The sequence below is a fragment of the Psammomys obesus genome, unplaced genomic scaffold (assembly GCF_907164565.1).
Source record: "Psammomys obesus unplaced genomic scaffold, mPsaObe1.curated_primary_1811, whole genome shotgun sequence".
Classification (NCBI taxonomy): Eukaryota; Metazoa; Chordata; class Mammalia; order Rodentia; family Muridae; genus Psammomys; species Psammomys obesus.
In genome coordinates this window covers 3264884-3333632 of record NW_026594377.1, presented here as the reverse complement: position 1 = coordinate 3333632, position 68749 = coordinate 3264884, and the positions used below count along the sequence as shown (strand labels likewise).

The 68749-nt window shown below is 40.1% G+C and overlaps 2 protein-coding genes and 1 long non-coding RNA gene across 6 annotated transcripts; 2 read left to right on the top strand and 1 right to left on the bottom strand.

Annotated features, from left to right (window-relative positions):
• Positions 1–31581: 31581 nt before the first annotated feature.
• Positions 31582–34460, bottom strand: LOC129685377 (uncharacterized). Its single transcript, XR_008721475.1, has 3 exons — positions 34320–34460; positions 31951–32075; positions 31582–31676 (listed from the first exon to the last, which is right to left on the bottom strand). It is a non-coding gene; the product is annotated as an uncharacterized LOC129685377 (long non-coding RNA).
• A 170-nt stretch (positions 34461–34630) lies between these two features.
• Positions 34631–47004, top strand: LOC129685378 (arylamine N-acetyltransferase 1). Of its 3 annotated transcripts, none has more exons than XM_055618900.1 (3): positions 34631–34830; positions 42823–42901; positions 45119–47004. In XM_055618900.1, the coding sequence occupies exon 3, from the start codon at positions 45125–45127 to the stop codon at positions 45995–45997; it is 873 nt and encodes a 290-aa protein (XP_055474875.1). In that variant the 5' UTR covers positions 34631–34830; positions 42823–42901; positions 45119–45124; the 3' UTR covers positions 45998–47004. The 3 variants fall into 3 exon arrangements, with proteins under 3 accessions (XP_055474875.1, XP_055474877.1, XP_055474876.1); XM_055618901.1 differs by lacking the exon at positions 34631–34830 and adding an exon at positions 40725–41671; XM_055618902.1 differs by lacking the exon at positions 42823–42901.
• A 1954-nt stretch (positions 47005–48958) lies between these two features.
• Positions 48959–57510, top strand: LOC129685257 (arylamine N-acetyltransferase 2). 2 transcript variants are annotated; one of them, XM_055618679.1, is made up of 2 exons: positions 48959–49016; positions 55345–57510. In XM_055618679.1, the coding sequence occupies exon 2, from the start codon at positions 55351–55353 to the stop codon at positions 56221–56223; it is 873 nt and encodes a 290-aa protein (XP_055474654.1). In that variant the 5' UTR covers positions 48959–49016; positions 55345–55350; the 3' UTR covers positions 56224–57510. The 2 variants fall into 2 exon arrangements, with proteins under 2 accessions (XP_055474654.1, XP_055474655.1); XM_055618680.1 differs by lacking the exon at positions 48959–49016 and adding an exon at positions 51881–51917.
• The last annotated feature ends 11239 nt before the right edge of the window (positions 57511–68749 follow it).

Genomic DNA, 68749 nt, shown 5'->3' with positions numbered 1-68749 from the left:
AGATGGAAAACAGAAATGCTGAAAAATGTGCTCAAGTGAGAGGTGCCTGGTGCAGCAAATCAATGCATGCAGAAAACAGAGGCTGGAGATAACAGCGAGATCCATACACATTGATATCTTCATGTGTCAGTGTTATACCTACAGTACCAGGCAGAAGCATCCACACCCCAGGAAAGCCGAGCGCAGAATGTCCAAATGAAGACTGGATACTGCCGCAGAGAGGCCATGCTCAGCGATCTAACAAGGCCAGACCTCTGTTTCTAACTGCAGCACACGCGGAGCTCAGGCCCACCCCATCCCCCACCCAGCTCATTTGTGACGTTAACTGTACATTTTCATTACTCCTCCTGATGTTTGAATGAGAATGTCCCCCCATTGGTGCATATGTTTGACTACTTGGTCTGCAGTTGGTGGAGCTGCTTGGAAAGGATTAGGGGCATGGTCTTATTAAAGTAGACATGTCATTGGAGTTGGGTTTCAGAAGTCCATGCCACTCCCAGATAGTCTCCCTTTCTTTCCCTCCCCCTCATCTCGCTCAGATTGGGATGTAAGTCTCTGCTGCTGCTCTAGGCCCATGCCTGCCTGCCTGCCTGCCTGCCTGCCTGCCTGCCTGCCATAATGCCTTCTGATGTGATGAGCATGGACTCTAACCATTTGGAACTATGAGCCCCAGTAAAGTTTCCTTGGTCATGGGACCTCTCCACAACAATAATTAAAAAAGTAAATAACTAAGACAGACTTGTCTTCAAAAATGGAAAAAAGTTATAGAAGAAATCTGACACTTGATGTCAACCTCTGGCTCTACATGGGTATGGGCAGGCAAGAATACAGGCATTCACATGTATACACACACACACACACACACACACACACCTCATACATATACAGCAAACATTGGGTTTTTTAAATCTTATAAGTGGAGCTGTGAGAGTAGGTCAGTGGTAGAGTTCTTGTTCCGTGTAACTGAGAACTTGGATCCCTTTCCAGCACCAAAATAAAATAAAATACAACATTTAGGTAGAGGCTACATAGTAAATTAAGTTTTTAGTGCCTGTTGGTGGCAGTGTTTACAGGAGCACTCATTTGTTTCTTTCTACTTTGATCCCCAAGGCCTCTGTATGTGAGCCTGACAGCAGGAGCCAGAGGAATGCCCCTACCTCATCCTTGCACTGGGTCCAAACACATAATGAATCACTCATGATTGGGGAGTCAGTTTCCCTACACCATGCATTCACACTCTCAGCACTTGGGACAGGATTCAGTAACCTCTAAGGGTTAAGGAGTTTACCAATACATGTCACTAAAGTGACAAACTGGATTTTGGTTTCAACACCAAAATTTATATATTCTGAGAAGCCCATTGGTCTAGCTGAGATGGGTACATGGCCTACTCCACCTTGTAGCTTCTCAAAGCTGGATAGGCAATCTCCAGATCCTGTGATGTCTCAAGAGAGTCTCAACATTATGGTAGAGCTTAGTGATAGAGTGAGGTACTACTTCATGCCTTCTCCAGGCAGAATTCAGAGTGTATTAGGTTAATACTTCTCAACTTTGAAGCATATGCGGTTCATTTAGTTAAAATGTGGGTTGTCTCATTCACTGTAAGATAGGTCCTAAGATTTAGTTCCTGCTCTACATATACAGACACAAGATTTAGTTCAGGTGTGGTACAGGGCCAAACGGGCACAACAAAGGTGACTGAAAATTAAGAGTAAGCATGATGGAGGGCCCAGGGTCCTTTAACACAGTATTGCCTCAACAGATTTACTGCAGAAAGAGTTTTATATGTCTGGTAGTGGCACTGCCTGTGCAGAAACACTGGGACAGAGCAGGCAAACAACAGCCCCACCCTATCTCCTTGAACACAGAAAGCAGCACGGGAGGTAAGTTCACTGACTTTGTTCCAAGAAAAGTCAGCTCCAGAAAGGACATCAAATGCCATTCTCAGCAGCCCAGAATAATCATTTCTCGAAACCTGTCTCTTCAGCTATCATCCCTGTCTAGTTCTGAATTATAAATGAAGGGAGATTTGAAAATATAAAATACGCTGGCCACCACACCACCTACCAGAGAACAAATGGAAATACTTCCTGTTCCATAATTCATTAAGAATCAAGGCTCCAGGTTGTGTTCTCTGGTTTTGGCTGAAATAGCCCCATTTTTTTCCCAAACACCACCCCCACTATGCTTAGTCATATTTCCTTGTTCAAAATCAAGTAATTCATGTGCTCTAGATAAAATTGTGCTCCTTTCTGACTATTTTTCTCCCTACCAGGAATCTTAATTGCCTTCTCACCTGTCTCTACCTGACCAAATAGGCTAGCATTCTAGGTCTATATACATGGTATTGGTAATGGTTAAGAAGATTCAAGCCTAAATTTACAAGAAGTTTCACCACAGAAGTGGTTTCTTTTATTCCTAAACACGCATAAGCTAGACTGCCATATTACATACCACACATCATGAGACTTACGTTTTGGAGGTTGCATTATTTTATGTCTGTGTGTTCTTTTTCCACCTAAGCTTCATACTAAGGGCAAGAATCACAGCATTATATATATACACACACACACCATGGTCGTATACCATGGTAATTGCTCATTCAGAATCATTGTAAGAAAATGTTGTTCCCTATTAAACTAGATAGCCAGTGGACAGAGAGCTTTACAAAATATGTTCTCCCAGACTTTTTAAGGCACCTTCTCTATTATAGCTAGAGTTTTAGTTGCCTGTAACATACCTCCATGTTCTTTACTTAATTTTGGATCATTTTTTAAGCCTCGTTTTCATTTTCATTTATTCAGTGGCTTCCAGCCCTTTGTAGCCATCACAGAGTTCTCAATTTCTGACTTTGTCTAAGGCTTACTATCTATTCGATAGTGAGTGCTTGCAGTTCTGTCCGACTCTCCCTTCACATATCCACACCTTATCAGCATCACTCAGCTCCATCATGGCACCCACAGTATGAAAGATATTTTCCAGAGCTAAACCCAATGTGTACTGGTAAGAGCAGAAGTCTGGCCTGGCAATTTTGATTCTAGATGTAATATTGGAGGAAAAGTAGGAGATTATTCTCAGTTCACTCATTTTTTTTTATGAGACTAGGTGTGTTACCTACATGGTTGTATGTGTACCATGTTTATGTCTGTTCTCCAAGGAGGCATGAGGAGGACATCTAATCCCCTGGAACTAGAGTCACAGATGGTTGTAAGCTGCCATGTGGGAGCTGGGAATTGAGCCCTGGTGTTTTGGAAGATCAACCAGTGCCCTTAAAGGTTTAGTCATCTCTCTAGACTCCTGACTAACCTTTTATTGATACAAACCAAAGTTCTGAAAATTAGGACTGAATATTAAAGTTAGGTTACTTTGATCAGTCAGTGAAGGAAAGACAGAGCAACACCAGCTACACTAGTCCTGCTTGGCTGGCATCCTCAGTGTAGCTGTATCAGCATGTCTGGTTCTAAGGAGCAGAACATAGAAACTTCTCAACTATGATGTTAGTCCCATGAGCAACTAATATGACAAGGCACTAAGCAAGGGAAGCCACCAGCCAAAGGAAGCATGGGAAGGAATGAGACCCCATCCTAACATCCTATGAGGAAGTCTGGGGGAGGGACTTGCCCTGTGGAGCCATGGGATATCTACAGCCCCAGAGAGCCCTTTGGTTAAGACCTGGTGAGTATAGGGCAGGGGGTGGTGTGGGTGTAGACGCGGGTGGGTGGATGCACTCATGCCATGGAACAAACATGGAAGACAGATGACACCTTGCAGAGAGGGTTTCCTCCCTCTACCACGTGGGTCGCAGGGATCCAAAAGGGTGTTCAGGATTGCTGGCAATCCTACGCCTTGACTCAGTCAGTGCTGGCCTCGGACCTATTATTTCTAATGTGAAGTAACTTACAAATATACAAAATAAACCAGCTAGTAAAATTTAAAAGTAAAAAAGAGCTCTTACCCGCTTATGATGCTCATCACTCAGACTACCCTAGACCAGCTCCTCTCCCTGATAGTCACCTATGAGTTGACTTTAATCAGTCTTGTTCTTCTGCCTACAAGAATCCGCATTAGCATTTGGATCTATCCACATACATATTCCTCATATTCCTCTGAGGATTTCCATCTTCATTAAGGCACACAGGAATTAAAGTCAAATCCTGATTAAAATGCACATGGTGCAGAGTGAGGTGAACTGAATATACAAAATTCAGACCTAAGAAATGCTTGCAATGACGTGTGGTAACAGCGTGATACTGGAAGGGCCCTGATCCAGAAATGAGTATTTGATAATCATATACTTTTTAAAGCATATGTGCGAAATGGACATGACGATTTCCTAAACTTTGATTTTTTTTTTAATTTTTAAGTTTATGTTTATTATAGAAAAGGGTAGACAATAAAAACATAAAACAAAATGTAGCTGTTAATCCATCTCACTATCTGATGAAAACCGTGGTCAGTATATAGGCCAACATTTTCACAAGCATTATGGCACAATATATACCACTTAAGTTTTCAATTTACTTAACAATTAAAAAAAAAAGAGAACTGTTAAGGAAAAAAAACATGTAAGTCCTTTCCCATCATTTATTTCTCAGTTGTTTAGAAGTCAATGCCTCCCACCCACCCCCCAACAAAAACCTCTCCCTCCCCACAACTCTGTCTCTGTCTCTCACTGGGGATTGATCATAATGCCTCTCCTATGATTAGCAAGTATTCTACCACTAAAATACAACTCCAGCCCCCTGATACCAAAAGGTATATCTATTGATACCTGGACAAGAATCAGTATTACAATAGTATAATAGCATTTTGGCAAAAGTTAACTTAAAACATATAACTTAGGCTTAAGGTCTAAAAACATACCATTCTGCAGAAAATTTTAAACTGCAGAATAAACATAAATAAGCAGACTGCTGGGAAGGAAGAAGAGGAAGAAAGATAATGGTCAGGTACCACAGAATCCACTAAACTGCTAACAGTTTTGAGCCATTCACTTTACATCCTGGAAGTGAATAGTGTTTTTGACTGGACAATTTAATTTCATTAGCTTGGGACATTAATTTTCCTTTATTCCAGAGAAATTAGTAGACATTAGCCATTAAGAGAAAACGGATTTGTTCAAAACTTGGCCAAAGGGTGAGGAAGAAAGGCTTCTAGCCTCTCTCTGCCTCTTCTGTAGCACCGTTATGTTGTTCTAGAAAAGACGGAACAATAGCCAGGAAACACTCATGAGTTAACTAACCTGTGATAGAAGCTGTGAAAATCTTGGACGGCACATTCCTGGCACAGGATTTTAGTCTTCTCTCCCCGAGCATAAGAATCCGGAGAAATTTTCATTCTTTGGGACTCTTCTTTAAGAGTGTTTTGCTTTGACATGTTTCCCCAGCTTTATCATAGACTGATAGTTTCCAAACTGGAAGCCAATACTCCTTTCCTGCTTGAAAAAGTTTACTTGTTTTATGTGTATGAGTGTTTTATCTCTGTGTATGTCTATACACCACATGAATGCCTGAAAGGCTAGAGAGAGAATCAGATTCCCTGGGACTACAGTTACAGTTGGTTGCAAGACACCATGTGGGGTTAGGAATCAAACCTGGGTCCTTTGCAATAGCAGCATCTCTCTAGTCTCACACCTTTCCTTTTGTAAAGTTGATTATTCTAAGTGTTTTCTAACAGTAGCTGAAAGCTTGCCAACACAGCAAGGGAAAATAGTACCAAAAAATCAAGATCATTGCTGTGACTCTACATGATGCTGTAGAAAGAAATTGCCTTATCAGGTTTTTTGTTTTTTTGTTTTCTCTTTGTGGGTTTCTGTGTCTGATCCCAAAACTACATTTCTTTCTACTGGTCTGTAGCTAGAGTTTAGGAAGCACTGGAAAGTAGGTGAAAGGTGGCCTAAAATATAAATGGAGCACTTTGGTCTGAATACGAAATTTCCTTTTCTTGCCCATGTGTTTGTTGCATTCTTGGTCCTATCAGGTGGCACTATTTAGAGAGGTTCTGGCATCTTCAGGAAGTGGGACCTGATAATAGAGGCTGGTTCTTGGGGGGATCTCATCCCTGGCCCTTCTCTTATTTGTTACTGCTTACCTAACATGCTTCACCATCTTCATGTTCTTCCTCCCCATAGACCCTAAGTCAACAATGCCAATAATGTGGTCTTAAACCTCTAATCAAAAGGTCAGAACAAGCCTTTCTTCCCTTTAAGTGTTTCTTTTAAGTATTTGGTCATGGATATGACAAAAGTTAACACATGAAGACTTACCAGTGATTCTAAGGACAGTTCAAAATATGGTATTATTGTTTTTCTTTTTGTTTTGTTTTGATATATTTGCTGGAAATGAGTAGTTTTGGTGTCAGACACAGAAACACACAAAGTGAAAAAAACTGATAAGGCAATTTATTTTTGCAAAAGGAGTATGCAAGGAACCAAACTAGGTTGGGTTAGCAAGCAGCACACATGACCAAGAAGGTCTCTGTCATTTATCCCTAAGAAAAGGGAGAGCTTGGTTGTTCATGGTTGGCTGGGGTTCAACTTTACAGTCTACCCCTGATAGCCTAATTTAGAAAGCAGTGCAAAGGAAAGGGAAAGTGTGTGGTGGGGCCTCTCTGGGCTATCACATTCTAAAACTGCAGCAGGCCCTTGCATAAACAAAAGATCAACCATGTGGGGAAAATGAAAAGATTTTACTTCCTTTGCATAAAAGTTATAAAAGATGGTGGAAATTTATGGAATATTGGTCTTTGGCATGTTGGCTAGCTTTGAAAAAGAAATCCTGGATACCTCATATAGGCTGGTAAATGCTGGCTAAATTTTACCTTTGTTCTAAAATTTTGAGTAAGAATGAATTCAAATATAGTCAATTAGTTTATCTGATGGAGAAAATTTTTAAACAGTATAGGACCCAAGGTATATATGGCATGGTTGCTGCTTACTGCTTTTGGCCAAATTTACAGTGATAAAGAATTTGGATTGCGGACAAAAGGCTACATGTCAAACTGTGGAAAGTGTTAGAGGTTGGTGTCATCACAGGGAAACCTCATACTCTGCATAGAAATTGGTTTAGTAGAGGCCTTTTTTGTTACCTGCCCTAACTCCCTAATAAATGACACAGCAACCTATTAGATTTGTTCAACAAGCTTTAAGCTTTATAATTGGGCAGATGTTCATCTATTCTAACCTAATTGTGCTAGTGTGGCTACTTCGCAGCCATGTGCCATTTCACTTGCCTTGGCCTTCTGCTGTAACTCTCTGTTCTCCAGGCAAACTTCTCCTCATGGCGACTTCTTCCTCTCTATTTTCAGAGCACTAAGAAAAGATTTTTAAGGGCAAGACTCAACCCATCAAAGGACTCTTGGCATAAAAACTTTTGCTTTGTTGTGAACTAGACCAGGAGGAAGGCAGCCAGAGTCCAGAGGCCTGGCTTACCCATGCTCAGTATGGCTGGGATGGTGCCTCTGTGATGAGCAAATATGTGATGGAGAGATGGAAAAGAAAGAGAAGTGGAGCAATTTATGTACTACGAAGAGAGGTAGAATTAGAGATGAGAAAGTGGTGAGGAACAACCTGATGTGAGAAGCCTGAACTGCCACCTGAGGCCATGGAGCTTCCTGGGCATGTGCTGACACTGAGGGCCATGTCTGGGCCCATGTTTCTATTACAGCAGAGTTTATGTTAATGTCTATGGCCTGTGTTACCACCAAAGTCCATGTGGTAGTCTGTGGTTTAAGCTGCCACTGGAGGCCATGTTGATGTCTGAAGACTGGCACTGAGGTGGTCCTGTTCCTTACCAGCCACTGTATGGTGGTGCCAACAGTTACCTGGGTGTAGAAGAGCTGGCCCACCCCTCCCCTGGGCAACCTGGAAAAGCCAGCCCTGATGGCAAGGGCGCAGCAGAGCTGGTAGACTGACTAAATTAGCTAACACCCAGATACAGATCCAAGGCTTTGAGTTGGCCCATCCCAACACCTACCCATCTATATACTGCTAAAGTGTGTGAAGGGGCCGGTCCTGTAGATTCAAAGCTTCATTATCTCCATGACAGAGGACAAAAGCAGGATGTCAGAGAGTCACTATGAGGAGGCAGTGTTGATGGTGGAGCAGAAGCCAGAGGCCTTGAGCCAGACCAACGACTCATTGCAATAAACATTTGCCAGTAAAACAAATGTGAACGAAAGGGCATACTGTGGGACACACAGTGACACACTTCATCTTCCATGGAGATGCTTTTCGTTGTTGTTGGTTGGTTGGTTTTGTTGATGTTGTTTGTTTATTAATTATGTTATTATATCTTATGTTGAGGTGGAAGTTATAAGGGTTGAGGGCAGATATGGAAGAACTGTGAAATGAATGGGACTGGAATGCATGATGTGAAACTCACAAAAAATCAATAAAATATTATGAAAAATTGCTTTGAAGAAATTTGCTTTGAGTTTTTAAAATCTCTTATAGCCATGTTACAAACACTGACTGCCCCACAAGTCACCAAGACATTATAATGCTCTCTCAGTGAACAGAGAAAAAGAAATCAGAAACTGAAAGGTAAGAATTTCTAATCCTGCCCCCCCCCCCCCCCCCGCAGACTATCAAAGCAGACACTGAGACTTATGGCCAACTGTTGGGCAGAGTGAATGGAATCTATGTAAGAAGAGGGAAATAGTAAGATCTGGAGAGGACAGGAAGCCCACAAGGAGAGCAACAGAACCAGAAAATCTGAACACAGGGGTCTTTCCAGAGACTCATACTCCAACCAAGGACCATGCATGGAGATAACCTAGAACCCCTGCACAGATGTAGCCCATGGCAGTTTCCTGTCCAAGAGGGTTACATAGTAATGGGAAGAGGGACTGCCTCTGACATAAACTGATTGGCCTGTTCTTTGATCACCTCCCCCTGAGGGGGGAGCAGCCTTACCAGGCCACAGAAGATGACAATTCAGCCACTCCTGATAAGATCTAATAGACTAAGATCAGAAGAAAGAAGAGGAGGACCTCCCCTATCAGTGGACTGGGGGAGGGGCATGCACGAAGAAGGGGGGAGGGAGGGCTCGGCAGGGGAGGAGTGAGGGGCTTATGGGGGGATACAAAGTGAATAAACTGTAATTAATAAAAATAAAAAATAAGAAAAGAATTTCTAATCAAGGTTTTGAATTTTAGATCATTTTGCTTCCTTTATGAATAAAATTGTTCTTTCAAATTATTATTTTCATTGAAAAATATGGACATTCTAGCAGACACAACTCTTGCAAGTAAAACATACATCAGCTCCTCACATTCCTGGCATTAGGGATTAAGTGGAGAGTTTCACTCTGAAATCAGAACAGGGAAAACATATGAGCCATTCTCAAACACCTACATAAACAGGCACAATCATAGTAACCTTAATTTAGAGGATCCCACTCTTAAGACTTGGTACAAGCGATAACAAAGAATTGGAAAAAAGAGAAAAAGGAGAGGAAGGAGAGAGAGAGAATTTTACATCACATACAAAAATTTACCACTGTGACATCAGTTACGGTGAAATTTCTGAAGCTTTCCATATTTCTAATCTATGGGCTTCATTAAAAGCAGTTTCAACTCTCTCTGTCTTTCTCTCTCTCTCCCTGTGTGTGTGTGTGTGTGTGTGTGTGTGTGTGTGTGTTATTTTAGCTGGTTCTGCTTCTTCCTTTAAGAGTTCCAACTTGGACTACCATCATTACCTGCTATTGGAACTAAGAGATGAAGTATGGTTTAGACTAGTATTTTCCAACAAATGACATTGCAGAGTTTTTAAATTCTCTTTGGATCATTTATTTGCTATTGGTCCCAAAATTGTGTTGAATTTAGTGAGAACAGGTGGACGTCTTTAAGCTAATCTCTGCTATACTTTTTAAAGTTATAAGATGTATAAATGTATAGTATAGGAAGAGGAATAGTTTGGGGAAAGGTATCTCAATCTAGAAGGATGCATAGTACAAATTCTTATTTGGGTAGGTCAAGAGTGAAAGCCTCTTCCCAGACGGTGGGCTGGAAAATTCAAGGTATTTTCATTATACTAGGTAGTCTACATCTCAGGGACAGAGATGTGCTCCTGTTCCACAGAGCACATATTTAAAGCAAGAACAAAGACATACAAAAGCTCTTCCTTTTCTACCTTACTCCTAGGCTTATTTTTTTTTTTTAATATTGAACAAATAGTTAAGGGAGCATTGATGTCACCACATGTGCAGACCTCTCTCTACTTAACCATAATTCCATTGGCCACAACCTCCAAAAATTCAGTGGAAATTCATGGAAACAAAACACAGATATGTTTTAATCATAGCACGTTTAGTTACAAAAATTTAACAGTGCCTTTCCTCAGTGAAGTAAGGCAAAGAGGGTAAAATCGGCTCCCTACACCTTGTCTCTGACATTCTATTTTCAAAAGCATTTAGATCCCTCTTCCATCACCAGTGACAAAATAGCATCAGCAAGATGATGGAGTGGCACTGAACAGTGCTTGTCACCCCACAGAAGCATTAATCACGCCGGCTGTCCTCACAGGAGCATACCTTTGTAGAGGCCAAGGAATTCACACGAGCAATTGGAGCACCTGGGTGTAACAAAGAGCTAAGAAGAGATGCATCAAAGAGGGTAGGAAGAACAGTTTTATATCATCCACGTCACCTCCCCTCCCTCCAAACTGAGTGCACAGTACAGAGAAAACTCTCTCTGTGTGAGAAAGAGACTAATTTCAACATGATTTTTACCATGTAATCCAAAACAAACCTACCCCAGTTCCCTGAGTTTCCTGCTTCATTCCACCACCTATGACTAGATTCCAGGCCTTTCCCAGGTTCCAGATCCATCCCTTATCAGGCCCATAGCTTAAAGCCCCAGGCCCGTGGCTTGAAGCCAAAAGCCAGCGACAGGTTCCTAAAAATTCAGATAAAAATCAACCCTCAAACCGGTCCCAGACTTCACCTAACCCATATGGACTCAAACTCTACCATCAAATTCCAATTTGTACAAGGCTGAACCTACCAGCTGCAGATTCCAGGCATCTCCTAACACAGAGCCAGGGTCCACCGACTGAAAATGCAGGAGAGTGCCCAAAGCCTCAGGCACCAGGCCACCACCCACAGACACAGGCTCCAGCTGTCCACTATAGATCTAGACTCTGAACTTGATAGTCCCATATCAGTATCTGTGGCCCCAAGCTCCATGCTGGTTTCTTTGGCCCTACAATCCTATAGGCAAAGGTTATGTCTACCTCAGTATAATACTAGCCCTGTTTTGGTTACTACTGACAGCACCAGGCTCCTGTAAACCACATCAGCTTTCAAAGTCTAAGGTTCAAATCCCATTCCATTTTACTTATATTTTGCTGTAACTCCTATTGAAACAGGTTCTGGGCTCACCCCTGTGGACAGAGTCCAGAGGCCCACTTCTATAGATACTGGTACCTGATTAGATATTGTAGACTTAAAATGCAGGTCTATTCCAATGGGCCCAAGCTCCAGGTCTGCCCCGGCATCTGTATGCAGGCTCCAGACTGGTTTTTGTGAATCCAAGTGCCAGTAATGCTCACCTTGATCTAGATACCAAACCAGCCACTGCCTGCCTAAAGATGCAGTAAGAGGAGGAATAGTGAGGGAGGGAGGGAGGGAAGGAACCTGTAGGTCACCAACTGAACTAATGTGCACATTATGTCTGCCTAAAATATCAGAGAAAGGGAATGTAGCAGAAAGCTACTTAAAGAAACATTGACAGAACATTTCACAAATCTGGACAATGAAGGAAAGTTGACATATTCAAAGCATTGATAACCACAGACAGAGTCCACAGTAACAAATCTTCCCAAGACACAATGTGATTATATTTCCAAAAATTAAATTCAAGGAGAATTTTGAAAATAGCAACCCAGCGCTTGGGAAGCAGAGGCAGGAAGGCCAACCTGGGCTATATAGGTAGACCTGACTAAAGGATAAACAAAGAACAACAGAGATAAAAAGACAAAAACAGCAAGAAAGAAATTAACTTTTCACATACAGTGGAATTTCTGCAAGATAAGGAGAATTTTGATAGAAAAGTTGGTGTGGACAAGAGAGCCCGTGTGGTGGTTTGAAGAAGAATGGCCCCCATAGGCTCACAGATTTAAATATTTGGTCACCAAAGACTGACACTATTAGGAGGTGTGGCCTTTTTGGAGTGAGTGTGTCACTGAAGGTGGGCTTTGGAGTCTCAAATGCTCAAGCCAAGCTCAATCTCTCTCTCTCTCTCTCTCTCTCTCTCTCTCTGCCTTTCTCTCTCGCTCTACCTTTCTCTCTCGCTCTACCTTTCTTTCTCCCTCTCTTTCCCTTTCTCTCTCAGTCTCTGTCTCTCCATGTTGCCTGCCAATTCAAATATATAACTCTCAGCTACCTCTTTAGTACCATGTCTGCCATAGAGAGGCATGTTTCCCATCATGATGATAATAGACTAACCTGTGAAACTGTGATCCAGCCCCCCAAATTGTTTCCCTTTATAAGATCTGCTGATGTCATGACATCTCTTCACAGCACAGAATGCTGTTTTGCTGTTTTCTTCCAGTCATACCCTGGCACCCTAGGGTAATATGCCTGGAAAGTCTGTCCTTCCTTCAGGTTTGAAGGAGAGATAGGAATTCTCCCATAGAAATAAAAGTCACAGGTGTCCATCACTACTGCATCTGCCTTTCCAGAAGAGCAAAAGCTAGTTAAGTCAATTCCAAGTAAAAAGATACTGACTGACAAGAAGTGGACCACGTGATAACATTCACTGCACAGGTAAAAAGTAAATCCTAATTCAAATTACTAAGGAGCACATGAGTTAGAACCTGGCCAGGCAGTGTTACGGAAAAGCAAAACAACAAAACATATCTTAGGAGTGACCAGTTTCTTGTCTCAAAGCTGGAAATGACTTTGGGCACACTGTCAGCATTGCCCTTGCTGAAGGCCAGTGAGGTCAGGATTGTTTGAACCTGAGGTCTCTGGTTCCGCAATGCCGGAAGTCTGGGCTGACAGAAAGAAGGCTCCATCTCTCTTTCTTCTTTCAATTCTTCTTTCTCAAGGGAGGCCCTTTCTTGGAAATTATAGTGATGTTGTAACTCAAGTTGAGGTAACTTCACATTTAAGGTGAGTTGGACAGACCAACTCATCGCCCCTTCACTCCCTCATCCCCAAAAGCCTTATTAACTCCAAGGCAGTGCCTGTCAATGGTGCTACACTTCTGGTGATTCCTCCTGCTTCACACGAGCTCTGCTTTTCCTCTTTCTCTTCAGCTCCCGACTATCACAAACTTATTTCAGAAACAACCTCTGTGGTATGTGACTTTCATCTTCCAGGTTTACAGACAAGACACCAAAGACTACTGATTCAGTAAAAGTTTTCTATAATCCCACACCCAAATTGCTAAGTTAAAAGTCTACCTAAGAGCTGAGAAATAACTGTTGCTCTACTTTAGTATTCCCCATCAGTAGAGCATAGACCAGTTTTACCTTTTGCATAAACACTTTAAAAGCAAAGGAATAGAAATAACCTTAGCTATAATAGCTAATTTGTCAAGGATGCAAAGAGATGTGAAATGTATGGGTTTATATGGACCTTCATACTAACTTTGTCCGTTATTTATTTAAATAAGTAAACTATAACAGACTTTATAAGCCCTATAATAAACATATAGAAAAATATTTAGGATGTTTTCTATAACAAAACCAATTAATTTAAACATAAAATTTAAAAATTGATAGGAAACTAGTTGGTAAAATATGTCATCACAAGGAAGACAAATGGGCAAAAATACTAGGAAAGAAGTGTAGAACAATTAACAGAGTGGCTATCCTCCTTATTCATTAAGAGGCATCTCATTATACATTTATTTAATTCTCCAATCAGTAGACACAGAGAAGAAAGAGAAAGAGGGGAAAGAGGTAACTGGTGATGGTGGCAATACTGTGTCAAATAAAGCAGACTTAAATGAAAAAATATACAATGAGATAAAGATCATTATTTATTCATAAAATAACACGTTCATAATGTGGAAACATCTTGATCTGCAACAGAAGAGCATGTGGTTATAGTAAAGCAAAACTAAAGGTAGAAATAGATAGAAATGCAAATGTTCTATGGAACTTTAATACCCTAATTTCCATGATAGGCAGATAGATCATGCAGAGAAAAAAAAAAAAAAAAAGTAAAAATCAGGAAAAATGCTATAGACTAAATGGACCTAACAGGTACATACAGAAAAAAGTGCCCAACATTCACCTTCTTAGGCACACATTCTCCAAAATAGGTCTTAGGTCAAAGCACAATGCAAGTCTTAACAAATTTAAAAACATTAATCCTAGCACTTAGGCAGTTAGAGGCAGGTGGATCTCTGTGAGTTCCAGGCCAGCCTGGTCTACAAAGAGAGTCCAGGACAGCCAAGTCTACATAGAGAAACGTCTTAAAAAACAAAACAAAAGAAAAAATTCATGAGGAATGTTCTCTGATCACAATGGTATGAAACTGAAATCATGAATGGCTATGTGTCTGTGTACATGTGTGACTTCCTTTTTTCACAAATAGGTTTCTAAGAGAGGAAATCTGGATAATTGCAGCATCATGAATGAACCTGAAGGAACCCGAATGTACTAAGTAGGCCAGGCACAGGACACATGAAATTCTTTGTAGGTAGAATCTAAAAATGTCAAAGTCATAGAAACATAGTTGTGGTTTTCAGGGTTTAGAAGATGGGGGAGGGAGACATGTTGGTCAAAAGACACAAAGAGTTCAATTGGGAGGGCTGAATAATTTCTAGAAATCTTTAGTACTTTTTGCTAACTATAGTTTATAATAAGGTCCTATTTACTCGAAAAGTGCTAGAGGACTAAATCATAAAGTTTCTCAACTTAAATGGGTGTGAGATGAAAAATGCATGAATTAGGTTTAATTTTTTCGTTGTTCACATGCATTAATGCTCAGCACACTGCATAGCATAAGGGCCTATAATTTTTATTTGTTAGCTACATTCTAATGAAGTAGGAGATAGGGAACAAAAACCTAATTTTTCATCAAAGAATAGCTTAAAATGTCAGCTTTTCAAGACACAGTCTTCAGAGAGCTCATCCATGAAGTGATGCTGAACTAGCCACTGCCAACGGCTGAGACAGCTGATATTTGAGAGACACAGTTAGTGCGTCTTAAAACCTCACATTACTAAAGCTGACCTTTTCATTGTTGACAAGATAACAACAACACACCAGGCTCTTTTTTTTCAACACTTTGCCAAAATTTAAAAAGCTTAGGTCTAATATTTACATTTGTTCTTGGTCTTTTTTCTTACAAAAGGCAATATGGTAAAGATGTTCAAAAAAATCTAACTTTATTTTGTCTTTAGAGTTTAAATTTTTTTTTCAGGATAATTAATCCTAAGACTATTATCTGCAATGAGAGCGGGGGATATTCACTCTAGTTTCATTTCTACATTCCATTCCAAAGCCATCATCTGTGTATAAGATGGTTTCTCTTCAAAAGATAAAAACTGTAACTTGTTGTAATTTAACATTTGTCATCCCTATCAGGGTGTGGGTCTGAAATCCAGTGATATGCTTCTCAGTGTGCTAAGGAAGGATACAAATTGGCATTCCCTGAAAATTCATGGTCTCTATACAGTGTGAGCCCTTCACACTGCCTGGTAATGACTCACCTCTTTCTGAGTTCTCTCTTACCTTTCTGTGATGTTCAATCATGCTCCTCAATCTAACTGGCTTACCTCCAGCTTCTGCTTATACATTCATGATATCAACTCTCTCAAACCCATCCTACCCTCTCCACTTATAATGTGACCTCTCCTATTCTCTATATTGACAACAGAAAAAGGACATTTCCTCTTGGTTTTGGATATTCTGTTGCCAACACTGCTGAAAACAATACATACTTCTCAAATATTTGGTAAACTTCAGCCTATGCACACATTTTATTCTTTTTCTTATTTTAATTGATGCATTTATGCCTGCATGTGAGTGTGTGTGTGTGTGTGTGTGTACATGTCCACAAAATCCAAAAAGAGGGCATTGGTTCTGCTCTCAGATGGAGCTACAGGCAATTATGAGATGCCTGATGTGGGTGCTGGGACGCAAACTCTGGTCCTCACGTGCACTTACACACTAAGCCATCTTTGCAGCCACCTGAACACCGTTTATGAGAGTGATTTAGACTTCTTGACACTTTGTCCATCACTCAAGCCCTTCGTTGTGTTTTCCCTTCTTTCCACTCCACTAAAATTGTTTGTTCCAATGTGCATCAAATCTGCCTTTTAAAACCTGAGGATATAAATACGGAGAATGTATTTATTGCACTTGATTTCTAGAGCATTTGACATTTTTATTCGCTCATCTTGACATTTTCTCCTTCCTTGTCTTTCATGTCCCAACAGGTATGAGACACCTTCTGTTAGTCCTTCTGTTAGTTCCTTGGGTCCTCTCCCCCCAACTGTTGACCCCAGGAGGCAGTGTGCTGTCTATTCTACTAACGGATGCCCTTGGCCTCTGGCTCCTTGAGCCCATTGAGAATCCTAGAATGGAATTAGGGAGGAAGAGACAAATAAGAAAGTATTTATTTCAATTTATTCTTCTAAGATAAAGTAAAAGTTTAAATAAGAAGCCAAATTTCCTTTGCTTAAATATAAAGAAATATATTTCTCTGTCCTATTTCTGAGAGCATTTACTATTCAATGTTTAACATCACTTCCCTTTTTGAGTCTTTGGAATATGTGTAAATCATTTTAGAAGCTAAATGAACCTCTTGCTGGCTTTAGGAGCCAGTAATAGGTCTTTCCTAAGGATCTGAGAGGTATTTCCTTGGAGGAGAAACAAACAATAACAACAACAAAATTACCTTTTTCTCCTAATTTCAATGGGAGAGAAGAAATGTAACTTCAGTAGAATTTTTCTTCAAGTTGCAAAAATAACTTTTCTCATAGAAATATGAGAACATTGCTATTCCTGTGGATAAACCCAATTAGCTAACACAGATGGTCACTAAACTGCCAGGTGAATCTATAATTAACTACATATGATAGAGGGTCCCATCACAGGTGGTTATATATTGATTTCCAACAAGGCTGAAATGTATATATTCTACCATGAAGCAAATCTACTTCTGCTTATGTGTCTTTAAGACATTTTCATAAAGGCACAGATGTGGTGGATGCAAATATGTTCATAAGCTACATAATTTTCAAAACAAAACTTTTAGACCAAATAAAATCTTCATCTAAATAGTACAAGCCTGTAGCAAGTTCTTTTTTAATTTTTTTTAATTTATTCACTTTGTATCCCAGCTGTAGCCTCCACCCTCATCCCCTCCCAATCCCACCCTCACTTCCTCTTCTCCTCCTCTGTCCCTCCCCAGTCCACTGATAAGGGAGTTCCTCCTCCCCTTCCATCTGACCCTAGCCTATCAGGTCTCATCAGGACTGGCTGCATTGTCTTCCTCTGTGGCCTGGTAAGGCTGCTCCTTTCTCAGGGGTAGGTGATCAAAGAGCCAGCCACTGAGTTCATATTAGAGACAGTCCCTGTTCCCATTACTAGGGAACCCACTTGGACACTGAGTTGCCATGGGCTACTTCTGTGCAAGGGTTCTAGGTTATCTCCATGCATGGTCCTTGGTTAGAATACCAGTCTCAGAAAAGACCCCTGTGTCCAGATTTCTTGGTTCTGTTGTTCTCCTTGTAAAGCTCCTGTCCCCTCCAGGTCTTTCTATCTCCCCCTTCTTTCATAAGATTCCCTCCACTCTGGCCAAAATTTAACTATGAGTCTCAGTATCTGTTTTAATACCCTGCTGGGTAGAGTCTTTCAGAGACCTTCTGTGGTAGGTTCCTATCTTCTACTTGTTTTCACCCTCTTCTGATGTCTAACCTGTTTGTCTTTCTGAATGTAGACTGAGCCTCTTACCCAGGGTCTTCCTTGCTTCTTTAGGTGTACAGATTTTAGTATGTTTATCCTATATTATATGTCTAATATCCACTTATAAGTGAGTATATGCCATATGTGTCTTTCTGCTTCTGGGATACCTCACTCAGGATGGTCTTTTCTAGTTTCCACCATTTGCCTGAAAATTTCATGATTTCCTTGTTTTTTTGTTTTTTTGGGTTTTTTTGTTTGTTTGTTTGTTTTATTGCTGAGTAATAGTCTATTGTGTAGAAGTACCACAATTTCTATATCCATTCCTCAGTTGAGGGACATTTGGGTTGTTTCCAGATTCTGACTATTACGAGTAAAGCTGCTATGAATATGGTTAAGCAAATGTCCTTGTTGTATACTTGAGCATATTTTGGATATATGCTTAGGAATGGTATAGCTGGATCTTGACGTAACACTATTCCTAATTTTCTGAGAAAACTGAATACAGGAACACATCAAAGATATCATCCACTATGACCAAGTAGGCTTCATCCCAAATATTCAGGGATGGTTCAATATAGAAATCCATCAATGTAATCCACCATATAAACAAACTGAAAGAAAACAAAACACATGATAATCTCCTTATATGCCGAAAAAGCATTTGATAAAATTCTACATTCATTTATGTTTAAAGTTCTGGCAATATCAGAACTACAAGACACTTACCTGAACATAGTAAAGGCAATATACAGCAAGCCTATGGTCAACATCAAACTAAAGGAGAGAAACTTAAATCAGTCTCACTGAAATCAAGGACAAGGCAAGGGTGACCACTTTTACCATATCTCTTCAACATAGTTATTGAAGTCTTTGCTAGAGCAATGAGACAATTAATGGAGATCAAGGGAATTCAGTTCAGAAAGGAAGAAGTCAAAGTATCACTATTTGCATATGATATGATAGTATACATGAGTGAATCCAAAAATTCTACCAGGGAACTCCTACAGCTGATAAACACCTTCAGCAAAGTAACTGGATAAAATAGTAACTCAAAAAAATCAGTAGCCCTCCTGTACACAAAAGACAAAAGGGCTGAGAAAGAAATTAGGGAAACAACACCCTTCACAATAGTCACAAAAGACATAAAGTACCTTGGTGTAACTAACCAAGCAAGTCAAAGACTTGTATGAAAAAACTTCCAGTCTCTGAAAAAAGAAATAGAAGATATCAGATGGAAAGATATCCCATGCTCATGGCTTGGCAGGATTAATATAGTAAAAATGGCCATCTTACCAAAAGCAATCTACAGATTCAATGCAATTTCCATCAAATTACCAACACAATTCTTTACAGACCTTGAAAGAAAAAGTCTCAACTTCAGATGGAATAATTAAGAAACCCAGAATCACTAAAACAATCCTCTACAATAAAAGATCTTCTTGAACTATGTCCGTCCGTAATCTCAAGCTGTACTATAGAGCAGCAATACTAAAAACTGCATGGTACTGGCATAGAAACAGAATGGTGGATCAATGGAACCGAAGACCAGAAATAAACCCACACACCTATGGACACCTGATCTTTGACGAAGATGCCAAAACCATTCAAAGGAAAAAAAGGTAACATCTTCAACAAATGGTGCTAGTCTAACTGGATATCTACATGTATAAAAAATGCAAATAGATCCATACTTATCACCCTGCACAAAACTAAAGCTAAATGGATCAAAGACCTCAACATGAAACCAGACACACTAAACCTGTTATAAGAAAAACTGGGGAAGAGCCTTGAACTCATTGACACAGAAGACAACTTCCTGAACACATCACCAACAGCACCTACTATCTTGTATATTTTGTACTACACAATACATATTTAGGTTATGTGTGTTACAGGCATCAAAGTCACAGATCTACAGAGTATGACATAAAATTTGATGGTGCGTAATCCTCTTTAAAGCATCCTACTTTCGATTGTTGGTAAAAGATTTCCTAGCAGTGGTGTGGTTAAATGCACAAGTTTCAAACTGCTTATTCAGTATTGCCCTTAAATTCTATGAACTATATGACAGTCTGTATCTCATTATTATACAGCCCAATTCTTTCCAGGAGTAATGAGGAATCGGAGGTACTGCAACTAGAGACAGTAAGCTCCTTATCTAAAATTGAGAGGCTACTTTCATACATACACACATACTAAGTAAATAAATGTGTTAAAGAAAAGTATTGGAGAATGTGACTCAACACTGGAATGTCTTTCCAGGATGTGCAAGATCTCGGGTTCAATCTCTGGCACCACTAAGAGAAATACAAATAAATAAATCAAAAGAGAAATCAGAAAACTAATTCAAAGGATAATAGTTGAAAACTTCCAAGTCTGGAGAAGGGAATATAAGTCTACACCAGGAAGTCATCAGACACACAGAGGGTAAATCCTATGAGATGCACACCAACATACACTGTTAAAAAATGGTCCAAAATTAAAGAAAATAGAGATTTTAACAGAAAACCAGCTTGTTACAAGTAAGGGAACCTCTATAAAACTATAAATGGATTTTTTTTCACCAGATACTTCATAGGTAAAAAGCAAATAGAATGACACAGTCAAAGAGCAGAAAGAAAGATCTAATAAACAGCTATCCAACAACACAGAAAATAAGAGGAAATTTATGTCCTCTCACACAACCACTAGCCGAGGGAACGCATCACCACCAGACTTACCTCACAAGAAATATAACTTCTTCAAACTGAAGGAAAAGCTCGTTGAGTCTGTAGTTTCAATCCGAAAACATAATAAAATGTAAAAGACTAGTAAAAGTTCATTGATGACAGAATTGAGATCGGGGATACTGTAACAGGGCTATAAAATAAATTATATCTCTAAGTGCAGAGAAAAGAACAAAACTATTTAAACAACTGTAGCTACAATGGATGGTTAAGAAAAAATACTCAGCTGTTAAAAACAATGACACCATGAAATTTTCAGGCAAATGGATGGAACTAGAAAAAAAAATATTCTGAGTGAGGTAACCCAGATCCAGAAAGACAAACATGTTATGTGCTCACTTATAAGTGGATATAACTGCAAAGTAAAGGGTAATTATATCACAATCCACCAGACCTGGAGAGGCTCAGTAACAAGGAGGTTCTAAAGGGGGGATACATGAATCTCCTTGGGAAGGGAAAATAGAGTGGATATTGCTGGTGGACTGGAGGCAGTGAGACGGGAACAGGAGGGATCAGGTGGGTAGCAGATGAAGGGACTAGTGCAATGAAACTCATTCAGTACAATGAAATCTGTTAGGGTGACCCCACCTAAGACTCCTAGTAACGGGGATACAAAGACTGAGGCAGCCATCTCCTGTAACCAGACAAGACTTCCAGTAGAGGGTTTGGGACACCAACTCAGCCACAAAACCTTCAACCTACATTTGTCCTGCCAGCATGATGTGCTGTGGTAAAGGTGGTACAGATATTATGGACCAATGACTGGGCCAACTTTAGACTCATGCCTTGAGAGTGAGCCCACCGTTGACACTGCCTGGAGGATCAGAACCAGAGGCTGGATGGCCCAGAGACTTAGGATAGAATGAAGAACAAATGGGAAAAAAATAGTCAATGAAATGATCCTAATGATATTTTGCTATACTCATCAATTGGTGCCTAACCCAATTGTCATCAGACAGGCTTCATCTAATAATTGATGGAAACAGATTCAGAGACCCACAGCCAAACATTAGGTTCAAGGAATCCTGCTGAAGAGGGGGAGAAAGAATTATAGGAATCAGGAGAGTCAAGAACACCAAAAAAAAAAAAAACAAAAACAAAACAAAACAAAAAAAAAAAACACCTCACAGAATCAACAACCTGGACACCCATGGGGGCTCAGAATCTAAGTCCTCTTTACAAATGTTATAGTTGTAGCTTGGTGTTTTTGTGGGACTCCTAACAAAAAGAGCAGGGGCTGTTTCTGGCACTTTTGTCTTCTTTTGGGACCCTTGTCCTCCTGCTTGACAGCCTTGTCCAGCCTCAGTATGAGGAGAGGTCCCTAACCTTATTGCAACTTGATAGGCCACGTTGATATCCCTAGGAGGACTGCCCTTTTCTGAAGAGAAACAGAGGGTTGGAGGGAGGGGTAGTAGAGAAGGGGGAGAGCAGAGGGAAGAAGGGGAGACTGCAGTTAGAATGTAATATGTAAGAAAATAAATTGATTTAAAAAAAGAAATACAAATTACTAAGGAAGTGTTAAATCAAAACAAATTCAAGAGTTTTGACAGTGTGGAGTTAATGCAAGCGATCAAAGCTAAGTTGATATTAGCTTAAAACAGCCGGTATATTAGTGTGTCTTAGGGACATTTCATTGCACCATAAAACATTTGGTAGACACAGTTGATAAAAAGAATGGATTCAAAGCATATCACATATTCAGAAAATCATGAAACCACCGTTATTATTGAAGAAGAAAATGAAGAGAATGAATGCCAACTAAAGTTATTAAAATTCTAGTGTCAAGTCCTTTTGTATCAACAACTACTGTGAAGGAAATGGATCAAATTCTCAAGCCAAATGCATGAAACAGGCTTGACGTAGCTCCATGGGAAAGTGTTCATCACATGAACAGGACCCTAAGTTTTAACTCCAGCATGATGAAGAAAAAGGAGCTGAATACATTGTGAAAACTATTCAAATACATGCTGCCTAGTAAAAGATTGGCTTAGCTTCTGATGACACTTTTCAAATGAAGGGATGGAGAATATTTCTCATGTAAATGGAAACTAAAAGAGGACAGGAATGATTATATTTATGGTAAATAAAATATACCTAAAACTATAAAAATAGAAAAATGACATTATAAAATGATACATGGAGCAAGTTTATCAGGAAATTATAACAATTATAAATATGTGATAGTCAGTATTGGAACATCTAAACACCAATTCAACCAAAGTTGCAATGGTAAACATTCCCAAGTTAGTAAATAAAGATATAAAACAATGATGTCATAGAACTTCAATATGCCACACTGTGCATGGATCGTGTCATATATAGAAAATCGGTAAATAGGCTTTTGATTTAACTAAGTTAGACTAAAGTGTCCTAACTACAGAAAGGATAATCTACCAACAGCAACAGAGTGTAAGTTCCATGAAGTGTAACGTTTACTACATGAGTTTAGGGGATGTAATACTTGGTGCATGTAGATTTATAACTGTTAAGGAGTTTTTTAACTTACACCTGTATCGTGTTATAACCTTTCCTGTCCTTTTTATTGCATTTAACTTGAAGTTATTTCATGTGATGCAAGTATAGCTAACCTTGTTTTATTGTGAATACCAATCGGGTGCCTCACCCCACTGCCTCACTTTCTCTATGCCTTTCAAGGTGAAATGGAGACCACATAAGCAACAAGGAGTAGGCCAGAGCATCCTAACTAGTCAGCCATTCCATGCCATGTAACTGAAGAATTTGATCCATTTACTTTTAAGGCGCTGGCTAATGGGTAAGGTTTTACTACTACTCTCTTGTTACCTGTTTCCACCTTTCCCTCTTCACGGTCTCCACAGCGGTTAAGAATATTTTTTTTTAGTATTATGTTTTACCTCCTTATTGTTTTAATGCTGTCATTATAAATTTGTGCCCTTTAGATATCAGTAAATTTTTTAAATGAGTTATTTTGAAATTATTGGAATTGGTCATAAAGATTGCAACCAAAACCAAAATAAAAATGCTGACAGAAAAATTCTACATTTGTGCTTCAGAACTTTTTTGAGATTATAATATAATTACATTGTTTCTCCATTCCCTTTCTTCTCTACAAACCTTCCTACCCTCCTTGCTCTCTTTCAAATTCCTGGCTCTCTTCTTTTAAAAGGTGTGTGTGTGCGTGTGTGTGTGTGTGTGTGTGTGTGTGTGTGTGTGTGTGTGTGTTATTCCTAAATACATAAATCCAACCTGTTCAATCTATATAATGTTACTTGTATGCACATTTTTCATGTCTGACTACTTGGTATTGGATAACCAATTGGTGTGGTGTGTCCCTCCCTGGAGAAGACTATTTCTCCCAGTCTCGGCCTCCCTTAGTTGCCTGTGTTCTGTTGTTCCTGTAGTTCTTAGTACATGCCTGAGACCTTGTGGGCTTTCCCTGTCCAGGTCAGCATGTTTAATGTTGTCTTTGTTCAGCGCATGTTTGAGCACTCATGTTGGTGAGGCTTTTGATATTCCTAGGTTACACAGTCCCACAGCAAACTCCCCCATTCTTTGGCTCTTATAGTCTTTGGGCTCCCTCTTCCATAATGTTTCCTGAACCTTGAGTGTGGGAGTGTTTTATAGATGTATCTGTTGAAAGTTGGTTCAACTCCGCATTCTCATAAGTGGTGGATTTCTGTGGTCCTCCCTGTCTGCTGCACTGAGAATTTTCCGTGAAGAGGTGTAAATTTTTTTAATTAAAACATTTTATTTCCTGTGTGTGGGTGTCTAACTGCATGTGTGCAGTGTTAGCGTAAATCAGAAGATGTGTGATTAGTGCTCATCAATGCTGAGCTGTCTCTCCAGCCCCACAGTTTGAATTCTTGAAGTCCTGCTTTACATCTGTCTACATTGCTTCTCTCTTAAAGTAATGATATATTTATTTTAATGATTTTCGTTGTAGTCTTTATATTAAATATGTTAATAGCATACTATGAATATAATATTAAAATATCCAAAATTTGTATATTCTTTCTGGTGAATGTCAAGCCTCTGATAACTTTTTCTTACTTATTAATATCTTTTTCAGTTTGAAAAACTTTAGTGTTGATTTTTTACAAGGTTCTTTGGTAGCTTCAAATCACTCAGCTCTTATCTTACTTGTCAGGGAATGCTCTTATCTTATTTGTTTATAAAGTACAATATTTTGACCTGTTCAGAAGACTTCCACTGGCCGCTGTTTACAGAGGAGCTCTGACACATTTACATATATTTCCTCTTGCTGTCTAAGAGACTTCCTTTTAGCCTTAATTTTGTAGAGGTTTATTATACTGTATCTTGGTATAAGTTAGCAATATAAATCTGATTGGTGACTTGTGCTCTTCCATAGTCATAAGCCTGTATTCAGGTATTGTAAAATTCTGCCTGGCCTTGGGAAAAACTTCACCGTGGAAGAAACTTCTTCAGGATCTTACACAAGGATTTAGCACATGCCTCCCTTTCCCCCAGGTAGACTTTCTGTATTTCCGTATGTGTTGAGTCATTGAAAGGCACACACACACACACACACAAAGAATGGGAGTGTTTATGGCCACTAACATTGTAATGATGGGCCACACCCAACTTCGACAGCCTGTTATAGTCCATGAAGGAAAAAAGCAGGACCAAAGTGCATGTTACTGTGGGCTGCCTACTTGTGTTGCACACTCAGGGCAATGACAGTCACAATCAGCCACAGGGATGTTATTTGAAATAGAATTATGATATGCAAGGGATCTGGCTTGCCATAGGACCAACATGAGTGTGAGGGGTTTGCTTCTGAGTACTGTCCTAGGGAGAACTATTCAGATTTGCCCAGTGTTAGGTGTTGCCAGCTCAGTGCTGAGTGCCAAGACACATCTTATGTCTTCTTTTTTTTTTTTTCTGCCCTAATCCTTACTAGAGGAACCTAATTTCTTTCTGTGTTGCTGAGAAATGGGGAGGAACAGTGGACAAAGTCCCTAGGCTGCCAGAAGCAATAGTCATTCAGCCAGATCATACCTGACTTCCCTTGACCTATATTCTTTCTTCTGATACATGTTTTTAATCAGTAGAATTGGGGCCCACATATGATCTCCTTGCCGCTTTTAGAATTTTCTCTGTCTTTATCTCTGTATTGCACTTATTATCTATCTTTGAGTAGACCTAATAGCATTTAATCCTTAAGGTAACCTTTGACCCATTTTATACCTGAAATTTTTTATCATTTCTATGTTTTGAAAGTTGTTGGTAGAGTCTTTCAGAGACCCTCTGTGGTAGGCTCCTGCCCTGTTCCCTGTTTTCTCCCTCTTTCGATGTCTATCTCATTTGCCTTTCTGAATGACCCTACCCAGCAGGGTATGAAGCAGATGCTGAGACTCATAGCCAAATGTTGGGCAGAGTGCAGGGAATATTATGAAAGAAGGGGGAGATGAAAGACCTAGAAAGGACAGGAACTCCACAAGGAGAGCAACAGAACCCCCCCAAAAACCACCTGGGCACAGGGGTCTTTTCTGAGACTGATACTCCAACCAAGGACCATACATGGAGATAACCTAGAACCCCTGCTCAGTGTCCAAGTAGGTACCCTAGTAAGGGGAACAGGGACTGTCTTTGACATGAACTCAGTGGGTGGATCTTTGATCACTTTCCCTTGAGAGGGGCCACCTTACCAGGCCAGAGAGGAAGACAATACAGCCAGTCTTGATGAGACTGATAGGCTAGGGTCAGTTGGAAGGGGAGGAAGACCACCCCTATCATGGTGGATTGGGGGAGGGTCATAGAATTAAAAGAGGGAGGGAGAATGAAATTGGGAGGGGGCTGAGGGAGGGGACTACAGCTGGGATACAAAGTAAATAAACTGTAATAAATAAGTAAGTAAGTAAGTAAGTAAATAAAATAAATAAATAAAAAGAAAGAAAGATATTGTTATCTCTTTGGACACTATCCTGACACTTTTCCCATTCCCAAACTTTTGGAAGTTTTCTTTACTCTCCTAAATTTATTTATTTTCCTTTCTTCTTCTTCTTCTTCTTCTTCTTCTTCTTCTTCTTCTTCTTCTTCTTCTTCTTCTTTTTCTTCTTCTTCTTCTTCTTCTTCTTCTTCTTCTTCTTCTTCTTCTTCTTCTTCTTCTTCTTCTTTTACTTCTTCTGGTTCTTTGTAAATAATCAGCCTTTGAGATCACTGACACTTTTCCACTGTGTGATTAATTTTATATTGGTGGCTTCTACACAGTTATTTTGTTTATTGTACATTTCAGCTACAACATATTTCAGCTATAGCATATAAAAATTGGTTTGGTTTTAAAAACTGTTTGTCTCACTATTGAGTTTATCTAGTTAGTTAATGCGTCATTTCTCTTTTTTTTTCTTGAAATTATTTGACTGTCATAAAAGCAGCTACTTTGCATTATCTGACCAATATATTGCACTTAACCATTGATTTGTGGTTGGCTTCTGGTACCTTTTGTCTGGTAAGTGACATCATAGTTCCCTAATGTTTCTTGTCAGATCTGGAATAACCCCTTGACTTGTGTGCTAAAGGTCTGGGCCTTAAATTGAATAGATGTGGTTGAAGAACAGGAACAGGACAGAAGCCTTTCATAGATGTCCTCCAAAAATCTCCACATAAAGAGGATTGAAGCAGATGCTGAGACTCACAGACAAACTTTGAGCAGAGTGCCGGGAGGAGTGGGGAGATGGAAGGACCCAAAGAGGACAGGAACTCCACAAGGAGATCAACAATGCCAACAAATCTGGGCCCAGGGTAGTCTGCAGAGACTGTTGCACCAACCAAGGACCATGCACGGAGAGGACTGAGGTCTCCTTCTCTGATATAACCAATAGGCAGCTCAGTCTCCATGTGGGCTACTTAGTAAAGGGACCAAGTGCTGTCTCTCAGTCACTTTCCCCAGGCTAGGCAGTCTTGTCATGCCACACAGGAAGAAGATGCAAGCAATTCTAAAGAGACTTGATTGTCTAGGGTCAGTTAGGAAGGGAAGAAGGCTCTCCCTTTTTAAGGATTAAGAGACGAATGAGGATGGGAGAAAGAGGGAGGAAGGTGAGACTGGGAGGAGATGAGGAAGAGGCATAGGGTCAGGATGTAAAATGAATAATAAAAAAGTAAAAATTTGAAAAGGTTTGGCCTTTAATAGTTAAAAGACACAGATGTTCCTCAGCTGAAGAATGGATAAAGAAAATGTGGTACATTTACACAATGAAATACTAGTCACCTATTAAAAACAAGGAAATCATGAAATTTGCAGGCAAATGTATGGAACTAGAAAAGATGATCCAGACCCAGAAAGACACACTTGGCATGTAGTCATTTATAAGTGGTTATTAGCCGTATAGTGTAAATTAATCATACTATAAGCCACAGACCCAAAGAAGCTAAGAAACAAGGAGGGTCCAAGGGAAGGTGCTAAAGCCCACTCAGAAGGGGAAATGTCAGAAATGGACAAACTCTGGAAACTCAGTGAGAGAGGGTGTGGGGAGGAGAATGAGGGTAGGGATCAGATGTGGGGAGACCAGGGCGTGACATATGAGAGGGCTGGGAGAGAGAAGGAAAATCAAGGTGATGTATCTCTGGGACAAGATGGAGACATTAGACAGGATAGGTCCCTGGGAGGATATGAGGGTGACTCCTAGCAGCGGGGGACATGGAGACTGAAGGGGCCACTTCATAGACAGGCAGGATTTCCAGTGGAGGAAGAGGTCCAACAACTCACCCACAAAACCTTCGGTCCAAAATTACCGTACCTACAAGAAATGCAGGGATAAAGATGGAGCAGAGATTGAGAGAATGACCAACTAATAACTTCCCCAACCTGAGACCCACCCCGTAGGAGAGAGTTGACCCCTGACTCTATTAATGATACTCTGCTGTGCTTGCAGATCAGAGCCTAGCATAACTGTTCCCTGAGGGGTCCCACCCAGCAGCAGATGGAAACAGATGCTAAGACCCACAGCCATATATCAGGCAGAACTTGGGAAGTCTTGTGAAAGAGTTGGGGGAAGGATACAAAGACCCAGAGGAGATAAGGACTCCACAAAAAGACCAATGAAGTCAACTAACATAGGCCCAGGGGGGCTTACAAAGACTGAAACACCAACCAAAGAACATACGGTGGTCATGTGGGTCCCCTAACAAGTGGAACAGGGCCTGTCTCTGACATGAGCCCTATTGCCTGCTTTGAGATCACTTGCCCCTAGCTGGGCTGCCTGTTCTGGCCACAGTGGAAGAGGATGCACTTAGTCTTGATGCAATTGGATGTGCTAGAGTCAGTTGGTAAAGGGTAGGGGAGGCTACACTTTTTTGAGGAGAAGGGGAGGGGGAGGAGGAAGAAGAAGATAGTGGGAGGATGGGACCAGGAGGAAAGAAGGGAGGGGGTGTGTTCAGGATGTAAAGTGAATAAATTAAAAATAAATAAATAAAAGGAAAAAAAAAGGTTGGCCCCTTTTCCTGCCATGTTATTAAGAGGTGGTTACATGAACTGATCAGCCTGCTCTTTGATCACCTCCCTCTGAGGGGGGAGCAGCCTTACCAGGACACAGAGGAAGACAATGCAGCCAGTCCTGGTGAGACCTGATAGACTAGGATCAGAAGGAAGGAGAGGAGGATCTCCCCTATCAGTGGGCTTGGGGAGGGGCATGAGTGGAGAAGGGGGAAAGATGGTGGGATCGAGAGGGGAGGAGGGATCTACGGGGGGATACAAAGTGAATAAATTGTAATTAATAAAAATAAATCACAAAAAAACATAAAAAAGAGGTGGTTACATGTTAAACCAATTAAATCATCTGCTATAGTAACAGAGATGTAACAGACGTCTGATACCAAGAAGTAGTATCTTATTAGCTAAGGTTATGGATTTCTTCCTAGTTCCAGTGCAAAGCACATGATACCCCCATTAGACATTATTTCAGGGTAGGAACTCTAGGGCTATGCCCAGAACTAACCTGATACTGGATTGCAACTGCAAGGTAGAGCATCCTAACTGACCCAAGCCAGAGGCCTCTCCCTTTATGTGCTGCTTCTTACAACTGGGGAGGCTGGCTGGGACATCAATACCCCTTCTTGCCTGTTTAAGACACCTGTTAATACTGGTAGGTCAAAACCAGGTACTTCATTTTCTCAGCTGGTTTCAGTAGCTTCTGTGTTGCTCATGCGAGTATATGAGAAACTCGATGCTTCCAAGGGATACGGATGACTTACTCTGTCATATTGCTCTGTGTCTCTCATCAATGTAACTCACTAGTTATAACTACAGTTATTCTAAATGCCTTGTCTGTTAACTCCAACGTCACTACCATATTTGAGGTAGCCTCTGATGGTTCCTTTCCTTCTTGAAACTAGTTTTTCTTCTGTGTGTGAGCATGTCTTTTTTTAGAAGTGGTTATGGCGTGCTGGTTGTAAATACGGCAGCTGTAGGTTCTTAAGTTCATGTCTAGGAATCCTGCTGAGGTTACAGCTATGCTGATGTAGTGCCAAGTGTGGGTAGACGAGGGGCATTCTACAGCACTAGGATTGATGACAATTATTCAGAGAACCCAGCTATGGTGTTCAGAAGTATTTCCCAGCCTTTTCCCCTGGGATGGGTTTGGAATGTTGCAGAACTGGAGGTAAGTATTTCATTTCTTTCCCTTCAGGTATTTTCTTGAAATTTCCTTTGAGGAGAACAGAGAGCTGAATACACCTGGTGTACCTCAGAATGGTTTTTCAGTCCGGCAAACCTACAGTCCCAGAATCTGGGAAGCTGATGTAAGACAGCCATGACTTCAGGGCAATCTAAGTCACACTGTCTCAGAGCAGAGTGGGTGTGTTTATCTCCTACTGACAGAAACCCAAGGAGATTGTAATCTTTGCAATGAAAACATAATGAGGCTTGGAGAGGGAACACAGAGGTGTGGAGAACCCACACTCCAGAGACTGGTTGCATGAAAGTTTGAATTCTTAAGATTACCTATGCTTTAATACCCTGCTGGATAGAGTCCTTCAGACACCCTCTGTGGCAGGCTCCTGTTCTGTTCCCTGTTTTCTCCCTCTTCTCATGTCTATCTCATTTGACTTTCTGAATGAGGATTGAGCATCTTACCCAGGGTTCTCTTTCTTGATTAGCTTCTTTAGGTGTACAGATTTTAGTATGGTTATCCTATATTGTATGTCTAACATCCATTTAAGTGAGTTTATACCATGTGTGTCTTTCTGCTTCTGGAATACCTCACTCAGGATGATCTTTTTCAGTTCCCATCATTTGCCTACAAATTTCATGATATCCTTGTTTTTAATTGCTGAGTAGTGTTCCATTGTGTAAATGTACCACAGTTTTCTGTATCCTTTCCTCAATTGAGGGACATCAGGGAGAGACTCATAGCCAAACTTTGGGCAGAGTGCAGGGAATGTTAAGAACAAAGGGAGATTAAAAGACCTGGAAAGGTCTGGAGCTCCACAAGGAGAACAACAGAACCAAAAAATCTGGGCCCAGGGGTCTTTTCTGAGACTGATACTCCAACCAAGGACCATTCATGGAGATAACGTAGAACTGCTGCAAAGATGTAGCCTGTGGTACCTCAGTGTCCAAATGGGTACTCTAGTAAGGAGATCAGGGACTGTCTCTGACATGAACTCAGTGGCTGGCTCTTTAATCACCTCCCTCTGAGGGGAGGAGCAGCCTTACCAGGCCACAGAGGAAGACAATGCAGCCAGCCCTGATGAGACCTGATAGGCTAGGGCCAGATGGAAGGTGAAAAGGACCTCCTCTATCAGTGGACTGGGGAAGAGGCATGGGAGGAGATGAAAGAGGGAAAGGGGCAGGATTGGGAGGGGATGAGGGTGGGGGCTACAGCTGGGATACAAAGTGAATAAATTGTAATAAATAAAAAATTATATTAAAAATACTACCTATGCTGAACCTCTAACAAATCACCAAGCAACACCATTCAAGAGTCATAGCAGTAGAATCATCAGGAATGTTTTAATCATGGACTTTTGATCAAAGGTTGGCAAATAAGGAGCATTTATCTTCTCTGTCCAGAGTTTGAGACAGCCATTTCTCAATTTGCTGGCAGCTCTCTGGGAGTAGACGAATTTATTTATTCAGCATTTTCCTTGAGGAGAAAAGAACAATTCTAACCACCCGTTGGAATGGAAATCAGATCTCTTAGGATGCTAATTTGTTATTATTGCATTTTAAATTTATTTTTATTTTTTAGGGTGGATAAATTTTTATCTGTGACTGAGAGGTAAATTGAATTGATTAATAAAAATAATAAATAAATATATGATATTCTCAATTTAAGCTGGCAAATTCCAAGTATCATAATTCTAGGCCCAGTGGAGTGCTGGCTGAAACCTGCTGATCTAATAATCTTGAGTACTTACTCAAAAATGGTCCAGACCCCAAACACACATTCGGGGGCATTTTCTCCCTGCCTTCCCCTGCCTCTGCACTTCGAAGGGTTTCCTGGCCATATGTGCTTGGTGATTAATCCACATCATTGAAGTTTCTGGAACAATTTGCAGAAAGTAGTGAAACTGTACCACTTCGTTCATGAAAGGAAATAAAAGCTGAGCACAGTGGCATATACCTATAGTCTCAACACATTGTGGGACAGGATCAAAGGGCTGATTTTAAGACCAGCCTGAGCTTTACACACATGCACACTCATGCACACACACACACACACACACACACACACACACACACACACACACATGCATACACACATCATGGAAATGAGAAGGATCATTGGTAAGGTAAAAATGTACACAGACTCACTAGCATTCAAAGAAACAGAAGTGGAACATAACTGTTATCTTGTGTTAGATATATAATAGGAGTAGATATTTGAAGATTTCTGAAACCAAGTGTTAATAAAAGCACGTATTAGATGGAAATTCTTTGACATGAGATACAACATTGCTGACTGAACTAATATATAGCTATGTCTGTCCTTCTGTAGATTAAGCTCTATGTAGTTACTCCAGAGAAGTCCCCTTGCTTACTTCTAGAGATGTGTAAGAGCACATCACTGGTATTTGCAGAAAGTAGAAGAGGAGCACAACCCATGTCCTTCATTGGAAAGTTAAACAGCCTAAAATTTACTCCTTACAAAAATCACACCCTCAGACAGCAATTTGCAGTAAGCAACTTACTCTGAAGGAGATTTAAGGCAGTGGAGGAGTTGCTCCTGAGACAAGGGCATTATCAACAGCTCTACAAAGGATGCGGTGTTGGAGGTAAGCTGTCTATTGAAAAAGGGGGCAAAAACCGTCCCAATCAACATGAGAAAGTGTAAGTCTCAGAGTGTTCCCAACTGAGCAAACAGGAAATGGGAGGCTGTCCTGCAGCTCCCTTCATTCCTGGGTGTGCTGTTCTGCAGGCATAGCTCACAGAGAGTAAGAGAGTTCCAAGGTAAGCACTAGGAAAGGGAGAGAATTTCGCAGGACCTTTGATGCCAGTGGCATCAGTTCTTTCATAATCCTAACCCTGTCCCCTGCTGCAGCCACTAGTGCAGCCACTAGCTGCACCATGTATGGAACACCAGTATGGCGTTCCCGCAGACACTACACACAGCCCTGCCGCATGACCAGTCTTAAGCATGTGCCTGAAGGACTCGGCATCTTACAACAGAGACCTTTGCGCATCCCAATTTGTTACTGCTATATTCACAAAAGCAAGGAAAAGGAATCAGCCTGGATGTCCATCAACAGAGGAATGGATAATGAAAATGTGGCTTATTTATACAGTGGAATTTAACAAAGAAAACAGAATTTCCAATTATTTGCAGGGAAATTAGTAGAACCAGACAGTATTGTATTAAGTGAGGTAACTCACCCTCGGAAAGATTTAAAAAAAAAAAAAAAACAAAACAAAAACAAAAACACATATGCTTTCTTTCATATGCAGATCCTAACTTTAAATGACTATAGGTATGTAAATACGGAGCTGTGAGAATGGGTAGAGATTATGACACTATATAGGAGACCATGAGAAGGGAACGAGGTTTGAAAAGGGTTGGAAAGGATTCTCTGTCCTCTGAAGATGGAAGGGAAGCTACCAGGCTTGGGAGAATGTATGGGAGGACAGGGAAATGGGAAAGAAGTGAGAAGAAAAACCATACAAAATTTTCTTTAAAAAAATTCCTTAATAAAACTAATTTTTGGTATGTGATATAAATTACATATAAATATGTTATAGATATATATTACATTTATACCTTAGATAAATATCATATCATGTCATATGTGTATACATATGTAGAGATATAAAACATCGATGGAAATGTCTAAGAAACATCAAGAACATAGACTCTGGTGCCTGCTTTTTGAGCACTTGCCCCTGGCGGGGCTGCCCTGCCAGTCCACAGGGGAAGAGCACGTGCTGGGTCCTGCTGGACTTGACATGCTGGGCTGATTGTTGGAAGGGGCTCTCCTTTTCTGAGGAGTAGGGAGGGGAGATAAGGGCAAGAGAGAAGGAGGGTCAGAATGAGAGCAGAGGAGGAAGGGGGCTACAATCGGGAGGTAAAGTGAATAAACAAATAAACAAATAAAAGAATTGTTGAATACTGTAATTTGAAAATACAAGTAGAGCAAAATGGCACTGCTTCCACATACTTAGAAATATTTCTGACATTACCAGGTGCCTTTGGGTGAAGATGAAAACAGGACTGAGTTCGGAATTGGAAAGGAAGAGTTGGAATAATAAGAGTATCATAAGCTGGTAACGGGAACATACCCGCCTCTCCTACCTCTCCAAATACTGGTCTGTTCTGCCTGGACCTTTTCCATGCCCTGACCTTCCACATCACTCAGGAATCTGATTTCAGGCTCACAGCGGGCAGGAAGAACCACAACCTGAGACCTGAGAATCAACAGACAATCAAACCTCAGCACAGTCGCAGTAAAGATTCCTTTAAGATACCCACAGGCGAGTGAGGACCTGCAACTACAGTTCCCAGAGAGCCCTGGCTTATTCTAACCAGCCTTCTGGGCAGGGCACTTTGGACAGCCAATGAGCTGTCCTCTGCAGACCTTGGCTAGTAGGGGTGGACAGCTTTCCTCCGGCTTCCTGGTCACAGGCCTGAGACATCGAGTAAGCCGCGCTGCCTGCCTGCAGGGACGATTGCAGTGTGCTTCGAAAGCAGGTTTTCACCTGTTTCACAGGAAGACCAGGAGGCAGAATTCTACCCTGCCTGAACGGCAAGTTCTACAGTTGTTTAGAAAATGCTGTATTCAGAAAATGCTTGAAAACGAATACTGGTGGGTATAAGGCAGAGGTTCTCAATATGTGGGTCGTTGAAAGACCTTTTCACAGGGGTTGCCTGAAACCATTGGACACACAGATGCTTACATTACGACTCATAACAGTAACGAAGTTACAGTCGTGAAGCAGCAATGAAGATAATTTTACGGTTGAGAGTGAGCACCATAGGAGGAACTGTATTAAAGGCTTGCAGCGTTAGGAAGGTTAACAGCCACCGAGATAAGGGTTTTTGGCACACCCTGTCTGGATGACAGTCACAGCCAGGACACATTTTACCAGTGAGAATTTGAGTATGTCCTTTAGATTTTCTGAAACTCTTTCCTAACAGTAAAATGAGAGCTAATGCTAGTGCTTATTTAAAAGGTTAGTTTCGAGGACCAAGTACAAGTGTTAACAGAGAATTATTACAACTGTTTCTCTCCGATGTCCACCTGGCCTCTGTTCTCAACAGGGCAAATCCCAAAGGGCATAGTTGACGGTGCAAGGAGCAAACTGATAACAGTTCGTGCTCTTTTGCAACAGCTGAGGAGAAATTACCCAATGGCCCTAAATATCCAACCTTGTTAGACTGTGTCTATGCTGTCCAGAAGTATCCCCTTGGGGGAGTTCTGTCATGCTGGAAAGAACAGTGAAAAGGGGCCTCAGGACAACAAAGCAACTTCCTTTTTGGACAGACTGCGGCGCCAATCCTGAGCACAGTCCAGAATTCTGTGGGAGCACAGAGCCTTGCAAAGCAAAGAGCCTCACGAGCTCTGCTCTAGTCTGCTTCTGGCTCATGGGCAGGATGGTCACTGGAACCAGCTGGCTGGACTTCTGAACTACTGTTTCTTTCTCTTAAGTTCCTTCTTTCCCCCACTCTGTTCAAAGAAGTGTGTCTTCTCCTTGTGTCTCCAGAATTCTACCAGTCGCTCATGCCCTCAGTGCGTGGGCTCAGTATGTTTGATTGTTTACCTTCTGTGTGCCTCATGGAGACCATCAATCCATAGGTTTCGTGTGAGTCCAGCTGCATTGTCTTTAAGTGTTTTGTGATTACTTTGGACAAGGAATGTACTCCCCAACTTTTTGACAGCTTCATCCTTCTCTATTTCACTTGTTACTGTGCTCTGCACTAATTTAATAAGAATAAGTTCTGTCCCTGATTTTTAAGAAGCCGCAAGAGTGCATGCTTCTTTGAGGTTCTAGTCAGAGAGCACCAGCTAATTCCCAAGCCTTAAAGACCAAGGACCATCTGCTTTAATTAATCAAATTAATTATATTAAATATAATTAAATTATATTAAATATATTTCTTTTGCATTGTCTCTGTGTTTTATGAAAGTTGTCTCCAGGCAAAGCCCCTTTGAAATACAGAACTGCGTGGGATCTGATGCTTCTGACTTGCTTTCTCAATTGTTGTCTGCTCAAAGAAGCTATTTAATTTGAATGTCCTTACATCTATCTTTTGATAGTTCCAGTGTGATAGTACTGGACCAGATCATTCCAGTTCTGGTCTTCCTTGGCCTTCGGGTTTTACTTTTTTACTTTTGTTTGTTTGTTCGGCATGGGTTTCATGGGTACCAGAATGGCCTTGTACTCCCTGTGCAGTCAAGGATGCATTTGAACTTCCCATCCCCTCACCTCAACTCCCGAGCGGTGTCTTCACAGCCACCGGCTTCTGCACCTGGTCTGTGCGGTGCTGGGATGCGGTCGAGGGCGTCGCGCATACTAGGCAAGCATTCAACCAACTGAGCTACACACACGCCTAGTCCCTATTTTTAAATTAAGTTTATTTTATTTTATGTATATGGGTGTTTTCTGCATGCATATTTGTGCACCATGCACATACCTGGTACCTGCTAAGGCCAGAAGAGGGTATCAGATGCACTAGAACTGGAGTCATGGGTGGTTGTGAGTGGTTATGTGGATGCTGGAACCGAATCCAGATCCTCTGGAAGAGCAGTGAGCCATCTCTCCTGCCCCAAGTTTGTTTGTTTGTTTGTTTGTTTACTTCCTTGCTCCAATCTCCCTTCATGAGGTATTCACAGTGCAGTGTTTGAGGACGGCAATTTTCCTTCAATACTTTGCAGACATCGTTTCAGTATTGTCCCTCCAAATGTGTCTGTGGAACATTCTGGTGACAGATGGAGAATTTCTTCTCATGAAGTACTTTCTCTCTTTGCTGCATGCTCAGGCAGTTCTCTTTCATTTTGCGTTTCAAAAATTTAATTATAATGTATCCCAGACTCAAACTTTTCTGGAATTTTGTCCCTCTTATTTGTCAAGCACAGTTGCTTCCATCTTTACCCAATTTCAGACACACATTTGTTTCTCTTCACATACATTTTTTTGGGGTCACATGTTTAGTTTCACCTCCTCAGTGGTGATGAGGGGCTTGTCTTTCCTATCTGTTGCCTCTCCTCTGACTCTGGAATGGATTTGTCTTTTGTTAGCCCCACTGTCATTGCTGAGCTTCTCTTTAACATGAAATGCTGTGGTCTTCCAAAGGTGTGTGTGTTAAATTTCTTTTCCAAAGGCTATTAGATGGTAGAGCCTTTAGAATGTAGAGCCTTGTGGGCAATTTTAAAGTCAGTTAACAAGGGTGGGGCACACCCTTGAGCATGACGTTGGGACTTCCACCTTCCTCTTTTTTTTTTTTTAACTTCACTAATGCCGTGAAGTGTGATGTTTGTTCTACCCAATGCCACTTGCCATGATTGGCCTAATTGTCTCTAAACATACTGGGGACAACTGACCTTGGGCTCAAAACTGAGAAACAAAATTAAAACATCTTTTTTTTTTTTATTGATTATCTTGGCATTTTGTTACAGTAACTGAAAACTGAGAGAAAATGAATACAGGGGTTGCCTTTCTATTGCTGTGATCACAACAATGTGGTTCAGAAGCCTCACAAAAAAGTTTCAGGGATTTTGGAGCTGCTTCTAGAGAACAGCAGGAGTGCTCTGAGCATATCGTAACTTGTGATCACGTGGTCTTAGAAGAGCCAAATACAACTGGGAATGTGGATGGTGACATGCTTGTGAGCTTTCAGATAGAAAGGGAGACTCTACTGGGGATTGGACGAGAGGCACCTGCTTCACCTCACATCAAAATATACCCTGAGTATCTATGTTAGGATGAGCCTGACATGTTAACAGGACATGTTACTGGATGGAGGACATCAGGAAATCGAAAAGCAGAGTTCAGGAAGTGGCACAGACATTATGGATTGATCGCATCCAGCCAGTGAGACTTGAGCTCAGCGAGAAAAAGAGCTAGGTCTCCACCCTCTCACGGTCAAAGATGCGAAAGTGAAAACTTGTCTCCAGTATTTCCAAGGGCAGAGTCTTATGATAAGAAAGGAATTATGAGCCTCTGGAACCTTCTTGGATGACCTCATGATTTTTTTTAAGCTGCTGCCAGTGAAAACTCCGTCTAGCTTTGAGTCTAATGGGTACAAGTGGCAGACCTTAGTGTCTTGCCTAAGAGTCTGGCCTGGCAAGATTGCCTAGTGGGTATGGGTATGGGATGCTTGCCACCAAGTCCAATGATCTGAGTTTCATACCCAGAAACCACGTGGTAAGAAGGAAAGAACCAGTGCCCTCAAACCATCCTCCGACTTACATGCGCTCGCACACACATGCACACACACACATATACACAGTTTTAAAAACAAAGAATAGCAGAGTCACAGGCAAAAATGTTTTCCCTTAGATTTCAGAGGAAATCCTGGAGAGCTAGGTGGTGTGTGGAGGTGAGGAGTGATGTAGGCGGAGACCGGCACGCTGGTTTATAGATTAGCTAGAGGAAAGCTTAACTGCCCTAGAGTTCCAGGAAGTTAGAAGAAGCGGAGCCAGAGCTGCTCCAGGACATCATGGTGTGGCCCAGAGAGTTAGACCATGGGCGTACAATTCCTCAAGCCCTGGAAGGCCACACCCTGGATATGGAGATATACTCTAAATGAAATGATCATTCTATCACTGTACTTTTGGGCACCTTGTTTGAAATTATCTCTGTGTTGTAAAATTGCCTCTTATTTTCCAATTCTTCCCACAATATTGTAACATTCTAAAGAATGACTAAAATATTAATGAATAGAATCAACCACTGCAGTAAAAGGAGACAAGGGAGGTAGAAAGACTGCGCTACAGCTCCTGACTGGTTACATTTCTGTAGTTTTTCAAAACCTCTGAAAACACCTGGTCATCATAACCCAGAGCAGCCAGTGAGTTACCAGCGCTGCTCTACTAGTAAGAGGAGAACGTCTGACTCCCATGAAAATAATGTTTGCCAAACACACAGGATAGATTATAGAACAGGACGCAGGAGGTAAGAGCCATTTCTAATCACAGGATTTGATCAACCGAAGAGGGAAAAAAATTCCCTAAAGGGTCCAAATGACAATCAAGTAGTATTCATGATTCACTATGTAGCTTTTCTATTGAAAAGGCCTCCTTAAAGTAACTTTAAAAAGTGATCAAATCTCTCCAGCTCTTACTATTTCCCACTTCTTTCATAAAATTCCATTCACTCTGCCCGACAGTTGGCCATCAGGCTCAGCATCTGCTTTGATAGTCTGCAGGGCAGAGGCTTTCAGAGGCCCTCCGTGGCAGGTTCCTAGTTTGTTTCCTGTTTTCTTCTTCTTCTGATGTCCATCCTCTTTGCCTTTCAGGATGGGAATTGAGCGTTTTAGTCAGGGTCCTCTCTCTTGCTTAGTTTCTTTAGATGCACAGATTTTAGTGGGTTTGTCCTATGTTGTATGTCTATATGAGTGAGTATATACCGTGTGTGTCTTTTTGCTTCTGGGACAACTCACTCAGGATGATCCTTTCCAGGTCCCACCATTTACCTGCAAATTTCATGATTTCCTTATTTTTCATTGCTCAGGAACTCCACAAGGAGAGTAACAGAACAAGAAAATTTGAACACAGGAAACTTCCCAGAGACTCATACTCCAACCAAGGACTATTCATGGAGATAACCTAGAACCCCTGCACAGATATAGCCCATGGCAGTTCACCAAGTGGGTTACATAGTAATGGGAAGAGGGACTGCCTCTGACATAATCTGATTGTCCTGCTTTTTGATCACCTCCCCCTGAGGGGGGAGCAGCCTTACCAGGCCACAGAAGAGGACAATGCAGCCACTTTTGATGAGAACTGATAGACTAAGATCAGAAAGAAGGAGAGGAGAACCTCCCCTATCAGTGGACTGGGGGAGGGGCATGCATGCAGAAAGGGAAGGGAGGTTAGGGTGGGCAGGGGAGGAGGGAGGGGCTTATGGGGGGATACAAAATGAATAAAGTGTAATTAATAAAAAAATTTTTAAAAAGTGATCAAATCAACTACTGCAAGGAAACTGCCCCAGGAGGCGTAAACACTGGCCATGGTACCTCGACCAGTGGTGTTTCTTTAGTTTTCAACCCCTCTGGTTCGTCTTGTGTTCTTTGCATATCACCAGTGTGGAAACCTTTGTGCTACCAGAATGTGCTCTTTCTGTCCTCTTATCAAAAGGAAGCGCAATGTTTAACATGCATGGAAATAATCTGTTGATCTTAAGAATTATTGGATAAAGCCTAAGAGGAAGCTCATTGGTAATCACAGAACGGTTTGACTCAGATGACCATTGTAGTGCGAAACTGACACCCTCCTGTTCAGGCCAGTGTATCTTAGTAAAGCCTGATTTCCTTCCCAGGACTCTCAGCTCTGAATGGTGACACTTGTGTGATTGGCTCTTAAACGTAGGGCTTACTCTTTGCCCTACTGGAATTTGCCCTGTCTTTGGTTTCATTGTTCCTTATTATTGCCTTCTACTCTTTCTTTTGAAATGAGGCTGCTAACCCTGGGACATTGTTTATCAGCAACATATAACTCATCTTAAGTTTGCACAGAGGGGCTCAGCTGGGCCTGCCTTTAGTATCAGAGAAAAATTCTTACCTGGACAATTGAGTGATACTGCACAATTAAACTTTATGGTTCTTGGATATGGAGTAAATAAAATTTGCATTTCAAGAGGAACAAGTCCATGAGGCCGACCGAGGGAAGGACACCATCGTCTGAATAGGGACATTTATTCCAGTTCATGGGGTGATTTGGAAGTCACGGGCTTTCAGACCATTGGGGGTACACTCTTAAAGAAGGTTTGAAGAGGCTGGTCCCTTCCTGTCTCTTTCTTTGCTTCCCAGATCGAGCAATTTAAGTAGCTTTTTGCATGGCACAATCTTGCCATGTTGCACTGTGCCACCACAGACTCCAAGCAACAGGGCCATTTAGCTATGGGTGGAGAAGGCCAAATTACAAAACAAAATTAACTCTCGCTCTTTCTTAAGTATGTGTTCATTAGGATGAATGCTTTGTATAGGTGACTTTAACTATTTTATTGGGTGTTTTTATACCTCTACCTCTTTCTCCACCCCAATTCCTTTCAACACCCCAACACCAAGTAGGAGAGAAAGAAGGTTAGTGGGGAGAAGAGGCATAGTTCTCTCCATGCTGGTTCCTTGGGGAAAGTTCAGGATATCTTCAACTTCATCTCATCAAACTGCATCAACAGCAACCAGGAGCAGAGCCCCCCTTCTCTCTCCTGGCTCTGGCATTTATTCCTCTCCAGAGTCCTCAGAATTAAACAATCTGCAGTTGGCAAAGATCACGCCCTTCTCAGAGCCTGCATGAGGCAATAGTCTGCTGCTGTGGACAACCTGTAGCAACCCCATATCCCACACCTGGGATTATAACAAAAACATGTTTACATAACATAACTGTGTTTTTAAAGATACCAAAACTTCCACTACACTTTTGTGCTTGAGAAACCAGAGATTGACCTCAGATGTCTTCTTCAATCACTGTCAACCTTTACCTTTGAGGTAAGCTCTCTCACTATATCTGGAGGTCATTGATTTGGTCAGGCTGACTGGCCAGTGGACTCCCCAAATCCATCTATCTCCAGTCCCTACGCCATCCCACTCCATTATTGGTGTTATAGATGCATGCCTATTGCTATGGATTTACACTCAGGTCCCCATGTGTGTGGTAGGCATGTTATAGACTGAACTGTCTCCTCGCCCCCAAACACATTGTTATATCAGGTTATTTTTAGCTCTTGGTTATTAAGAGCTAAATGCCTGTGAGGAAGTTCTTTCTATTGTTCTGTTTCTTCTTCTAATGGTTCTAATGACTGTCTTTCTGGGTATGGAATTTTTTGCATGTATGTCTTGTGTTTTTTCTCCCAATTGCATAATGTATTTTCATTATAGTCATGCACTCGTAGCTTTATCTCTACATTTATTTGTTTCTCAAATCTGCGCTGACTGGTATGATACCTGCCTGCTGTTAGGGTTGGAGTCCTCAGTCTTTCCAGAGGAAGGGAAAGACAATGAATTTGACAAGAGACTTGTTAATGGAGATTCTCTGTGTAAGTGGTTATTCTCTTCCCCACTGCTACTGATGTCTTGCTTTGTTTTCCTTCTCCAGTCTAGTCCAGATGCAGTCGTCTCCTACAGGAAGATCAGATGCAGACACTGCACTCTTGTTCGGGTGTTCATCCTCGCTGCCCGTGGCAATTAGTCATCTTCTTGGCTCTAGAGGACTCATGACTTCTAGAATTCATAATGTAGAATCTGCCACAGTGCTACCAGCCCATAATAAGCCTGTTAATAAACGCCCTCATTCACTTTACTATTTTGTCAGCTCCCGCTGTTCAAAATATGTAGGGATGTTTTTTAACAGCTATGTTCCCCATAAAACTACCATTTTGTTTTTAAGAAAAGCTGCATTGGAGCTAGATAAAAATGGCTCAGCAGTCCATAGCGCTTAGTGCTTTTGCAGAGATCCTGGCTGTCTGTAACTCCAATTCTAGGAGATCTGATGTCCTCTTCTGGTTTCTGTGGCCACCTGTATCCATGTGGTGCATATAACCTCATGCAGGCACACACAGACACACATAAAAAAAGATAATGTTTTAAAAAGGGGAAAAATGTCATGTTTGTATTTGAAGTTATTTTTATTATTTCTACAGTTTTCACGAAGAAGACAAAATATCCTAAAACATCTGAATTAAACCCTACAATCAGCCTACATTAAACTTGCTGCCACAGGTATGAAAAGCCTGATAGTTCTCAGTAGGCTCCTTTATGTGTTTGTTCTATCTCCTTTTCTTCTTCTTGTGTTGATGAAGTGGAAAGAAAGGAGTCTATTGCTTCTCAGAGACACAGCAAGTCAACTTGAGGAGCCATTAGTGTTTCACTTCTGAGCTTCTTGGCAACTACCCCACGTGTTTTCATTATTCATCTTAAATCTCAGCTTCAATAATATAAAATTAAAATATGGTTAGGCACAGGCTATCCAAAGTATGGATTGATTACAAGATGTAACTAGTATTGAAGTCTCTAGCAAAAGCTGATTACATTCTGATGGATCTTCAATTAATACATTTTGGCATTTTATCTTAAAGAAGACTTTTATTAATGAAAAATAAAATGCATGAAGAAAGAGGGAAATGGAAAGGAGGGGGCCAGACAGGGATAGAGATGATAAAAAACTTAAATATAAATATAGCATTTAAAAAGAAATATAATTCCCTAATAGCATGCTGATTAAATGCCTTTTTTTTCAGTTGGTTTAATCTTCCTCTCTTTTCCTGACATACTGAGTACAGATTCCGGGATAGGGGCCAGGGAGAGTTTAAGATGTTCTGACAAATACCATTTGTTCTTTCTAGGACTGAATAATAGATTTTAGAGGTTGTCTAAATGCCAAAGAAGGGTGATGGTATAACAGAACTTATGATATAGGGGAAATATGGCAGACATAACTAATGAAGAAAGTGGAAAACCCTGACAATATGGGGAAGATATTTGTATAAAAAAGAAAATGCTGTGAGGAGTGAAGGATAAATATATAGGTTATCACCGTCAACCTGAGGGTCAGGCCCTATGTATAGTGTCATTTCTCTACATTGTAAGGGGGTTCACCTCAAGGTTTGTGTTCTCTTGACATAGCTGGAATCGTTCTGTCATGGCTCAGTTAACTAAGGCTCTGAGTGATTACAGTGATTTTAGGGAGTAGAATTCATATTATCTGACAGCTAATAGCATTAGCACTAATTTCTTCACCTTCCCTTTCATATTTCTTTGTTAATGCTGTTTTTTCCCCCATGTCAATATATTTGGCTCTGCTGCAGAACATAAGTCTCTCAATACTATCTCACTGATGCATTTGAAGCACACACATGCCATGCCTCAAGCGTTGGTCCTGGGGTGTAGTTGTTTTGAATGGGTGCTACCAACTGCATTGGATCATTGACAGTGATTTACAGACAACCCATCATCCATGGGTGAGCCAGAAAACTGAATGTGACCACAGCAGATATTGTCACAATATAACACTCCTCTAAGCCTTCTATCATTTACGTTGCACATCTCATTTTCAGCAAATCTCAGTGTCACTGTTAACAGTGAGTGCTCATCTCAGTCTGCCCTTCTCACCCAGTCTGCCCCAGGACGCTCATTTCCTAGAATATTGATTGAAGAATTTCTCTCTGTTCTTTCTGCTAGGACCCACAGTCCTCATACATAGCCATGGGGCTCATTGTCCAGCCTCCTCAAATGCGAATGAGTCTTTCTTCACCCGTATCATTTCACATCAAAACTCTCCCTGTACCTCTTTCCTTATTTTAGTTATCCTGTGAACAGCTACCACATCACTTTGGGTTGTTGTTTTTAATTTACTTAGTTCACTTTGTGTATTATTTTAATGCCCATAAAAATGCAAAATTTTGGAGGGCAAGGAAACACTAGTTCAACAAATATTTAGAGGGTATCCATTAGACCCTTTGTTCAATGAAGGAATGAACGGGTCAATCAATGTAAATTTTCTAGTAGGGAGCTTTGTATAATATTCAGTTAAATGGGGTGATGAAATGGGTAACTCAGAATGACCATTATGCGCAAGTCTCCCATTTTCATGAATAAATATTTGGAAGTTTGTTTTGGCAATATCTTCCACTTATCACCAAGGAAACCACATCTAAGCAGTTAGTCTTTTGACTGGTCATTTAGTCTTATTTTCTAACTTTAGAAACTTGAAAAATACAAGAAATATCAAAACTTTTCTTTAAGGGTCACTAACAATGTTTACTGAACCACAAGTAAAAGCAGGTCTTTCAGCAGAAGCAATATGACTGTTGGCGAGACATTTGTGAGCATTGTTTATATCTGTATGTTGACTGCACATTCTAGCTCCAGTTAGCTGATTCCAGGATTCCCACCAGGAACTGTCATAATGCTTGCTTGGTTTCTTTTTGTTTGCCTTAGGGGACCATGGACATTGAAGCATACTTTGAAAGGATTGGTTATAAGAACTCAGTGGATAAATTGGATTTGGACACATTAACTGAAATTCTTCAGCACCAGATACATGCTGTTCCTTTTGAGAATCTTAACATGCATTGTGGAGAAGCCATGGATATTGGCTTAGAGGCCATTTTTGACCAGATAGTAAGGAAGAAGCGGGGCGGGTGGTGTCTCCAGATTAACCATCTGCTGTACTGGGCTCTGACCAAAATGGGCTTTGAAACCACAATGTTGGGAGGATACTTTTACATAACTCCAACCAGCAAATACAGCAGTGAAATGGTCCACCTTCTGGTACAGGTGACCATCAGTGACAGGAACTACATTGTGGATTCTGCCTGTGGATGCTCCTACCAGATATGGAAGCCTCTGGAATTAACATCAGGAAAGGATCAGCCTCAGGTTCCTGCCATCTTCCGTTTGACAGAAGAGAATGGAACCTGGTACTTGGACCAAATCAGAAGAGAGCAGTACATTCCAGATGAAGAATTTGTTAACTCAGACCTCCTTGACAAGAACAAATATCGAAAAATCTATTCCTTTACTCTTGAACCCCGCACTATTGAGGATTTTGTACATGTGAATACCTACCTTCAGACATCACCAACCTCTGCATTTGTAAGCTCATCAGTTTGTTCCTTGCAGACATCAGAAGGGGTTTACTGTTTAGTAGGCTTCACCTTTATGAGTAGGAAATTCAGTTACAAGGACAACGTAGATCTGGTCGAGTTTAAGAAGGTGAACAAGGATGAAATGGAAGATGTACTGAAAACTATATTTGGCATTTCTTTGGAGAGAAAGTTTGTGCCCAAACATGGTAAACTATCTTTTACTATTTAGGTAAGGAACAAAATTGTTTTTTTTATTATTATTATTTCATGTTCCTGAACATTTGAAACATATGCAAATGTATCCATAACAGAAATCACCCAACTCAATATTGATGCTTGTATCTTCTATTTCCTTCATTTTATAAAGAAGAAATACAAGTTGTTCTGTCATTACATGAAGAAAATATCACATTACAATTAAAAAAATTTAATGCACATAACCATAATCCTTTAAAGATTAATCATACAAAAATTTCTTAATGAAGCCTTATTCATTTGTAATAGAAAACCTCCCAACATTATTTTATTGTTGAACTCACATAAAACTTACACTAGTGATTGAATATGAATAATCAGAGAATTGCAGGCATTAAATTCAGCCAGAGTAAATCTGATATCCAAGGTTTACAGGAAGCCACCTTCACAACTTAGAACCAAAAAAATAAAATAAAATAAAATAAAAAATAAATAAAAATAAATTTAAAAAGGAGACAAGAATGAGCCATCGTTTCTGTTCCCGGTAACCTCCCAGGCCTCAAGACAAAACTCAAGCCCAAGCTTAGGGCTCTGTGTGTATGTGCCAAGACAGTGAGAAGGCTTAGAATTTCCTCCAGGCTTAATTTTTCAGATACAGTTCTTTGATTCTTTTAGATACGTTCTTTGATTTTGTATTTGATTTTTTTAAAAATATGGGAATACTGATCTGTAGAATTATGTGACTTATATACCTCATGTGATAATATTTATAAAATTAATAAAATATATGTAACTTGGAAAAACACTGTTTATGAAGTATAATAAATGTAAAATATATTAAAATAGTATTGGCTAATATAATATGAATCAAATATTTCTTGAAGGTATTGGGATATGATAAGGGTTGGTGTTGTCCCTAAGATGTGTTTCTTTCACATCCTAGTTTAATAACCCTGCTCTATTCTACTTCATACTACACGTTATTTAGCAAGCAACAAACATGGTTCTTAGCAGACCTTGGAGTTCAAACCCTGAGTAAATTTGTCGATCTGATTTTATATACATATACATATATATATATATATATATATATATATATATATATATATATACATATATACATATATATGTAGTACCAGAGATAAAGACCACAGATATAGGCTACCGGAGTAGTTACCCGTATTAGGCTGCTGACCTAGTATGCTGGAAGCCCAGAATTTGATTTACAGCAGTACCACACACAAATGTATTTTGCTCAGGGATGAATAAATAATATTGGCAATCACTTCTAAGTCTCTCTTTCTTTGCCTCACTCCTGCTTAAAATCCCGTTCACATTGTCAGCTGCCGACTGCATGGCTGATGAGAACAGATGCCAGGGATGTGGGTGGATGGCTTGTGCCCCAGAATCCTAATCTTTAACTTCTTTCTACTTCATGCTTTCTGACTGGATTCTCTAAGAGTGTCACATTAGAATCCAGCCTCTGTTCAGGCCACAGAACTTGCAGCAGCCTTCTCTCCATTGTCATGGATACTGATTGGCAGGTGCCGTACCTTCTGTGAGTCCCTAGGTAACAGGCAATCCCAGTACCAGGTAACCTCAAGGGGGGCGTTGGCTTTGGCACTTTTGCTGTCCTACCGCCTGCTCCCCACTCCCTTCCTAGACTCCTGCTTGGCAATCAGAGAGTCTGGCTGCAGGCTCTTGCTGTGAACTTTCCCCATCCTCAAATGGGCTCATGTTCTCTTCAGTGACCCTGCCATGCTGTCTGTGGAGCTGAGGCCTGAACTCTATTTGGCAGCCCTGCCTACTGTTGTCCCTCTGTCTATATGGCCATGCTGTTAATAACTCTTCTAATTCCCCAATAATACAGCCCAGAGGCCTCTTGAGTACCCTTCTCCATGCAGATCCCAATGTTAGGGCTCCGGTTCAAACTGGAAAGTCCAGTGTTCTTCTCAGTCTTCAATATGGTGAAAAGCATATTAAGGTTAAAAAGAAAGCAAGGGATGAGTTACTACCAAAGATGTAGGTTACATTGCCACAGCGGTGGTTTGTTTTGTTTTGCATTTGGGGGAATGGTCTCATGTAGCCCAAGCTGGCCTTAAGCTTGCTGTGTAGCTCAGGATGACCTTGAGTTCTTGATCGTACTTCCTTCACTTACCAAGTGCTAGGGTTGCAGGCATCCACCACAGTGTAGCTGGTTTTTATTGTTTTGGTTTTGGTTGTCTGTAGCAATATAAGAATTGGGAAATGTTGGTACAGGTATAAAAATATACAAGCAGCTTGTCAACAAATGGTTGTTGCCAATAAAGGAAGCAAAATCCCTCAGAACCACACAGGAGGTATTACTGCGCACGCGTCAGAGTGACCCGACTAAGCACCCAGAAAGCAGAGGTAAGGATCCTATAACTCACCCCTCCTCACCTGAGCCACCCACCACCGGCCACCGCCACCAAGCAAAAATTTAGGAATCTATTCTGACTACCCAGAATATAAGATATATAACACAACGGACTGAGTTTACCATGAAGAGTTTCTAAAAATATAGTGAACAGCAGAAATACAACCATACAGCACTTGTTGTGTTTGAAACACAGGTGTAGGGGCACAGCCATACACATTCCACAGTGCCTTGAAGGGCCTGAAGATGAGAGGTGAAAGAAAGTAAAAGGCAAACAAGCTGATGGAAGGAGAGTCATAAACTGGGCGTGTGAATGAAATGTGGTAACGTCTTCCTCCTTTATGTCCTTTGCCTGAGTCCTTTTCAAGCTCTGACCGTCCACGGGTCCCAGAAAGCATAAACTCTGAAACACAAAGGCTCTTCATAAAATACCTTAATACTTTTTCAATGAAAGGGCTTGAGAAGGAGTTCACCAGAGGCAAGTGAGTCCCTACGACTACATTTCCCAGAGAGCCTTGGGTTGGTTTTTAACCAGGCACAGGGGGCGGAGCAACTTGGACAGCCAATAAAAGCACTTCCTTGGCAGACATCTGGAGCCGAACTCCTTCAGCCCACTTTCAGGTCTTCCTGGTCTGGTCGCAGCCCTGGTAGCTGGGTAAGTGTGTCCTCCATGGTAGACTGGGAAATGGGGGTTTCCTCTTCTCTCAGGAGGAAGACCAGGAGAGCAGCACAAGCCAGCCCCGAATCCCCAGCCCTAAGGTTGTTTAGAAAGTTTGGGCGGCACATACTTGGAACCCATGGAACAAATACTTGATAGTACTCAGGGGATTCTAACAAATGTTTTGTGCTAGTGGTGACAGCCCACACGGTGCTCTACCAGAGAGACTTCTAGTCATTTATCTTCTTTAATAGTACTCTTTCCTTATCAGTCACAAACGAACAAGCTTCCTTAAAGGGTTTGTGAGAATTAAGGAGGTGAATTAACAGCGTAGAAAACGTTCAGTTGGATTCCCTCCTGGATACTTACACTGCCCACTGCATGCCTGGAGGAATTCATGGAGGGACTTTTGTCATGCTTCAAGAAGGGTTAGTCCGGAGGGTCTTTATGAGCTGTCAGTAACAGCAGGAAATTAACTACTTCCTGTGAACCCAGACTGAGACGTTACCTCAATTAAACAGCCCAGTTAAACAGTTTAGACCAAGAGTCTCAGGAGGTAGCGGACCCTGGACCCTCTTGCTCAGAACTGTGTTCTGTACTATGGGCTCGATGTCAACAACATTGCTTTACTCTTTTACAATAAAAGTTCTTCCCTATACAAAGCGAATAAAGTGTAATTAATAAAAATTTAAAAAAAAAAAGTTCTTCCCTTTCTCCAGCTCCTCTTTGACTGCCTCAGACTCAAGGAAACTGACTCCACCCTGTCTTTTCAAAAGCAAACAAACATACAAACAAATGAAGAAAAAGACAAAACAAATTAACTTCCAGCATTTTATTTTATTTTGCTTAACTTTATTTTATCTATTTTTTAGCTACCTTCCAAAAACTAATGTTGTGGTCTCGCAATTTTCACCCGTGGCCCCTATTTCTCTTGCCCTTTGTGGTTGTTTCCCTAGGACGATCCCCTGCCTTTGCCTGGCTGCTGGAGGCCTTCACCGGAAGACATGCCTGCCATGGAGGTTTTCTGTAAACCAAGGGCATTTGTTAGTGCCCTTAACATTATGGCCAGGCCAACAAGTCTAGTTAGTGTCTTCTACGCAATTAATCAAAGCGATTGCTTGGGGTTGTCAACAGAGTTTGATGTTGTGGACTTTAGAAGCAAAAATGAAAGGGAAAAGAAAAGGAAATGGGGGGGTATACAAAATTACAAGCAGTTCATTAGTTCTCATTGTAGGCCATCACTGACTGTTGCTAGTAATCCTTGCAATCAATATAGCGGCCCCTCAAAGGGGTAGGCTGCTTCTAGCCTGATGGATGCCTGTGTCACAGCCATTCTCCTTCTGGATTCACCTCTCTGGTGTTTTTATTATTATTATTATTATTATTATTATTATTACTATTATTACTATTATTATTATTTTATGTTGTCCTCTTGCTCAAAATTCCATTGGAATTTTGAGGACAAATGGAATTTGTCCTAAAACAAATGAAAATCTGTTTTACATGAATGATGCAGAGGTCCTAAAGACATAAACAGGAAAAATTCTACACAGCAACCCGTTCTTTTTTGGGGGGTGGAGGGGAGTATATCCAAAAATGACAATCAGTGATTGGTATGCCATGTCATTTGGGGACAAATGACTGCAGCTAGCATAATTATTGCACATTGATCATTTGAATAAATAAATGTTTGGCAATCTGCAGAAAGCAGTGAGATTATTATGGGGTACTAGAAGTCCCTTACTTTGTGTGTTTTAATCTACTTATACACGGTTCTATGGAATGAACTTGAAGTTATTAAATGAATATTCTCCCAAACCAGATGCTGGGTCAAAGTTACATGTCCAGTTGAACTAAGGAAGTGCTGGGGGAATACATCTCTGCCTGTATAGATTTCAAATCAAAAGTTTGTCCACACAAAAGCAAGGAAGCTGTGCTTTCGCAACCTTGTGCCAATGAATCCTTGCTCCAGAGCTGTGCCGACAGGACACTTACCAGACACTTATTTATGTAGCCTTTATGAAAAGAAGCAAGGGACCCCCAGAAGCTGTTTGGGAGTCCTCCATATAGCCTAAGGGGTGCAAGGCCTTCTATATAAGAATGTAACCCATGCCACAGGTGTGGAGGAAATGATGAAAAGACTACAGATCTAAGTGAATTACTGACAGGATCCTCACAAGCTCACCTTGGTCGTGAATCCTCTCCAAGGTCCTGTGCCCTCTTTGGATGCACAAGCATGCCATGTTCTCTGTTCTTCAGTGCACATGCTAGAGAGAAGGATGTGTAAGGGGCTTCCTGGTGTGCTTTAAACTTTGTTTTTATTATCATTAATTTGTCTCTCACTTTCAGCAAGTGCCTTTACCCACTGAGCCATCTCACCAGCCCCATGGTGTATTTTCTTAAGTACATTTTTGCCCTTTTAGGTAAGGGCTGAATCCTGGGCTTTGCTTATTTGCTTATTTTATTGCTTACCACATACATTTCCACCTCATATGTCAAAACATTATTTATATTAGGGTTTAATTTCTTCTTAGGGTTTGAATACAAAATATCCCACGAACAGCTCGGGTGTTAAAGACTGATCCCTAGCTGCTGGTGCTATTTGGTTTAGTTGGGAGGGTGCTCACTGCATCAATGGGTTGAGTTCACAGCAGAGTGGACTCTTAGAGACTCTTAGACTCCTGCTAGTTAGAGCAGGTGCCATTCAAGGATACAGCTTGTCACTGGCTCCTTCCTCTTTGTCTCTACTTTTTTGTCACTATGAGGGGAGGATGTTTACCTTGCTATGCCTGCCATCATAATACTTCTGTCCCAACACAGATCCACAGCAGTGAAAACAGCTCAACATAGACTGATGCCTCTGAAACTGTGATCCAAAATGGAGCTGTCCTCTTTCAGGTGTTTTGTTGTTGTTGTTGTTTCATTTTTTTGTTTGTTTGGTTAGTTTGGTTTTGCTTTTTCTTAACGTGTTACTTTTTAATTATGAGCAGCGGAAAATGTCACTGTAATTATTACAGAGATTTAATTGGACTTTGGACTGGATGACTCCAGTGTTTGCAGTTCACAAGATGAACATTAAATAAAAGTCAGAGACTTTGCCTATCTGAAGTTGCTACAGTCTCTGAGGAATTTCTACCTTGGCTGACAAAAGACAGTCTATGTTTTTGTCAGGAAGAGTATTAGAAAAGTTTTCACTGGCCACAGCCCCACTGGAACACTGAACAGGTTAAGGTCTGCTGTCTAACACATGAATATTGTCAGCTCGCATCAGCTATTGCAAAAGCAGATGTTCCTGTGTTGACTTTTTAATGATCCATCAGGTCTTCCTAGTTCTGGGCAGCTCTCAGTCTTCAAAGTGGCCTGCTCAGAAGCCATAGTGTATGCATTTTCTCTATTTTTTTCCCTGTATGAAAAGGGGCCAGTGCTTACAAAATCTCATCATGCTGCCCTCCTTATTTCTTGGCTTTCCTTTTCATTTATTTCTCCACTGGCTGGTAAAGAAAAAGCACTTCATCAGGATAGCTCAAAGTTCTCTCACATTTGAGATTGTCTTTGCATGCCTGTTGATATTCTAATTCTAATTCATAGAAATGTTAGCAGAATAACAAAGATAGTGTATCCCTTCAGTACTTTATAGACATGGTTCCATTGTTTTACCTTTGCGTGTTTCTGTGGAACCTTCTATTGATATGCTGATATTATCTTACGTATGAAGAACTATTTATTTCTCTGCCAGATGCTTGAATAGCTCTTAATTTTAGATTTCAATAATTTAAATACATATATTCACATGTCGTGCACATAGAATTCAACATTCCTGGAATGTCATCTCTCTTGTTTATCTGATACTATTTCTGCAAAATTTTTATACACACACACAAACATATCTTGCATCTTAAATGTTTTCTATTCAAATGTTGCACTTCCTATTTTAGAAACTTTGGTTGCTTTCTGTGTCTGTCAGCATTTAACTGCCTTTGACATAGCTTTATCTTTCCATTATCCTTGATCGTGACCATCAAGCTCTTGTTTTACGCACCTAATGTGTTCTTGTGTTCTATCTATAGCGAACTGTTCGTCATAATTAATGGAATGTCTTGCTTTATGTCCTTAATTAGTTTCTAAGTCTGAACTCTTTCATTGTGTAAAGCACATTGTTCAGTCGCCCTAACTGCCACCTCCTTGTGATCATTTTATACACTCTGTGCTGCCAAGTTCCTGAGAAGAGCTTCCAGTATTTTTTTCCCCTTTAGTTCTTTTTGACATGCATGTCACAGCCTGTCTCCCAGTGCCGTCTCCTGGCATGTTTGTATACATTGTTTTCACTTTATAATCATGTATGTGTAGCATTGTCTCTACCCTTAATTTCTTCCTTGAATCCAGTTTGACTGGCGCAGTGTCCACCTGGAACTATGGGGCATGGACCTTATCACTTTGGAAGAAGTGAGAAGCTTGAATGTGACAGGAGATTCTCTGGTGACATGTCTTTCACACAGAAGTTGTCCGTCTCCTTCTCTGATGACATCCACATTAAGACTGTCACTTTCTTTACCTGCCCTAAGTCCCCTGCTGTAGTCATTACCTCAAGGAAGGCCGCGCACACACCACTTTCCCTGTGCAGTTGATATCTAGGTAGCAACTGAGGATGCAGAACATGGTTCATCTCTCCTTGGTGTTCCTATGGCAACTCATGATCTGCATAGTTGCTTCTGGGCCCAGTACTTATGAGAACACACAGGTGCTTCTGGAAGTCCCGGGCATAGAACCTACCGTGGTGCTACCATTCCTCAACATCATCCTTTCTATAGACTTCCCTACATCATTAGATGTTCCCTTTTCAGTGGAGCCTCTGTGTTTGTAATGATCTGTTATTCCTCATAATTTATGGTACAGATAACTATCATTTTACCTTTAAGAAAAGTAATGTCATATTTAGCATTTTACATTGATTTGGGATGTATATGCCATGACAGGTGTGGGGCAGTCGGGAAAATCTGTAGGAGATAGTTTTCTCCTTCCACTTTTTCAGGTTATGGGCATCAAATTTAGGTAGTCAAGCTTGGGGTCAAGTGCTCTACTCTCTCCAAGGTATCCTTCTAGCCCATGTTATGTTTCATTTTTAAACTTTCCTTTCTAGAGTTTTTACCACAAAGGAGAAACATTCTAATGCTTTTGAATTAAAGCCAACAACCTACTTTGAACTTAGGCACACATAAATGTACTCTCTAAGAAATCTCAAAGGATCTAAGTATGTTCACCAGCCTTATCTAAGTCTGTTGATGATAAGGCTGAAGGGAGGGTCCATCCTTGCATAGAGTCTCTGCAAGCCTTTATGTGAATCTAATAGTATTTTCACATAAATGTCCTTTCCTGCCAACTATTCTCTAAGCATCCACAGAATTTTACCTTGAACCACAGCAGTATCAATATGCCATTGAAATACATTTAGTCACAGACTACCTTGGTATGATTTTCTTACAACATATAGCTAATATTGAGCCCCTAGCAAAACTGACTCAATTGTAACTAATCTACAGTTACCAAATCCAAATTCCAGCTCAAAACTTAATCCTCAAACAAACAAACAAAACACTGACCATTGCTTATACCAGTATTTCTGTCATTTCACTGTAAAGCCTGTAATTTGTTTCCAAGTATTTTTTCCAGTCCTATCCTCTATTTATCAATATTGTTTCACGCTTCTTACCGAATCCTGGGGAAGCAACATTCAGGTGGTTAGATAGATATAAACCACCCTCATTCTGCTATCTTCCCCACAGACTCAGTACAGACACTGAGTAAAGAGTCAAACAGGGTCTGGGGATATCAAACTAAATTCAGTTTGTTCTCTCCCACTGTGAGATATGTAATGCTTCTCTAAATGAGCGGTACACCTGGTTCTGTATTGTGTACTTCTGATTCTATAAGAACTGTTTGGAAGCCTATTTTAATGGATTCTGACTGGAATCTCTTTGTTATTTGTCCTTGGCTGCCTTTTCACTTTGTACTTCTACTGAGTGTGCACAGGGAAGAGGGCAGGGCATCCTACATCTAAACAATTTATTATCTGGATCACCATTTGACCTGTATTTCAAACAAATGAGAAAATGTTCATCCTCGGTCACTGAGATTGTTTAACGCTTGATTAAGTGTTATGAACATTGATTGTAGCCAGTCCATATGATAGGAGTAAAATAAGCATAGATAGTTGTAAGCATTGTCTGCATTTGTATTTTGAAATGAGTTTTAACTGTAGCTATCCCATTGTGGTAAATCCACAAGCAAAACTGATAATGTTTGTTTTGGGTTGTTTTCCTTGCTTTAGGAAACCATGGACATTGAAGCATACTTTGAAAGAATTGGTTATCAGAACTCCAGGAATAAACTAGACTTGAAGACATTAACTGCAATCCTTCAGCACCAGATACGAGCCATTCCTTTTGAGAACTTGAACATCCATTGTGGGGAATCTATGGAGCTGAACTTAGACACCATCTTTGATCAAATTGTGAGGAAGAAGCGGGGTGGTTGGTGTCTCCAGGTCAATCATCTGCTGTACTGGGCACTGACCAAAATGGGCTTTGAAACCACAATGTTGGGAGGATATGTCTTTAACACTGCAGCCAATAAGTACAGCAGTGGTATGATTCACCTGCTAGTACAGGTGACCATTGGCGACAAGGACTACATTGTCGATGCTGGGTTTGGACGTTCCTATCAGATGTGGGAGCCTATGGAATTAACATCAGGGAAGGATCATCCTCAGGTGCCTGCCATCTTCATTTTGACAGAAGAGAACGGAATCTGGTACTTGGACCAAATCAGAAGAGAGCAGTACATTCCAAACAAAGAATTTGTTAACTCAGACCTCCTTGAGAAGAATAAATATCGAAAAATTTATTCTTTTACTCTTGAGCCTCGTACCATTGAGGATTTTGAGTCCACGAATACCTACCTTCAGACATCACCAGCGTCTGTGTTTACAAGCAAATCTTTTTGTTCCTTGCAGACACCAGAAGGGGTTCACTGCTTGGTTGGCTCCACCCTGACCTATAGGAGATTTAATTATAAGGACAGTATAGATCTGGTAGAGTTTAAGAGTCTGACTGAGGAAGAAATAGAAGATGTACTGAAAACTATATTTGGTGTTTCTTTAGAGAAAAAACTTGTGCCCAAGCATGGTGATCGATTTTTTACCATTTAGAACAAGTGGCAGTAAAAGTTTTGGTGTCCCTCAATGTTCTTGGACAATTTATGATAAAATGCTCAAACAGGTGGACAGTATACATAATCATGTGAGCTTTTTTGTATTTATCTCCCAGCCTAGTAATTTGTTGAATCTTTCTACTCCTATAATTTATGGAAGAAACCAGTAGACATTTTACCTATAAAACATCAGCACTTCTGGTTAAATGACTTCTGAATGAAACATTCAAAGAGTACCTTACTGATGACATGGGCATACTGGTAACCATGCTGATGTGTACTAGGACATACCCAATGCTGTTTTACAGCTAAATTCATATAGAATCTGTGCTAACGGCTGAGTAAAAGGAATAACAAGCTAAGCATTGCCATTAAAGTCAACCAGCATGTATCTGCTATGAGATACATGAGATAGCACCTGTATGATTCAGGATTTGGATTCAGCAAAGAAGAATGGGAGGTTATGTTGGTTCCAAATAATTACATAATTTTCAATATATGACTTACAGCAACACCTAGGGATATAGGATTAGGACCCAAGAGAACCAGCCACACAGCTAATGATTGCTTTCTGTGTTGTTTTCATATCTACTTCTGTTAATACTGTTTTTCTTACTGTGGGAACAAACACCAATTTAGAAATTTGAGCTTTTAGATTTTAAGAATGTATGTCTAAAATAATTAATATAAATGAAGAAATATGCTTCCCAAACTCATTTTTAAAGAGGTATATTAAAACATAGTTGACTAATACAGGTTTTATCTGGAGGAGTCAGGGTGTAATGGGATTGGTGTCTTCTGCAAGGGAGTCTTATGTTTATTTTACTTCTCAGGAATGTTAATCTTTACTGTTGACTCTACCAGATTTGAACTCACTTAGAAAACACACTTGTAAGCTTTCCTATGAGTAATTTTAGAGACGTTTAACTGAAGAAGAAGAGTCAGCTGACAAAGGAATGTGGGCAGCACCATTCCCTTTGTTTAGGTCCTGGACTGAAGAAAACAGAAAAAGAAAAAGAAAAAAAAAAAGGAAAAACCATGCACTGAGCGATGTTTGTTCATGGCTGATTGTGACACTTTGTGACCCATCGCTTCGTGTGCTCACCTCTACAACTGTTACGGAGCCTGCAAACTCTGAGCTAAAGTGCATATAGGTGGTACTCGTTTCATCTGTGACAAATCAGCCACAGATTTAGGGTGTGTGTGAGAGAGGGGGGAAGGAGGGAGGGAGGGAGGGAGAGAACCAAATCTGCAGTAAATATTAAATAAATATCTGTTAGATGGATGCCTACATAAATTCATTAAGTCAATGATTTTGACATTAGGGGAGCTTTTAATGGACCTTCTTCCATCTTGCTTTGTTACACTCCACAAATGTCCATTCTGTGTTACATTATGTCCCTTTTCAAATCCTGTCTCACTGTCAGCCACTGGCTTTTTTCTTGATGAAAGATTGCTGTCTGATCCTGAGACCTGTGAGTGTGAATAGCACTTCAGACTTGGAGTGTTGACTCTTCTATATTTCACCTTTTTATTGTGCTTGCCGTTATCAAGGATATAATGTAAAATTCATACTTCTGAGAGCAGCTTTCTCTCTTCAGCTGTGATAATCAAGAAAATGTGAAGTGAGGAGGAGCATTAGAATGGAGAAAAATACTTTAAGCTAGCAGGTTTCCTAGCAGATATTTTATATAGTGATGAGGACACAGGGGAAGGTGCAAGTCCCAGGCAGAGGTTGACTAGAGAGGCCTGACCTGAGTAAAAAGGAGTAATGAAATAATTCCTCCGTTAATGATGCTTTCCCATCTCCCTTCTTTGGCTTTATTTACCACCACTGTTCTCTTTGTCAGTGTCAAGTCTTTCAGATACTTTTCAGAACAAAAAAGGATTTCACACATTCATGAAGACCATACTCCTGACACAACACACTGAGCCAATCAAGATGTGGCCCATGGAGAACAGTGAGGGGTTAGAACACTCAGCAAAGTTATCTGTACAGTGAGTGTCTTACTCTCAGTCCAGTTGTTTTTCCTTAAAGCTTTCTACTATATGGGGAGAACCAAATATGTCAAGAGTCAGAAATAGAAATAAAATCAGGACTTCAGTGCTGACTGCAGTGTTTGTTAGTTTCTAACCAATGAAATTCAAATGACTGAAGAAAGAAAAATCCCACCAAAATGTATAGGTAGAGTTTTAAGACAACCCTCCATTCTTTGTGGTTGCCCAAACTGTTGTCTGTCGTTCTGAGAACCCCATAGAGATTTGGATATGCCCGCTTCTCTTGGGGCTTTTAGACTAATAAGGAAGCCTGGCCCCATGGAGATGTCTGGACTGTTCTGATAGTGAACGTGTACTTAGTTCCTAGTGTTTAAGATGGAGCCAAGTGAAGTTTATGTCCTACTCCACACTATTCAAATAGAACTGTGAAAAATCCCAGTGTCCTTTTAGTCCTATTGAGGGTTCACACTTTAATCCTGGAGTGGAAAGACAGACTCATTGCACATTTGCATCTGTTTTCTGTGTTCTAGGACCACTGTAGTCCTGTTGCAGCTGAAGCAGTAGTAAGGGTGCTATTTATGGTAACATGTTTATATTAAAATAGAAGAAAAATAATCAAGTAATAATCTAGCACTACCCTCGGATACTAGGAAAGCAGGAGCTATCTAACTTCAAAGTAAATAGAAATGTAAAGATCAGAGCAAACAAACAGAATGTGCAGTAACAGCAATAGCAAAGAGAGCAACAGAGTCAGATTTTGGAAAAGTTAGATGAACTGGAAAACGATTAGCTATACTACATAGAAATTAAAAAGTAATTAAACTGACAGTGAAAGGGGAGACCTTATAACTAAAAACAACTGCAAAGATTCCTAAGATATTGCTGTAAACAACAAAATGAGCCAACAGACAACTAAGGATAATATGTTTGTAGAAACATTAAGACTGAACCAGAAAGTAATAGGATATTTGAATAGACCAATAATGCAAAAGGGCATCGAATCACTCAGCAAAAACCTGATTAAAGAAAACCCAGAACCATATGGCTTGATAGCTGAATCATTTGAAGATAAACAATCATAGCTGTACTTCTCAATTTCTTTCTGCAAACTAAAGAAGGAAGGAGGCATATTTCTAACCTTATGTCACTTGACCAAAGCCAGTGATATCCCCAGAAAAGAAAACTGCAGCCCAGTATTTCTAATTACGTAGTTGCAAAATCTTCAAGGTCATTGTTTTCAATAGCACTCTAGGTGCAAGGATGCCTCAACACACACAAATCAGTTAATGTGATTTGCCATAATGAAAGCTGACAACATAAAAGCTATATAATCACTTCAAGATATATATAAAAAGATTCTGTCAACTTACTTTCCTGATGTAAGCTCTCAATGACTTTGGCACAGAAAGAATGTTCCTCAAAAGAAGAAAAGTTGCATGTGACACCCTTTCAGCTAACATTATAACCTAAGGTCAGCAATGGAACAAGAGTGCTTACTCCCAGCATTCTGTGCAATCTAGAATGGGACATTCTAGTCCCATAGGAGATGAGAAGAATTCAAGTAATAATGCAAGAAGTGCATTATTTCTCTCTCGTCTCTCTCTCCATCCACCATCTTTCTATCTTCCTATCTATCTAGCTATCTATCTCTCATTAATTTTTTATTGTTTGTTTGCTTGATTGATTGCTTGTTTAGTTTTATTTTGTTTTTGATAAAGGATCCCACTGCAGCCATGGCTGGCCTGGAACTTGACATGTAGACCAGACTGGCTTTGAACTCAGAGAGTGGCCTCCCCAAAACTGGGATTAAAGATGTGAGTCATCATGACCAGATGAAACTCTTAGAAATAAACTCAGTAAATTTGTGTGATATTATAGTAACCTTTAAAAATCAATAGCATCTCCAGTGCCTTATTCAGCCATCATCAGAGAAGTTTCCTCTTGCTTTTTCTAATGAGAGACAGAAAGGGAGTGGATCCAGATGGAAGGGCAGGTGGAAAGGAGCTGGAAGGAGAAAATATAACAGGATATTGTATGAGAAAATAACCTATTTTTAATAAAAGGGGAAAAAAGAAATTCCAAAAGACCACCTAAGTTTTATAGTTGGATATATAAAACATTTATTAAGTGAGGCCCATTTAGATTTCATTACTGTAATGAAATTTGACATGTAATGTGACAGCATCATGACAAATGAGGAAAGGGAACGTTTAAATATCTATAAAAATGAATACATTAGGTAATTCCTGAAAAGAGAATAAATGATAAGAGCACTATTTTTTTTCCTTAGAGTCCAAAATTAATAGCATCTCTGTATGCTAATGTTGGACCTTTGGAAACATAACTTAGAAAGCCATATTTTTCACAATAGCATCAAACAAATAGGTTGAGGAGATGGTTCAGTGATAGAATTCTTGGTTAGCATGCAAAAGGCCTTGGGTTCAGTCCCCAGAAGCACACACACACACACACACACACACACACACACACACACACACACGCACACACACACGAAAATTAATGTATGTGTGTGTTGTGAATTTAAGAAAGGAAATAAATGATCTGTATACTAAAGATGATAAATGTTTTATAAGAAAACCATTTATGCTTCATAAAATTGAGAAGTAATCTTAAATTTACATGGAGCCAAAAATACATTTAGTCCACTCTTTGCTCCTAAATAGAAAACATGGTAATTTATAAACCATATAACTTATTCCTCAGGATTCTAGAGGCGATAATCAAAGAGTTCAGGGTGGGCTCTAGTAAAAAGATCTTCCCGTTTCATAGTGTTTGGCAGTGGGTATACCATGGGCAAGAAGTGGGAGTGTGCCAGGCATAGTCTCTCTTCTCATACAGACAATACTCCCATCGTAACCTTCATCCTCATGAGCACAAGTAATCCTAATAACTGCCCCCTCCCCCAGATTAACTCTATCCTAAGCACATTAGCATGTGAATTTGGGCATTAATTTCTGAACAAATTTTAGAAGACATATTCCAGCCATAGCCAAAATCAGCTTTAGCAAGAGGACAAACTCAGAGGTATCACTGCTGGATTTCAAAATCCTCTGCAAAGTTATGGTAATAAAAATAGCATGCTATTGGCATTAAAACATGGCACATGAACTAAAAGACCAGAATAGACAGTCCAGAAATAAATCCACTAACTTATGGTCAAGTTATTCACACAAATACCAAAAAAGTTACAATGAGAAAAGGCAATTCTCTTCAATGACTAGTGTTGAAAACATTGAATATCTACATTCAGAAGAACAAAGATAGTTAACTCACCCCTTACTCAGGAATGAGCCCAATACGGACTGATGACGCTTGAACTATAAAAGTACTGGATACGCACACAGCATGAATGCTCCATGACCTTGATCTGTACATTGACAGCTTAGCACACCTCTCACCATCACAAGCAATATAAGATGAAATAGACAATTGGGATTATATAAAACCAAAAGGCTTCTGCACAGTGAAGAAAGCAACCAGCAAAGTAAAGGGACAGCACACACAATGGAATAAAGAATTAGCAAATCACACATCATACAATGGGCTAATATCCTAAATATATAAAGAAAGCAAACTATTCAATAACAAGAACACCAATAACCCTATTAAAAATAGGCAAGTGACATGAGCAGACTCAAAAGAAAACATCAGAGAAATAAAAATTGAGATCACAATGAAAATCCACTAGCTACTTAACAGGTTGGTCATTATCCAAAAGATGTTTTAATAAGTTCACAGACATGGAAATAAACTAACTATAGACTCTTTTTGGCAATATGATAAAGTAGCACAGTCACTTCAGAAAACAGTGTAAAGGCAACTCAAACAACTGAGAATTGAATTATTCAAGGATTCAATAATGCCATTTCTGCATACATACTCAATGGAATTGAAATTGGTATGCTGTAGAGATGTCTGCACTCTCACGTTTATTATGGTGTTAGTCACAATACTACTCACGAAATGAACAACCAAAGTCCCCCTTCACTGGCAAATGAACTTTGTTTTAAAATGTGGTATGTATATTCAAATACTACCAAGCCTTCACAGAGAAGAAAGATCTATTACCTGCCACAATATGGATGAACCTTAAAGACACTAAGTGAAGTAAGCGAGGCACAGACAAGCAGCGCATGCCATCTCACTTAACATGTGGAATCCAGGAAAGTTAAGACAGTTATAGACAAGATATTGGGACAGGAAGGTCACATATTGGAAACCAGACTGGGATACATGGCAAGGTGAAGGTAAGCCTGAGTAATGAAAGAGTCTGTCTTCACAAACTGAAAATAAGTAAATAGTCAAATGCATAGGAATAGAATAGAACAGTGATTAATAGGTGTTGAGTGTCAAGGCAGATGAGGAAAGGGACAACACGGGTAATGGTGAACTATTGTATAGAGTAGTGATAACCCAGCTAAGAACATGCTGGGTAATTCTTTGCTTTCTTTCTGATATGGTTTTCCCTACCTTTATTCCTCCAGTTCCTCCTCCACATCTCCTCTCCTATTTACATCTGCCCTTTTCTGACTCATTAGAAAATGAACAAGCTTCTAGGGGATAATGATAAAATAAAATATAATTCAATAAAAGAACATAAAAATTAATACATCATAACAAGACAAAACAAGCAGAAGGAAAGGGGCCCACGAAAAATCCATATATGAGACCCACTCATTTGCATACTAAGGGATCCCATAAAAAAAAACACTAAGCTTACCACTAGAGTAAAAAGAGAGAAGAAAAAGGTAAAAGAAGAACAAAAATTTAAAAATAAAATTAACAAAAGAAGAGCACTAACAAAACATGAGAAAAGGTGCCTTCAAGGACACATTGAGTTCATCTTCCGTTAGCCATCCACTCCTGGGCATGCAGCAAACTCCTTCAGAGTCATTTGTTTCTCCCTGAGACTGACTCCCTTGAGGAAATTAAATATTCATTTGAAAGTGTTTACTATTTGAAAATTGTTTCTGGGTTAGGGAATGGGGCGCGTGTCTACTTCTCCTATCCGCCCTAGGATCCTAGCTGGTGCAGACCAGGCAGGCCCTGTGCATTCTGCCTCAGTCTCTGTGAGCTCATATGTGTGTTGATGGTGTTGATTTCAAGGGTCTTGCTTTCTTGGTGTTCTTCATTTTTTTTTTTTCCTGGATCTTACACTCTTTGTACCTACCCCCTTCTGCAGCATTCCTGATCCCTGTAGAAAGGGATCTGATGGAGACGTCTCATTTAGGGCTGGGTGTTCTCTGCATTAGGATCTGTCTGCGGTCTCTGTGTTTGTATTGTTCCCATCTTCTGTAGGAGCAAGGTTCTCTGATGAGGCCTGAGCAAGGCACTGATCTATGAGTATAGCAGAATGTCATTAGGAGCACTACTTTCTCGCTTGTTTGTTTTGTTTCTTTTACAACAGTAGTATTTGGATTTACACTTGGTCCCTGGGCTCTCTAGTCTCTGCAGTCACTCAAGCTGTGTTGATTTCCATCTCACGGAGTGGGAGTGGGCCTTAAGCCAAATCAGATGTTATTGGTTATACTCACAAGCTTTGTACCACCATTGCCCTAGCATATCCTGCAGGCAGGGCAGTTTGTAGGTCAAAGGGTTTGTGAACTGCTGCTTCTCCTTTGGTAGCTTCTCATTTGGCAGTATGCAGAGTACTTTCCTGTACTAAGAACTCTAGAACATAGGTTCTCAAGTAGGTTGCAGCTCCTTTCAGGGTTCAAACAACCCTTTTGCAGAAATTGCCTAAGACCGTTGGACAACACAGATATTTACATTTTGATTCATAACAGTTATGAAGTAGAAATAAAAATAATTTTATGGCTGGGTGTCACCACAACATGAGGAACTGTATTAAAGGGTCACTGCATTTGAAAGGTTGAAAACCACTGCTCTCGCACATAGACACAAGCTTAACTTTCCCATGTTTAATGATTTGTGTAGGTGTTTTCTTCAGCAATGGGGTCTTGGCATCTGTTTCTGCAGTAGCCTGGATTGTTTGTGGATTCCCAATGGACACCTTTGATTAACAACTCAATTAAATAGAACACAATCCTTATACTGAAATGTTCATTTGGGAACAAAAGATGAAGAAATGTCCAGGTGGGGCCTTGCCTTCCCCATTATTTGGAAATTTTATTTAGATCAGTATTATATATGTATGTATTTTAGGGAGATTTTACTTTATGGGATTTCCATAATATCCTTCAAATGGTTCTTAATTTTAGCTGTCTCTTCCTCCATCCCCCTGTTCCCTGCTGCGTCTGACTTGATCCTTTCATTCCAGCACCCCCCACATTCACAACTATCTATTCTATTTCTCTTACCTAGTGAGATGTATCTGTCCCCTCTACTCCCTTACTCTAACTTGCATGGTTCTACAGATTGTAACTTGGTTATCATTAGCTTAACAGCTAATATCCACATGTAAATAAATACATACCATGCTTGTTTTCTGGGTCTGGGTTACCTCTCCCAGGATGATTTTTTTTCTAGTTCCACCTACTTACCTGCAAATTCTATGATTTTAATTTTTAAAATGGCTGAGTAATAACCTGATTGTGTAAATGTATCACATTTTCTTTATCCATTCATCTGGGACTACTAGGTTGTTTTGGATTTCTGGCTATTCTGAAAAGAGCAGAAATGCACATGGTTAAAGAGTATCTCTGTGGCAGTAGAAGTGTCCTTTGAATATATGCCCAGGAGGGGTAAAGCCAGATTTTGAGGTAGACCCCTTTCTATCTTCTGAGGAATTGCCACACTGGCTTCCAGAGTGGTTATGTGAGCTTGCACTCCCACCAGCAGTTTATGAGTATTTCCCTTCTCCAGCATGAGCTGTTATGTGTTTGGGGGCCTTAAACATAGGTGTAAGATGAAATTTCAAAGCAGTCTTGAATTGCATTTCCCCAATGACTAAGGGTTTTTAAGATTTCTAGATTTTTCTCAGTCATTTAAGTTTCTTCTATTGAGAATTTCCTATTTAGATCTGTACCCCATTTTTAATTGGGTTATTTGTTTTCTTGACAGCTAGGTTTTTTAGTTCCTTATATAGTTGGATATTAGTGTTCTATTAGACGTAGAATTGGTTAAAAAAATTCCTATTCTCTGTCCTATTGACTATGTCCTTTGCTTCACAGAAGTGTTTCAGTTTCAAGAGGTCCCATTTAGTAGTTGCTGATATTAGGGCCTTTCTTATCAGTGTTCTGATGAGAAACCTTTTGCTGTGTCAGTGTATTCAATGCTATTCCCCACTTCCTCTTCTAGCAAGTGTTTCTGGTTGCATGTTGAGGTCTTTGAATGACCTGGAGTTGAGAGTTGTGAAGAATGATAGGTCTGGATCTACTTGTATTCCCACCTTTTGATGATGCTGACTTTTTTCTAGTGTGCATTTCTATCTTCTTTATCAAGAAACCTGTGTCCATGGATGTGCTGCTTTACATCTGCGTCCTTAATTCAATTCTATTGATCAACGTGTCTGCTTGTGTGCTAATAGCATGATGTTTTATTACTGTAACTCTGTACTACAACTTGAAGTTGGATATGGTAATACGGCTGGCAACTCAGTGAGTGTTGTTTTAGTGGTCCTGTGTGTGTGTGTGTGTGTGTGTGTGTGTGTGTGTGTGTGTGTGTGTGTTTATATGAAGCTAAAAGTTGTTTTTTCAAGATCTGTGAATTACTTGAAATTTTGATGGGGATTGCTTTAAATCTGTAGATTGCTTTTGGCAGAGTGGCCATTTTTACTATATTCATTCTCCTAATCCATGAATATGGGAGTTTTTTTATTATTATTATTTTCTGATACCTTCTTCAATTTCTTTCTTCAGTGTCTTAAAGTTTTCATCATGTATTTCACTTGCTTCATTAGAATTACCTCAAGATATTTATACCCTTTGAGGCTATTATTAAAAGTGTTGTTTCTCTGATATCTTTCTCTGCCCATTTCTCATTTTTATACAGAAAGGCTACTGATTTTTTTTTTAATTAATGTTGTATTTAGTTACTTTGATGAAAGTGTTTATCAGCTGTAGGAATTTTCTGATAGAATTTTTAGGGTCACTTATGTAAACTATCGTCTTATCAGAAAAACAAATACAAAAATATCTTTGACTTATTTTCCAATTTTTATCCCCTTGATATTCTTTCAGTTGTCTTATTGCTCTAGCTAAGACTTTTAAGTACCACAGGAATGGAAAACCTTGTCTCATTCCTGATTTTAGTGAAATTGCATTGAGTTTCTTTCCATTTAAGTTGTTGTCTGTGTGATTGATATATACTGCTTTTATTATGTTGAGTTATGCCCCTTGTATCTGTAATCTCTCCAGGACTTTTATCATGAAGTGGTGTTGGATTTTGACAAAGGTCTTTTCTACATCTAATAAAATGATCATGTGTTTTTTGTCATTCATTTAGTTTATATGATGGATAACATTTTTCAATTTATGTATGTTGAACCATCCCTGAATCTCTTTGATGAAGCCTACTTGATTATGGTGGATTATCTTTTTGATGTGTTATTGGATTCTGTTTGCAAGTATTTTATTGATAATTTTTGCATATATATTCAGGGGGAATCGTTCTGTGTTTTACAGTTTTATTTACTCTGAAGAGACATTATGACCACAGCAACTCTCCTAAAGAAAAACATTTAATCAGGGCTGGCTTACAGTTTAAGAGCTTTATTGCCATTATTGTCATGGTGAAAAGTATGGGGCATTTAGGTAGGCATGGTGCTGGAGAAGGAGTTGAGAGTTCTGTGTCTTGGTCTGCAGGCAGCAGAAGAGATATGTGCCACACTGGGTGTACCTTGACCTTATGAGACCTCAAAGCTCACCCCACAGTGAGACACTTCCTGGGGTGTGAGCCACTCCCTATGAGACAAGCCTTCAAACACGTGAGTCTGTGGAGACCACATCTATTCAAACCACCACAGTTTGTGTCCCTTCTGTTTCTATTTTGTGAAATAATTTAAAGAATATTGGCATGAAGTTTTCTTTGAAAGCCTGGTAGAACTCTATGTTAAAACCATCCAGCCCTGAGCTTTTTGTTGTTGTTATGAGACATTTGATGACTGCCTGTATTTGATTGGGAAGTTTAGGTCTATTTAAATTGCCTATCTGATATTAATTTAACTTTGGCAAGTGGTATATATCTAGAATTTTTTTTTTAGATTTTCTGGTTGGTGGAGTACAGGGTTTTAATTATGATTTACTAGATTGCCTCTGGTTGTTATGCCCTGCTCTTCATCTCTAATTTTTGTTAGTTTGAGTATTCTCTCTCCACCCTGTATAAGGATTATAAGAATCTTATTGATTCTTTTCAAAGAATAAACCTTGTCTCATGGATTCTTTGTGTTTTTCTTTTTGTTTTGTTTCTATTTTATTGATCTAACCCCTGCATTTGATTATTTCTTGTTATCTACTTTGGGGGGTATGATTTTTTTTTCTTTTTGTTCTAAAATTTTGAGATGTGCTCTTAAGATACCTCTTTCTTTCTTTCTTTCTTTCTTTCTTTCTTTCTTTCTTTCTTTCTTTCTTTTAATGTAGGCACTTAGTGCTATAACTTGTCTTTCAGATTTTTTGTTGTTATTGTTGTGAGCCTAGCCTTTAACAACTGAACCATCTCTCTAGCCCAAATTTCCCTCTTAGAACTGCTTTCATTGTTTTCCATAAGTTTGGGTATGTTGTGTATTAATTTTCACTTGGTTCTAGAATCTCTTTCATTTCTGTCTTCATCCATTTTTTATTCAATAATGTGTTGTTTCCATGAGTCTGTAAGTTTTCTGTGGTCTCTGTTGTTATTGATATGCAGCTTTAATCCATGGTTGTCAGATAGGATGCAGTGTTATTTCAATTTTCTTGTATCTGTTGAGACTTGTTTTGTTTCTGAGTATTTGGCCAGTTTTGGAGAGAGCTCCGTGAGGTACTGAGAAAAAGGTATATTATTCTGTGTTTGGGTGAAATTCCTGGAATAAAGGGATGAAGTCAAAAGAAGGAAGTTTGAAAAAGAAGATCTGTGTGATCCACAGGAGATGGGGCAGGGAAGAAAGGAGGCAGTGGTAGGTCTGTTGCTACACAGCTGGGGGATCAGATTAAGGGAATGGATTTGGAGAAGAGGGAAAGGTGAAGATCTGAAGTTAGTCTACCCGCTTCCCTGTCAGGGCTGGACTAAAGATTTCCGAGGAATGCCTGCTGGTGTTTGAGGCTGGGATAATGGGATTTCTTGTGTGTGGCGGGGAGCTCAGAGGAGAAGGTTTAAGTGATCCATTGTCATTAGGGTCAAGAGTAAGGGGAGACTGCAGCATGTGTTCTGCTACAGAGCTGGAATGAAACCAGGGATTGGATTTGGAGGAGAGGAAGGATAGGTAAAGATGTGTGGTTGGCCTGCTGCCTTAAGAGTTTTTGTTGCTGTGAAGAGACACCATGACCACAGAAACTCTTAGTTAGGAAAACATGTAGTTGCGGCTGGCTTTCTGGTTCAGAGGTTTAATCCATTATCATCCTGGAGGGCAG

Excerpts from the sequence above, each read along its gene's own strand:
- LOC129685378 (XM_055618902.1), top strand. The coding sequence starts at position 45,125 with ATGGACATTGAAGCATACTTTGAAAGGATTGGTTATAAGAACTCAGTG.
- LOC129685257 (XM_055618679.1), top strand. The coding sequence starts at position 55,351 with ATGGACATTGAAGCATACTTTGAAAGAATTGGTTATCAGAACTCCAGG.